The sequence below is a fragment of the Bombina bombina genome, chromosome 4 (assembly GCF_027579735.1).
Source record: "Bombina bombina isolate aBomBom1 chromosome 4, aBomBom1.pri, whole genome shotgun sequence".
NCBI classification, from domain to species: domain Eukaryota; kingdom Metazoa; phylum Chordata; class Amphibia; order Anura; family Bombinatoridae; genus Bombina; species Bombina bombina.
The window spans coordinates 92,179,060-92,251,148 of NC_069502.1; the positions used below are offsets into that span (position 1 = coordinate 92,179,060).

Consider the following 72,089-nt stretch of genomic DNA (forward strand, 5'->3'; position numbering starts at 1 on the left):
TTGACGGCTGTCACGGCTGCTGCCTGCTGTAATTATACTAGTTAAAACACTATTTTAGTTTAGAATTATTAGCAGTTTGCAGAGAGTCTCAGAGTTTTTAAAACAATTATATATTTTATAACAGCTTCACAGCTACTTACCTACAGTCCTAAAAGTTATATATTTTAGAACAACCAAAAATCTACTTGCCTACTAGTTTTAGACTGTAGTTCACCTTGCCCGTTGACGGCTGTCACGGCTGCTGCCTGCTGTAATTATACTACTTAAAGTTAAAACACTATTTTAGTTTAGAATTATTAGCAGATTGCTGAGAGTCTCAGAGTTTATAAAACAATTATATATTTTATAACAGCTTCACAGCTACTTACCTACAGTCCTACAAGTTATATATTTTCGAACAACCAAAAATCTACTTGCCTACTAGTTTTAGACTGTAGTTCACCTTGCCCGTTGTTCTTTAAATCCAGGAATATATATGTTTTCATAAATGTACATTCAACATTCTTATTATTTTGCAGCTTTAATTAATCATTTGGTTAATATATATATGTTATTATATAATTTAACTGAGCAGGTAGTGTAGGCTCCTCCATTTGTGCACTGTCGCACGTGAACATGGCTGTACTGAAGAGTATGCATTCATAGATTTAAGATGTCTGTGTCCACTATGAGGAACACAGTGAGCAATGCATGGTGAGGATATGGAAGACCACAGGCACAGTTCTTGTTAAGGCCAGAAGTGTCAGGGCAAGTAAAATATCAGAGAGGGCCAGAGGCAAAGGCAAAGGATGGTGAGAACGGTCAAAAACAGCCCACAGACCACCTCCAAAGACCTGTACTACTGGGAATATTGTTGAGGGTCTCATGGATTCCACTCAATATCAGCAGATACTTGAGAATAATGTTGAGGAATCAGTCACAAACTTCAGCTGAAGTTACCCCCAGGCCGGGGCTGGATATTTCAAGAAGACGATGACCAAAAATACTGCTGGTTCAAATGGGCGGGGCCATTTGAGGGGCGTGACTTCCACAAAGGGGTGTTGCTTTTTAAATGGGTGTGGCTTGTTAAATGGGCGTGTTTTTAAAAAGGGCATGGTTTTTCAAAGAGGTGTGTCTTTCTAATAGGGGGAGGGTCTTGTGCACCCCCATCCTAAAAATTCACCAGCCGCCACTGATACAGACTAGAAGAGGTTCCTGTATAAAAAAGGCACTAGCATTTCCTTTTTTGCACAAGGGCACCAGCTAGTGACAACACAATACTTACTGAGAGCTGTAGTAATAAAGCATTTATTATACAGACTAGAAGAAGTTCCTGCATAAAAAAGGCACTAGCATTTCCTTTTTTGCACAACAAGGGCACCAGCTAGTGACAACTCAATACTTACTGAGAGCTGTAGTAATAAAGCATTTATTATACAGACCAGAAGAGGTTCCTGCATAAAAAAGGCACTAGCATTTCCTTTTTTGCACAACAAGGGCACCAGCTAGTGACAACACAATACTTACTGAGAGCTTTAGTAATAAAGCATTTATTATAGAGACCAGAAGAGGTTCCTGCATAAAAAAGGCACTAGCATTTCCTTTTTTTGCACAACAAGGGCACCAGATAGTGACAACACAATACTTACTGAGAGCTGTAGTAATAAAGCATTTATTATACAGACCAGAAGAGGTTCCTGCATAAAAAAAGGCACTAGCATTTCCTTTTTTGCACAACAAGGGCACCAGCTAGTGACAACACAATACTTACTGAGAGCTGTAGTAATAAAGCATGCTCTGCAGTCAATGTTGTTAACTTGTTAAAAAGCAGAAAATACCAGATTACATTAAAAACAAAATATTCACAATAAAAAGTTAAAATAAACTGCCAGCAAAATGTGGGAAGCTATAATCATTACCAGCACTCCTCACAGTCACAACAGTCAACATTTCTAATAAGTAGAAAGCTTACAGATCACATTAAAAGCATTAATATTAACACTATCATTTAAAAGATTGAGGAAAGCTATAAACCTTATCCCTTACTGTGCACTTCTTCCTGCAGTCCTTATTCACCCCTCTTGTTTCTAGTGAAGCCTGTGCTAGTGGGAGGGTCCCAGACTGGATCACAGTAACAGGAAGTCAGTGAACATCAGACAGGGCCAGCCCTGCATCCTGCATAACTAATAATGCCAATAAGAGTTTAAAATGAGTTTTTACTTCTCTGATTGGCTCTCTCCCTAAGAGGCATCATGAGGGATGCCTCCTATTGGTCATTATTTTTGCTACAGGTAGTTTTAAGTTACCACCAGTGGGTGGCGCTGCTGCTATTGAAGAAATATAACCATGTTTTGCTAGGGAGAGATGCAGTCCTGTATGATGCCTCTCCATGGCATTACATGGGTGAAAAAAATGGTGATTTTTTTATTTATTTATTTTTTACAATTTTTTCTTAATTAAAATTAATTTAACTAAACTTTGGCCCCATATGGCAGGGGAAGCAGTGCCTCCCTTGCCTCCTATGACTGCACGTCCCTGGAGAGCCGGGCAGCCTGGATGTCTTTAAGTGCTTACCAGTGGGATCCAATGTTCTAAGAGAGGTGCCTTCCCTTCAGCAAGATCACAGCTGGGATATATCTTTGCCTCCAGCAGACTCTAATTCACCATCTTCTGTATCAGAGGACAGTTCATGCAGAGTTACATCAAGCGGAAGAGTGGTGAAACTTCCGGCCCGATATAGGGACTGACTTTAGCTAGAACAGTGACTGGAAGTATGGGCAGAATAATCCCATGGTCACTGTGGACTAGGGTAGTCTACCCCGATGTCCAAGTCAGGATGTAATTTATTTGTTTATGTTTTCTAATCTATTTGTTTATATAATGTTCAAAAATAAAAAATAAAATGTTGTTGTATACTCTGTTCGTATACCCTGTTATTTTTTATATGCAAATGTATGCTTTGCCTTTGAAAAAGGGGAAGATGTGATGAGAGCAGGATGTGATGTCACTAGTTTGGGGGCGGGGCTTAGGTCCGGTGTCTGTGTCGCAGTTAGTTTAGTACAATCAACCTGACTAGATGTGAATTGCTATGCTCTGTAATAAAATAGAGTTGTACCATCATTGCTGTGTCCTGCATATGTCCTGCATCTCATGACAGTAACCTTTCTTTAAAAAGACCGCTAGTAAACAGCCATAGAACTGCGCAGCCTAAATACACAGTAAACTTACACAAAAATGTCTCCCTACTGTGAAGCTAAAAATACAAGTCCCACACATAAGAAATAATTTAGAGGTGACATTAACCCCTTAGGTGCCTCTAAACTTACACATGAGCACAGACAATCAGGGGATTTCTTATTAACCCCTAGTCTCCTGTCACCATAAAGTGCCTGCATCCTGCCTAAAATATCCTTCTAAAAGATATAAGGTCTTAACCCCCTATTCCATCTTACGACTTGCTTTAAACCTTATACTTATAAGAAATAAACAGACCAGACACTCAGTTGGGAGAAAAAACAAAGACCAGTCACGGTCACGTTTATTTAAACATAAACGATTTAACTTGTGCCTGCGATGATATTTAATACCATTGCAGGCACTCAAATAAATTAACTTCCAAAACTTGGCAACAAGTTCGTTAACAATCCGTTGGCGGCATCTCACCCTAAAACCTAACCCCTATCAGCAGCTGGTCAAGGCCCCTTTCGGTGTTTGCAGCGTGACACCCGGCTGTTCACGCCCAATGGCACAAAAAGAGAGCTGTGGAAATAAGAGATTTTCAGCCTGTATTCGTAAGGGAGGGGACCCCCCAAGCCGGCGCCTGGGCGGGCGTAACCCCTCCCCTTTTATTGACCGTCACTCTTCTCCTTCTGTGCCCGCTCCCCAGGGCCTTGACCACCCGCCGGCTAGGGCATCTCCACCCAACCCAGTAGAGCACCCCCCATCAGGCGAATCGTACAACCCTCCTGATGTGGGTGGGTGGCTATATTAACAACCCGGGCTTACAAAAGGCTAGCTCAATTAAACCTACCCCTGCCGGGTTCACTCACCCTCATGCTGCCGCATCGCTGCCGCCACTCTCTTCTTCATCCCAAGGGGGCCGGGTGGACGGGGAAAAACTTTCTCCTCGAAGTCTGGAACAGAAAGAGGCCGGATACACTGCTGCAGGACCCTATAAAGGTAAGCACAAAACACCGCCTCCTCGCCTGCAACATTGTAACAAAAAACACCCTAGCATCTCCAGACTTCAAGTTGGTAATCCCTTAATGTTGTTACTGGCCCACTAGAGGGCCCTCCACTCTCATAAGGTCTTAACCCCCTATTCCATCTTACGACTTGCTTTAAACCTTATACTTATAAGAAATAAACAGACCAGACACTCAGTTGGGAGAAAAAACAAAGACCATTCACGGTCACGTTTATTTAAACATAAACGATTTAACTTGTGCCTGCGATGATATTTAATACCATTGCAGGCACTCAAATAAATTAACTTCCAAAACTTGGCAACAAGTTCGTTAACAATCCGTTGGCGGCATCTCACCCTAAAACCTAACCCCTATCAGCAGCTGGTCAAGGCCCCTTTCGGTGTTTGCAGCGTGACACCCGGCTGTTCACGCCCAATGGCACAAAAAGAGAGCTGTGGAAATAAGAGATTTTCAGCCTGTATTCGTAAGGGAGGGGACCCCCCAAGCCGGCGCCTGGGCGGGCGTAACCCCTCCCCTTTTATTGACCGTCACTCTTCTCCTTCTGTGCCCGCTCCCCAGGGCCTTGACCACCCGCCACAACAGCCAGGCGTACTCTTGCCGCCAAACTAATAAGCCAACAGGCAACTATATACACACTATACCAAATTACAACTTTTTTTTTTTTTTTTTATATAACTAACAATAAAGCGCTCCTGATGTCTTTTAAGAAGATATCCAGACCAACATCCGTCAGGTGGACACCATCAGGGCGAAACAGATCCTTCCTGTCGGCCGTTAAGAGCTTGTGTCTGACCACAAAGCCCCCTAAGGCCGTGACCGTCCTTCCCATCTCCCGGTTAACCTTCTTTCGTACATTGTACGCGGCCTTCTGGGTCACAATATACCGCCAATGTAGTCGTGCGACCACATTGGACCATCCCAACTTAACATTTTTAAGCCATGTGTGTACCCACTTCAAGTCTGCCATCATGCGTTTTATCAAATCCAATGCTGGGAGAGACCCCAAGTCATTCCCCCCGAGGTGCAGCACTATCACATTAGGCTGCCCCCACCTCTTGTGCGCCTCCTGCAATAAGGCCGGCAAATCAGCCCACTTGAGGCCCCTGCGCCCTAACCATCGGAAGTTCGCCCTGGACGTTGCGAATCCAAGTTGCTGCCCTTCCGCTGAACGCAGCGCCCTGATGGACGCCCAATGGATGTAGGAATGTCCGACAATCCATACCCGAACTGGAGGGGGATTGCCACCTCTTACACCTGGCAAAACAGATCAAAACCACATTACCCGTCATGCCCCTTTCAAGCAATCCCTACAGACCTCCTCCCCCCACTCGTAATGCCCTGGAACCCGACCCTAATGGATGTGAGCCCCCCTTACTACGTGGGTCTAATGTATCTTTTGTATTGGGTTGACTTCCATCTGCCCAACCGTTTAATTTCTGCAGCTGGTGTCCCAGCCAATCCGGGGCCCCGCCAGCTCTGCCGTTTTCGCGAGTACCCTGCGAAACTGAAAAAGCGACAAGGCGCTGCCATCCTTGTGCACTAAAAACTGTTTGCTACTCTGAGGTCTTACCCTTTGAAATTCTTCAACACATCGCACCGGGCAGCATTCCTCAAATGCGTGCCTCTGCAGCGGGAGCCATGCCCCCTTACCTTCCTGGTCTGTTTTGGACCGAGGAACAAACAGGAGAAGCCCCTCTCCCGAGCAACGCACGTGCTCTGCCAGGATGCCTCCTGTCCCTTTAAGTTTGGAGGAGGACACCAACTCCCCCACTCGTAATGCCCCCGCAAAAGCCAGCGCGAATGCTGCCCTAAACAGGAGTTTTTCATAGTCCGATGTACAGGCCGATTGCAATTGCCTGGCCAGGTCTCGTAACCGACCCGATGTTATGGGCTCCCTCCGATCCTTAGGACGGGGGGAAACCCTACCCCAACCTTTCAGCACTTGACGAACAAGAAATGACCTTGAATGGTCAGCATAGACCAATGCCTTATTAAAAAATGCTAACGCTGCTAGTTTGCTTGCTGCACCCATTTTACTAGCCCCTCCTATCCTTAACTGAGCCAACCATTCCAGTACCTGTACGCTGGACGCGTCTTCCACCTGCACTCCCATCTGTTGGCAGAAGGCCACCCATTTATTCCAGTGATTGACGTATGTAGACCAAGTCTTTGGCGCCAACGATGCTCTGATTAGGGGGAGGATCCCCTCCCAGCCTGGAACAGCTGCCAAAGAAAAGACGGGCATATTAGACCCTCCTTCGCGGCCCTGGGCGCTGCCTTCCTAAACTGCTCCCAGTTGAATCGAGAGAGTGCATCAGCGATAACGTTATGCACCCCCGGGACGTGTTCGGCCGTGAACGTGATGTTGAGCTCCAAGCAGCGCAACACCAGATGTCTCAAGTAGCAAACTACCCCCGGCGAAGAGGCAGACAATCTGTTAATGGCGTACACCACGCTCAGATTGTCCGACCAGAATACCACTGACCTATTAGCCAGTGTCCTTCCCCAAATTTCCACCGCAGCCACGATGGGGAAGAGCTCCAGCAAAGTCAAGTTCTTGACCCAGCCAGCCTCAACCCATTCGCGGGGCCATGGCCCCGCACTCCATTCACCGTCCAGGTATGTGCCATACCCAAAACTGCCGGCTGCATCAGTGAACAGATGCAACACTTGATTAGACACCGTCGGGTGCCTCCATAGGCAAATCCCGTTGAAGTGTGACAAAAATGTGTCCCACACCCTCAGATCCTCTCGGACCTCCGGTGTGATCCTGATCCATTTGCCACTTCCAATTGGTCCCTTCAGTTGCCCTTCCAGGCGCCTGTTAAAGACTCTTCCCATTGGAATCGCCCTGCCAGCAAAATTCAGCAAACCCAATAGGGATTGCACATCCCGTCTGGCCACTCTCTCCTGCCCCCGTACTAGCCGCACCATGTGCCGCATGCGCACCACTTTATCGTCTGGCAGTCTACATAGAGCCTTGACCGTGTCAATCTCTATCCCTAGGAACGTAAGGCACGTGCAAGGGCCCTCCGTCTTGTCAGCGGCCAGGGGAACACCGAACCTATCTATGATCTCCCTCATTACCGACATGAGCCGCGCACACTCCGTGCTTCGCGCTCTCCCTACCAACAGAAAATCATCCAGGTAGTGGGCCACAGACCCACCCCCCGACGCCACCGTCACCACCCAATGAAGGAATGTGCTGAAACACTCAAACAACGAGCATGACAACGAGCACCCCATCGGCAGGCACCTGTCCACATAGAATGCCCCCTCGAACTTCATCCCCATAAGCCTAAAGGCAGAGGGGTGCAGTGGCAATAATCTGAAAGCTGACTCAATGTCTAGCTTTGCCATCAGAGCCCCTGGGCCCTTCACTCGTACCAACGTCAGTGCCTCATCAAACGATTGATAGTGCACTGTACTTAGGTCCGGATCAATTGCGTCGTTTACCGACGCGCCCTTAGGGAAGGACAGGTGATGAATCAACCTGAACTTTCCTACCTCTTTTTTAGGTACAACCCCCAGGGGGGAGACCACTAGGTCGGCTATGGGCATAACTGCAAATGGGCCGGACACCCGGCCCATCGCAACCTCCTTAGCCAGTTTGTCCCTTACTACCTGTGGGAACTCATAGGCCGTCTTCAGGTTCCTATGAACCCCCGACCCCACAACCAGACCCCGCACTGGTATCTGGAAGCCCACACCCAGCCCGTCCCGGAGCAGCACCGCTGACTCCTGGTCCGGGTAATCGGTCAGCCATGGCATCATGGCTGCCAGATTAAGCAGTGTTGGGGCCCTTAACTCCAGTTCCCGGCTTAATGGCCGGTCTGGCCTGTCCCTGCTCTTTTCTTTTTCCGCATTCCACACCTGGGTGGGGCCCCCCGCAGTGCTTGCATATGTGCCGAAAGGAACAGCTGCTCCCTCTGTCGCACAATCTGTCCTGGAATTTCCAGCACTCTCTACCCTTTCTACCTTGCTTCTGCCCAACCCGCCCCTGCGCCTGACGCACAGGGGAGGGAAGGGGGGATGGCCCCTCCAAGCCCAATTTGGACCACAGATGCATATCCTGTGTCCCAAAATGAAGCAGATGGTTGCCAACCATCTTTCTCCTGAAGGCCATGTCGTACTCCCGCCATGCGCCCTCCTTAAACCTGACATGGATGTCTTCAATCGTGTCCTGGTATTTGAACAAGTTGTGCCCCTGTAAGGGCCACCTATCCACATAGCAGGATGCCAGGACCCTGAAGCATTTCAACCATTCTTCATAGGTTTCTGGCCTACGCACCCGTTTCGGACCGGATCCATCCAGGGCCCGCTCTTTGGCCCTGAATGCATCCAGTGAGAGCTCAAAAATATTGACGTAACGTCCCTCCTGAATTTTTTTAATAACTTTAGCCTTGAGATGGCCGTAAAGAGAGTGCACCAGGCAGGGATACGTGTCTCCCTGTGCCGCCACTTTGCGCGGGATTGGTGACTCCAAGGGCATATTCGGGCCCGTCCCTGACGGCCCCGCTATCCCCTCTGCCTGCCCTGCACCTACAGACCTCCCCTTCGCCTGATTCGCTGCCATCTTTTTGATCCATCTAAACATCCTACGCTGCCCTTTTCCCACTAGCCCTAGGTCCTCCCCACTCTCAGAACCTGACCCGCTAGAAGAAGTGTCAGTGTCAGCGTGTAGTGTTTAGAACAAAGGACTCACCCACTGCAGGTCTGTCGGCGTCCGCCGCTGCCATCTGGACTGGGTCAGCCTCCTTCTGCTGTTCCCTGCTGGGCCCCACCACCACCAGCGCACTGGATGATCCAGCTGGTGTCCTCATCTCTGCTGCTGATGTAACCTGGGGAGACAAAGCAACTTGGGGAGACATCTGGTTCACTGGGGGGTCCCCGACTGAGGCCCCCATCCTAGACCCAGTCTGCACCACCCTTGTATTCATGCCCAGTGCGTTTGCCACTGCCCTAAAAATAATTGCCTCTTGAACAGGACCCCCCTGGGCGTTGTCACAGAACCCAGGACGGGCCATCCTACCTGTGTCACTCATAGCTGCTTGAACAGCCCTTCTTATCATTTCCTCCATACACACTCCCTGGTTGTCATGCATTCCATCCCTGTTTACCAAGCCCTGTGTGTTCGTAGGAGCCTCACCCGCAGCACCATGCATACTTCCCACAAATTGCCTTGTGTTCTCAGCCCGTGTCATCCCCACATGCTCTCCAACTAAGCTCCCCCGCTGCTGTATTCCTACATTCACAGCTTGCATGCCATTCCGGATTTCCACATGTGCCCTCAGCTCCCTTTGCGCAAGAGCGCTGGTTCCGGGCCTACTCGCCCTATCATTTGCCTCAGCCCTTTCCACATGCACTCCTCCTGTCCTCTGCGCCTGCGCGCTTGTCCCGGGCCTAACCGCCCCCTGCATCACTTCAGCCCTCGCAACATGCGTACCAGCCTGTCTCTGCGCATGCGCACTTGTTCCGGGCCTTACCGCTCCATCCTCCGCTAGCGCCGCACCCGACAACCCAGGTAAGCGCCCTGCGGCCCCCTGGACCCTCCCTGTAGCCGCCGGAGCCCCCCCCCCCCGCGAACCGGAGCCTCCCCAAGTTACCTGGGCTGCTCCGGTCGCGCGGTCCTCTTTCTGCTCCATCATCCCTCCCTCCAAGATGGCGGCCGCGATCCTCACTGGAAGCACGTGAGGAGGAACTCTTGCGAGAGCCGCCATCTGTGGAGGGAGGGCCTGCTGCGCACTCTGCAATCAGACCACGGTCCTCCATGCTCCCTCCGGCCGCCACTGCAGCCATACCAGCCCGGCCCTGTGCAGATGGCCCCACAACCGTGGCCAGGGATTGGGCCAGGGCCAGCACCGCCGCCATGGCAGCCGGCGGGAGAACGGGCAGTACTGCAGGCGCTAGGCCTAGCGCCCCATCTAAAGCCATTGGCTCCCCAGGCCCATAATTGAGGGCATGACCTGCCCCTGACGTTAGGCCCCCCTCCTTCTCAGGCCCCACTGTCGATACCGGGCCCTCAGCATGCCCCTCCAAGCCCCCCTGCTCCCCCCTGGCAACCTGCCTCCCCCTGGGGGATAAACAAACACGGGGTAACACAGGGGAAGGTGTACTACAACTCACATCAGGGCCCATGGTTAAATGGTGCCCCACACTAGTTTGAGCCTTACTACCAGTGCTAGGCCCACCTCCCCCACCTCTCTTAGGCCCTTTCCCTTTATTGAAACTCCTGCTAGGGGGGGTTTTTTGGGGTGTGGGGGGGTACCGCATCATCTGACATGTCCTCCTCCCTCTGCATTGCAGGTCCCTTCTTCCTTGCTGCGACCTCCACAACCTCCCTAAAGCGCTTGGGAGGCACCGACTTCCTTCTAGATCTCTCCATCATTCAAGCCCTGAACAAAGAAAAACTTTCTCCTCGAAGTCTGGAACAGAAAGAGGCCGGATACACTGCTGCAGGACCCTATAAAGGTAAGCACAAAACACCGCCTCCTCGCCTGCAACATTGTAACAAAAAACACCCTAGCATCTCCAGACTTCAAGTTGGTAATCCCTTAATGTTGTTACTGGCCCACTAGAGGGCCCTCCACTCTCATATATGTCCCACATAAAGTTGCAGAGAAGGCTTTTTAACCCGTATAGTGCCAGTCTCCCACCCAGAAGACGAAAAGGCACTTACCTGCAGTCTAGCCATCCGGCAGCAGGAGGACAGCCTACTTGATATGAGAGGATGCCACACCTCACAGAGATCTGTAGAGAAAAGAAAGAACAGAGTAAACCTACTCAGGTCTTCTATACAATGGGCAGCAACAAGGTTAGGAAAACGCAGCACACTTTAAAAGTTCCTAACTGCTTAAAAGCTACCACAGCCCTACTGAAGAGACTAACGTGGAGTACAGCTAAACCCAGCTTGTGATGGAAGATCAGAGCAAGCTTGCTCTGGCTTCAAAATAAAAAAAATCATCTTGATAGAAGAGTCTAATACAGACACCTAATACTTCACCTCCTTCTTGCACTGAAGGCAAAGAGAATGACTGGGGGTTGTGGGAAGGGAGGTGATACTTAACAGCTTTGCTGTGGTGCTCTTTGTCTCCTCCTGCTGGCCAGGAGTGATATTCCCAACATTAATTGATGATTCTGTGGACTCACCTTCATCATAAGAAAGAAAAATACTTTTGGGGCACTTTCTCTTGGGCAATCCCTAATCAAACAAATTCCAACATCAGGGTTCCTACCACAGACCACATTTCATTTTGCAAAACATTGCCTAAGATGTATACTATTTCAAAGCTCAACATTTACCTCTCTGGGCATGGAAGATGTCAGGAAAGTTTGTCAACTATGCTATACAATAAAATAATTAAAGAATATATTATGTAGGTATTTTGGTTTATAAAGATAATTAACTATTGTAGCAGCCACCAATTATCCAAAGTGTCAAAAGTTATAAATCAGCAATGCATTTATTTTTTTTACATATCCTTAGCTCTAATGAGTGCCAATGGGTGGAAGGTGGGGCGGATAGAAAGTAGAGAGTTCTGCCACCCAACATTTACCAACCTTTACCTTCATAGGTAAAGTGAATAGTATTAGCTAGTATCACACTGTCAGTACAAACAAATCAACTGATACTTAACTTTCTGTATGTACAGGCGATTACTATACCTCATACTCCATTCTACACAGAACGGACATGGGCCTTCTGATGGATGGAAAGTAGCCAGACTGTCGTCCACTCAGATCTTACTCTGCAGAGTAGGGTGTGTGTCATGTCAGGTTCAGGATCCGCTGCGTGTGAGAAGGGCTGGTGCTCCAGTATGCAGAGTGGCAATGCAGGGTCTGCCTGACCAATTGATCGCAAGTTGATCTCTCAGATTCAAAGGAGGAGAGTGACACTGTCCCACACACACGCCACTAGCTAAGCTGCAAACTGCTATTTGCTGGGACAGTCTGGGACATTTAAATGGCCGGGACTAGGTCCCAAATTCTGGGACTGTCCCGGCAAAAACGGGACGATTGGCAAATATATATATATATATAACATGTAGAGATAGGTGCACTCCCACTAACAAGCTTCATATGCCAGGGTGCTAAGAATGGTTGGTAGACCTGAAGGACGAAGAACTCTCTGGTCTTATCAAGTGTACAAAACAATTTTATTTAAAGTGACGTTTTGGGGTGTTTACGCCTTCATCAGACCAACAAGAGTAAAAAGAACAAACAATCTTTTAAATCAAATCTGATCCCTCCCCCAACATAGAAAACCGCCAAAACAGTTACCATGGTGATACACCTGGTGTTACAAACTATTTCACACCATAAACAAATAGTCTACATTGATAAAAAATAAAATAACAATCGTCTTGTTACTTATATCCCTAACATGAAGCCTGTGTATGTGTATATGAAAATTACAAACCGTAAAAAACAACTACAATGGGATACATTGTATACGAAATGTATGATATGCTATATATGATTATATTGTCTGATAAATGGAAAACAGCAGCCATAGAGTATATGTTATTCAAATTATTCACAAGATGCTTACCGCTATCGCATCCTAGTCTGATCATGATCTAAAGACTATCTGTCACATACGGCATGTATTACAGTAAAGTCGTAACAGTGTGAGCTCTGGGTCAGCTTGGCTCCGCCCATATGGGGCGTGTACTAAGGTGTTATAGACATTACTGTGTCTAATTAGTACATCATAAGTTCAATTAGATCACGGCCCTAGCAAATCAAGTAAATGGTGTAAACCTCTATAGTATAATAGGGTATATTAGTAATATGGTAATAAATTAATAATATAGAGGTCAATATACGGGATTCAGAGGCAAGCTATATCCGTGGTACATAAGGGATAGAGCAAAAATGTGACGACTAGCTAATTAAACTCAAAATGCAAAATTCAAAAATTTGAACGTTACAAAGTTATAACACATATCAGATAGATATGTTAACATAGCAAGTAATGTTTTAGCAATACATTTTAAAAAATCAGTGAAAAACTATTTTGATATTTCACTACCTCAAATAAATAAAGACAGAAAATGATAAAAAAATTAAACAACTAAAAATTAACAAAAATTAGCCAAAAGCAAGGTGAGCCAGTCTGAGGGAGAATACTCAGTAATCAGAAATTGTAAGAACATCAGTAAGACCACTATCGATTTTCTTGATCTACGGATCTTCAAGGATGATGGTCAACTTGGCACTACATGGTTCCATAAGGAGACTAACAGACATTCAATACTACATGCGAATAGTAGCCACCCAAGAACACTGGTGAAAATAATACCGAGATCACAGATGTTAAGGGTAGTGAGAAACAATTCATCTGATTAACAGAAAATGGTACAGATACAGAGAATGGAAGAATAATTTGTCGCAAGAGGCTATAGGAATGAGGACACCCTAGCATCAAAAATGGAAGCCACACAAGTGACACAAAAGGAACTCATGACGACAATTCGAGTGCAGAAGGACACAAAGAGGATGAATTTCACTACCACTTACACACCGCAGCTAAGAAATATGGGTGAGATATTGACCCAAGAATAGCACATTATAAAGATCCATCACTGCCATACCAGAAATACACACCACCAAGGGTAGGTTTTAAACGTGAGAAGAGCTTACATGACCTACTATTATTGACAGATCCGCAACATTACTATACAAAACAGACATGGCTCAAATCCACCAAGAAAGGGTCATACAAATGCCCCAGCTGCGTCACCTGTCACTCCATGGTTCAAGGGACCAGTTTCAGACACCCACATACCAACAAAAGGTATCCTATAAAACACTACTTAACATGCACAACTCTGTATGTGGTCTATATGTTGAGCTGTATTTGCCGGTTGTTCTATGTGGGCAAGACCTTGGACGACATAAAGAAGAGGATGGCAAACCATCGGAGTGCCATCCGTACGGCCATAGAAAAAGAAGAGAGTGACCAACCTGTAATGAGACATTTTGCCCATAAAGGGCATACGGTAAAAGACCTGAGATTCCAGCTGATTGATCACGTTCCACCACTGACTCGTGGTGATAGGAAAAAAACGATTACTGCAAGTTGAGGCTCGCTGGATACATAAATTGGACACTGTACACCCAAGGGGACTGAACGCAAGTATCGATTGGCATTGGCATTAGTTAATAAGGTCTACCCACTATCATATATTGATGTATAGCATTGTCTTAATGTATAGATACTAGGGTCCTTAGTAGAATCTTAGATATACAATGAATCATCATCTGACCCAAAGATGTGCATAGGATCTATGCCTACGAGGTCCTGTTTTCTGGCCCTTAGAATTGGATATTTTATTTTACTTCTTCATTTAACATCTTTACATTGTTTCTTTTATTAAATTTGTATGTATTGTTAGATTTCACGTTAGCTATGTTGTAGATAGTATACTTGCAATTGTCTTAGGACTTTAGGCACCTGAAATACTGTATAGAGAAATATTTACTGATGTTCTTACAATTTCTTATTATTGAGTAATCTCCCTCAGCCTGACTCACCTTGCTTTTGGCTAATTTTTGTTCACTTTTAGTTGTCTCATTTTTGATAATTTTCTGTCTTTATTTGTGGTGTTGAAATAGCAAAAGATTTTTTTTCAAGGATTTTTTAAAATGTATTGCTAAAACATTAATAACACACACAAAGCAGTGTACAGTACAATATGGGTTGATACTTCCCTCAAGATATCGGAACCGCAGCCCTCCCACAGTCTCTCCTGAAATCTGTGTAGATAGGGTGTGCCAAATGGAGGCGCAGGTTCACTCTATAAATCGATTTAATCACTGTATATTTCTTATTCCTCATCGGTTTTTATCTGTATAGGTGCAGAGGTGTACTCCTATTGCAGAGTAGAAGGATTGTGCTGTGATATCAGATAAATACACCATATAAAGTGTGTATATACTCACAGCATATATTTCAGATGACCGGCTCTTTCTAGTTGCAAAAAAGGATTTCACAGGTTTACTGGTTAAAAACTGAAAACCGGCTGTGAAATCCTTTTTTGTAACTAGAAAGAGCCGGTCATCTGAAATATATGCTGTGAGTATATACACGCCTTATATGGTGTATTTATCTGATATCACAGCACAATCCTTTTACTCTGCAATAGGAGTACACTTCTGTACCTATACAGATAAAAACCGATGAGGAATAAGAAATATACAGTGATTAAATCGATATAGAGAGTGAACCTGCGCCTCCATTTGGCACACCCCATTGCCAAAACATTACTTGCTATGTTAACATATCTATCTGATATGTGTTATAACTTTGTAACGTTCACATTTTTTAATTTTGCATTTTGAGTTTAATTAGCTAGTCGTCACCTTTTTGCTCTATCCCTTATGTGCCACGTATATAGCTTGCCTCTGAATCTTTTATAGTGACCTCTATATTATTAATTTAATACCATATTATTAATCTACTCTCTTATACTATAGGGGTTTACACCATTTACTTGATTTGCTAGGGCCGTGATCTAAATGAATTTATGATGTACTAATTAGACACAGTAATGTCTATAACACCTTACTACACGCCCCGAATGGGCGGAGCCAAGCTGACCCAGAGCTCACACTGTTACGGCTTTACTGTAATACACACCGTATGTGGCAGAGGGTCTTTAGATCATGATCAGACTAGGTAGCGATAGCGGTAAGCATCTTGTGAATAATTTGAATAACATACTCTATGGCTGCTGTTTTCCATTTATCAGACAATATAATAATATATAGCATATCATACATTTTGTATACAATGTATCCCATTGTAGTTGTTTTTTTATGGTTTGTAATTTTCATATACACATGCACAGGCTTCATGTTAGGGATATAAGTAACTGTTATCACTTTGTTACGATCGTTATTTTATTTGTTATCAATGTAGACAATTTTTTTATGGTGTGAAATAGTAATAGTTTGTAACACCAGGTGTATCACCATGGTAACTGTTTTGGCGGTTTTCTGTGTTGGGGGAGGGATCAGATTTGGTTTAAAAGATTGTTTGTTCTTTTCACTCTTGTTGGTCTAATGAAGGGGTGAACACCCCGAAACGTCACTTTAAATAAAATTGTGTTGTACACTTGATAAGACCAGAGAGTGCTTCGTCCTTCAGCTCTCTCTCTATATATATGTATATATATATATATATATATATATATATATATATATATATATATACTGCGCCATATTCTGGCAGATATTGCTAATCAAATGACGATATGAAATTTGTCAAAAACCCCAAATGAGAAACCTCTGAGATGTCTTCTTTTTAAAAATACATACTCTTGGGTAGCAATTTGCGGTTGTGTAAAAGCTGACACTTACAATGCCAGCATATTAAATTGTCAAAACTTGTAGTTTTGAAACAGTAATATACTTCTTGTGGTAGGTGACCTTTAAGTGCCAAAAATAGGTGATAATCCTACACATGTGAGGTATTTCCAAAATTAGGTTAAATAAGTGCATTTATTATTCCAAAACTGCCCAATGGGGGCAGGGGAGGAAGCTGGATCCATCATCCATAAGAAAGCAGGAGATGCGGGCGGAGGATCAGCGTTATGTTTACCATAACACAATGGTAAGTATTTTTTAAAATAAACGTCTTTGTAAACTTTAATGAATTAACCTTTTAACGCTGTTATGCCGTTCTATTCCATCATAATTAAACTGGGCTTTAGAGCCGTTATGACGGAATAGAACGTCATAGACAACGGCTGTCCTGAAGCCTTCTGTGCTTCCTGGTTTTGATCGCGGTCTGGAGGGCGTTGGTAGCATTATAGGGACGGCCCCCAGACCCAATCCAATAATTGAAATCTCGTAATTGTGTGCACGATCGCGTGATTTACATTTGTCTACATCGGAACAGTTGTTCCGATGTAGACACTTTAGCCCTGGCAGGAAAGGGTTAAAGTTCCCCTGTTTTTAAGATTATTTTTTTATACTGGCCTTTAATTCATTAAAGTTTACAATCACTTTAAGTGAACCTTTTTTTGGGGGGGTACCTCTTTAATCTGCTTTATTTTCTTACAGGTACCACTAGGTTCATGTTACAACATTCTGCACACAGAATTTTAAAACATTAATAAGAACATTGACTGCCCCTTTAAACAAATGTACTATTTTAAAGTGTTTAACTGATGATGTTTTTTGAGAATGATATGATCAATTTTATATCAACATTTTATCAGTATTTTTGTGTGTGTAACTCGATTTTGTTGTTTTAAAAGTGTTTCTATAGCCAATAATTAAAAAATTATTCATATTGCTTTTGCAGTACTTTTCATACAAAAAAAATCTAGATCAAATTCAAGTCATCTGATTTTAGAAAAAAAAATATATATTAACACTGCATATGGAAATTATACATTTTAAACTCTTTAAAGTTATTTCAATGTTTTTTTTTGTATTTCTAATCTGTCAGAAGAACTGCATTGTTAGATTAAGAATGTGCCACATTTGAGATAAAATATATTTAAACTGTGCAGATTAATGAGCGTTCCAATATGCATTGACAGTACATAGTGATTTTATTGAGCTATATTGTGACAAGGACAAATAGTGTGTGACATTGTCAAATAATGTCACTTGACAACTAGGCACAATGCTAACTCCAGTTACCTGAACTAACACATGTACAAGTTCAGGAGACCGATATGCCGACAGTATTACTGTATAATAAATAAGGATCAGTAAATAGCCACCGAATCCCGTCAGTACTATCAACCCTACCCTGAGGGACACTATCCTAACACTTATGTGATTGTGTACAACTTTAATGTTTCACTATCGTTGACAGCACTCTGCCGACGTCAATCCAATCCACGCGTAGCACCAGACGTCACCCCAGCAACAGGTTTTAGCTTATTGGTTGGCTCTGGCTGGTTCCATTGCGCTCAATCCAATAGAAATTATCAGTCCACCATAGACACGCGTATTTACTGGTCAGCTATATAGGTGGGCGTGACTCGGGCTTGGTGATTGGTTGCTTTCACAGAGTAGGTGTATCCTTTAGGTTATAGGATTAGGATGAAAATTGGTACTGAAACCGGCGAAGCATCTGTGTTGTGCCTGTATCCCCGGCCCTGTAGTGTGTAGCCCAGAAATGGATATCCTGAGGTCGATCAGCCACCCAGAGGAGATCTACAATCTGCTCAAGTTCAAATTGGGCGGCTGCAAAGCGGTAATGCCCACGTTGGACCGGGTGAGTTACCGAGCGACATGGGGCTTGGCGAGGGTCAGTGCCTGGTGCCCAATGCATTATAGTCACAAACAGGTTGTGTGTTTAGTCTTAGAGGTGCTTTTACTAATGGCTCAGTTGCTACTGTGGTGTCCCTAGCTCCGTGTCGTGTGTCATGTAAGGTCCTGTAATAGAGCCTATAGCATGTCTTTAATGGCCTATAGGTTGTGGTACGTCTTACTGATACACCTATATACTATACAGTGGGTCCAGTATTTAGTCATTAGTAAAAAGCGGCACATTGGTGTCCTAGAGGTTGTCATTCTGTTCAGTGGCTAAACTAGTGTCCTAGAATTCTACTCAGTGGTTACACTAGTGTCTTAGAGGTTATCGTTGTGCTCAATGGTTACACTAGTGTCTTATAGGTTGTCATTCTGCTCAGTGGCTACACTAGTGACCTAAAGCTTGTCACTCTGCTCAGTGGTTATAACTAGTGACCTAGAGCTTGTTACTCTGCTCAGTGGCTACACTAGTGACCTAGAGCTTGTTACTCTGCTCAGTGGCTACACTAGTGACCTAGAGCTTGTTACTCTGCTCAGTGGTTATAACTAGTGACCTAGAGCTTGTCACTTTGCTCAGTGGTTATAACTAGTGACCTAGAGCTTGTCACTCTGCTCAGTGGTTATAACTAGTGACCTAGAGCTTGTTACTCTGCTCAGTGGCTACACTAGTGACCTAGAGCTTGTTACTCGGCTCAGTGGCTACACTAGTGACCTAGAGCTTGTTACTCTGCTCAGTGGCTACACTAGTGACCTAGAGCTTGTCACTTTGCTCAGTGGTTATAACTAGTGACCTAGAGCTTGTCACTCTGCTCAGTTACTACACTAGTGACCTAGAGCTTGTCACTCTGCTCAGTGGCTATACTAGTGACCTAGAGCTTGTCACTCTGCTCAGTGGTTATAACTAGTGACCTAGAGCTTGTCACTCTGCTCAGTGGTTATAACTAGTGACCTAGAGCTTGTCACTCTGCTCAGTGGCTACACTAGTGACCTAGAGCTTGTCACTCTGCTCAGTGGTTATAACTAGTGACCTAGAGCTTGTCACTCTGCTCAGTGGTTATAACTAGTGACCTAGAGCTTGTCACTCTGCTCAGTGGCTACACTAGTGACCTAGAGCTTGTCACTCTGCTCAGTGGTTATAACTAGTGACCTAGAGCTTGTCACTCTGCTCAGTGGTTATAACTAGTGACCTAGAGCTTGTCACTCTGCTCAGTGGTTATAACTAGTGACCTAGAGCTTGTCACTCTGCTCAGTGGTTATAACTAGTGACCTAGAGCTTGTCACTCTGCTCAGTGGTTATAACTAGTGACCTAGAGCTTGTCACTCTGCTCAGTGGTTATAACTAGTGACCTAGAGCTTGTCACTCTGCTCAGTGGTTATAACTAGTGACCTAGAGCTTGTCACTCTGCTCAGTGGTTATAACTAGTGACCTAGAGCTTGTCACTCTGCTCAGTGGTTATAACTAGTGACCTAGAGCTTGTCACTCTGCTCAGTGGTTACACTAATGACCTAGAGCTTGTCACTCTGCTCAGTGGTTACACTAATGACCTAGAGCTTGTCACTCTGCTCAGTGCTAAAACCAGTGTTCCAGAAGTTACTATCACACTCTTGTTACTGTAGTGTCACAGAGTTAGTGTATTCTCAGCACTTGCAGTAGGGTCATAGTTGTGCTACTGAACAGTGTTTATAGTAGGGTCATAGACAGCTTTGTTCTGCTTATTCAGCACAAAAGTGTCTTAGAGGTTGTTATTCTCAGTGGGTACAGTAGCACCTTAGCTGGTGTTCAGTTGTTACAATAAGATCCTGGATGTTGTCATTCTGCTCAGCAATTACAGTAGCATATTAGAGGCTATTTTGCTCAGTGGTAATAGACTAGACTATAATCTGCTCATCTGTACAACAGTGATATTGTGATATGTGCAGAAGTAGTAGTGTAATCCAATGTTGGTGGCAACCAATAGGTAGGCTTTTACAGAACTAGTTATGGTTTGGCACATTAAGACATTCAGCTCCTTAGAATTGCAACTCACAGTATCTTCAGACAGTTACAGGATACTCCAGGTGAGAGACTAGCCAGAGATGAACACAAATTACAGCTCAGTTACAGTTTAGTTATTTTCATCCTTACTTTCTGTAATTATAAATGACCATCACTTGCTCCTCTCCTAAAGAAGCCATTCTGTAAAGTGCAATGTGCAAACGTAAACAAATTACCATCCTTGGAATATGTCAGTGCAACTTATAAAAGCCATACACTGTGAAGTGCAGTTGACTTTAGAAGTCATTGTTCTCCATAGCCCCTGTTTTGCATTGCCCCCACTACCCAGCCCTTAACTCAGCCATTGATTCAGACTTCAGTCCAGGGCCTTACTTGCCTAAGTTGCCTTCACGTAAGCCACACTCCTGCTTATGACATCTGTCCCTAAAGCTATATCTCCATGTTGGTGCTTCTTGTCCGACATTCTTCTCAATCCAAAAACTATGGTATTAGCCTCCGGCGCAGTATTTTGACTGCAGTGCTTTGCTTCTGTGCCTACATGCTGCTAGCCTTCACTTGTGAGTAAATGAATGGAGAGCCAAATTTCCATCCACCCCGGTGGAAATTTTGAGCCCTGGATATATTATTCCCGAGGACTTTTCTATGGTAGTATGGTACAAAGTATAATCACTTCGCTGTTATAATTACAAAGCTTATCAAAATTCTATATATATATATAAAACAAACATTTATTTGCTTTTCACAAAAGTTAACATACTTTAAAAAACAAAACAAAAAAAAAAAAACACAACTCATAAGAACAACTAAAATTAAAAAAAATATACCAATCTGAATAAATTCCCCATTCAAAACAACCGATCATAAGTTGTATGTCAAAAGTTCAATTTCAGGTCCACTAAAAAAAAAAAAAAATCTGACTACAAATGTCCATAAACTTAAATATCCAATCATAAAATTCTTATTATAAAAGTCTGTCCCTTGAATAGTTTGTGTTCCTTAAACTAGTAGTCTAAGAAAAGTTTGTTCAGATCCACAGCTTCTATACATTGTATGCCACTAGCAGTTCTCAGTCGAGTAGTTATAGTGGAAAAGTCCTCAAATAAGTCTGATCATTTTACAAAATGACAAATATTCATACTTATATGCACAATAAATCATACAATTATGATATTTAAAAAGAATAATATTGTGATGAAAAATTAGAATAAATAAAGAAGAAAAACAGGGGAAAAGAACTCATGATTAACCCATTATACCTCTAACTAAATAAAATGAAGTATTTTGTAATGTAAGAGTCCTCAGAATAATGTAGAACAATAGCTAAGATCCAAGAAAGCGGCACTCAGTATGAAGATGTAGAGCTTTACCAGCTGGCTTTTTTAAGGGGTTAAAATAAGAGCTGTAGGCACAGGAGGCAGAACAATATCGTGGTGAGTGCTAATACGATTTGTGATGATCTGAATGCAGAAGAAGGCAGCCGCTCGCGGGCATTAGGCTCATTTTGGAGCTGGATTTATTCTTGTGAAAGTGCAAGACACTAAGATCTATGTTCATCAAAAATGAATCGAATGCACATGCCTAGTTCTAATCAATCTATTGTAGTTGCCCCTAATGTCACTTAACAGTGAGCTTGGCAAATTTATATCAAATTTAGACACAAGTCAAAATAATAGTTTCAGCTACACATTTTTATGAACCAGGGGTATGTGTACATAATTTAAATGTAGGAGCGGGTAACTCCACCATTAGGCTAATTAGGCAACTGTCTTTGGCCCCTCAGGCTTGGCTCACACATCCCATGACGTCATTTAGGTGTACTGTCACGTACATTTTGGAGTGTGCTTCCGTTACTGATCAGAGATTCTGACCACTTAAACAGCACCAATCATTTCCAACCAACAGGAATTTAGTGATGAAAAATGGGCCAGTGACGGCCCACAAGTTCAGTAACACTAGAGTCTCTTGTAGCCGAGGGTAAAATTATAACAGCTTTGGTTTCCTAGTGCCTAGGATTTGTCAAGAGAGTCTATGGAACTATCCTGAGATTGTCATGTGGCTAACACATGTCTGCGTTTACTGGGGTGTCCTGCACCTCTGTCCTAGTATTTGCCTCCCAGGAGATAAATTTGTGTATTTGCACAGCACTGTGCTAATGTGTTCTATTGTCCAGCTCTGCGGTATACTAGTATGCGGTTTCCCTCACCTGTAAATACACGTGTTACCTGTTTTCTCTGAACCCTGTCTTTATTGTCTACTGCAACCTTCTCAGTCTGCCATACATAGGGTTGCCACCTCAGCCATGTTTTCCTTGAAACTTATGAGTTACACATGCTGCAGGGTGTGCAGGGAGGAATATGAATAGAGCTGTCCAGAAACACAATACATGTTCCTCCCTGCAGCATGTGTAACTCATAAGTGTCCAGGAAAACATGGCTGAGGTGGCAACCCTAGCCATACATGGTTTTATGACTTTTCTGATTCTCATCATTTTTACACATCAGTCCCTCAGCTGCTCGTCCTCATTCGTGGGAATTGCCCAAATGCCACTAATTTACATTTTACCTTCAGACCTTAGAACCTTGCATCTCCCCTATTGTCATGTCTGGATTTCCGTTAATGGGGCATGATACTATAATACTTTATATATTTATTTTCTTTCATGATTCAGAACAATCATTCCATTTTAAATCAATTTCTAATTTTTACGTCTATCAAATTTTCTTCATTTTCGCTGTATCTTTTGTTGAAAAGCAGGGATGTAAGCTTAAAGGGACACTGAACCCAAAAAATGTATTTTGTTATTCAGATAGAGCATGCAATTTTAAGCAACTTTCTAATTTACTCCTATTATCAATGTTTCTTCATTCTCTTGCTATTTCTATATAAAAAAGAAGGCATCTTAGCTTTTTTCTTGGTTCAGAACTCTGGACAGCCGTTTTTGATTGGTGGATGAATTTATCCACCAATCAGCAAGGACAACCTAGGTTGTTCACCAAAAATGGCCCGGCATCTAAACTTACATTTCAAATAAAGATACCAAGAGAATAAAGAACATTTGATAATAGGAGTAAATTAGAAAGTTGCTTAAAATGTCATGCTCTATCTGAATCACAAAAGAAGAAATTTGGGTTCAGTGTCCCTTTAAGAGCATGCATGTGTCTTGAACACTATATGGCTGCAGTGTTGCAAGAATGTTATCCATATGGCAGCACTATTTGCTGACATTTAGTGCTCTAGGCAGCTACCTAGGTATCTCTTCAACAAAGAATACAATGAGAATTAAACAAATTTGATAGAAGTAAATTGGAAACTTTTTGAAAATCGTATGCTCTCTCTGAATCACAAAAGAACATTTTTGGGTTTCATATCCATTTAAATCAGTGGCTAGAGTTTCATAAAGCCTTAGGGAACATTGCCCTCCTGTAGTTGTTCTCTATTTCCCCGTTTCAACTTTATTTGCCCCTCTACACCCTCAAAAGATATAATTGATATGCTTAGCTTCCAAAACACCCTCTTCTGGATATCCTGTATTAACTTTTATTACTTGGAGACTTTTGTCTTTTCATTATTGCCTCCCTTCTACTTGATTAATTTACATTTCCCATCTTGGTACATTGTTGACCAGTTACAGAAGAGGACAGATAATTCCACATAATTATACCAACAGATTACCCAATAGCCAAAATCATCCTTACAAGTGTTTAGGTGATATAAGACCAGGAATTCCCCTTTTTCGAATGAGGGTGTCGCCTCCCAAATTTTCAGGTGATCATAGCAGTGACGGTGATCATCTAGCACCTGTGTAATGGTTGATAAGCAGAATTATTTTAGAACCCCAATCATCACCCTAATTTTGTGAAGATTGAGTAATGTCTAAAAAATATATACAGTATATTTGTATTGAAATTGTTTTAAAAATAGCAGCAAACAGTAACATACAATGACTGGAATAAATACTCAAACTGTCTTACATGTTTTGACTTGAAAAAAAAAACTTGCTCACTAACACAGAGCCCTCTGCTAGTCCAAAGCTATACATACGCCTAAATATTAACCCATTCTATACATGTTCTGCATGTTATCCTTATTACATATATTTACATGCTGGGTTTCTATATGAAATTATTTATTATATACGTGAACTAGTAATATGTGGACTAGGCTTTGAAACAAATGAATGCTATGTGACTATTAGGATGATCTTGGTTTGAAAAGGACCCTAGTTCCCCACTGAACCACACACTTAAAGGGACAGTATACACCAATTTTCATAAAACTGCATGTAATAGACACTACTATAAAGAATAATATACACAGATACTGATATAAAAATCCAATTTAAAAACCGTTTAAAAACTTACTTAGAAGCTTCGAGTTTAGCTCTGTTTAAAAGGTTACTGGAACACCCAAAGCAAGTGGGAAATATCAGACACCACCCTTCTTTGCATATGAAAATACCCTTTACACAAACAGGAGCAAACTGGAGTAGGTATACCTCTGTATTCTCCTAAAACTTTTGGGTTTGGTTAGGAGTCTGAAAATCAAAGCAATGTTATATAAAAATAAGCAAAACTATCCATTTAAAAAAACAAACAAACCCAAAAACCTGTATGGGCTATATAAATAGATCATCGTGTATAATGTCCCTTTAAAGGGGCAGTAAAGTCATAATTAGACATTCATGATATAAAAATACAATTTTAAACAACTTTCCAGCTTCTGTTATTTAATTTGCTTCCTTCTTTGTTATCCTTTTTGCTGAAAGATTTATCTATGTAAGCTCAGGAGCAGCAAAGAACCAAGAGAATGAAAACAAATTTGATAATAGAAGTAAACTGGAAAGTTGTTTAAAATTGTATGATGTACCTAAATCGTGAAAGAAAATATCTGGGTTTCATGTGCCTTTTAAGTGTCATATGCGCAGGTGGCTATCAGGGGATTACCTGGACAACCGTGATCATCTGATGGCACCATATGTACATGGAGCAAACTCAGGAGATTAGGCTAGCCCGTTTATTTACACCACAATATGTAGAGGAATATGTGACCCCTTATTTGAAACAAAAATAAACCCCTTTTAAATGGAAAGTCGTGTATTCTCCAGCTGCAGTGCCAGGTGCTTCTCAAAAAACTAGGGGCACTGAACCCAAATGTTTTGCTTTTGTGATTCAGATAGAGCATGCAATTTTAAGCAACTTTCTAATTTACTCCTATTATTATTCTTTGTTCTCTTGCTATCTTTATTTGAAAAAGAAGGCATCTAAGCTATTTTTGATTCAGAACCTGGACAGCACTATTGGTGGGTGAATTTATCCACCATTCGGCAAGAGCAACCCGGATTCACCACAAATGGGCCGGCATCTAAACTTACATTCTTGCTTTTCAAATAAAGATACCAAGAGAATGAAGAAAATCTGATTATAGGAGTAAATTAGAAAGTTGCTTTAAATTGCATGCTCTATCTGAATCACAAAATAAAAAAATTGGGTTCAGTTTCCCTTTAATATCTACCCCCTATTTTGGGGAGATTGGTTACTCTACTCTAAAGAAGTACTAATTGGCCTCTCAATGCTAAAATATAAGATGCCCTCATTTGAAAGAAGATGTCCCATTATTCAAATAAAGGGGTTTATGTCCTTATGGTATTTGTGTCATTTTTTTGAACAATAATAGATTATTTTTGAACAGGGCTTTAAACGTGTCCCCTCTTAAAATCAGAATGTTGGTCAATTTCAACTTTATTTTATATTTTTATCTTTATCATTAACTATTTTATTTCCACTCATTTTCTGCATAAATTACTAGTTGGGGCAAAGTAACAATGCATTTTATCTTTGTTTAATAATACTTCATTTAAAATGATGTTACAATTTATGATGTGATATTTGAAACCATAAGGTATGTTTCTAATATTTAAGAAATAATGAGGCTGATGTTAACTATGTATGCTAAAGGAAATTACACATATGCAAAAAAAAAAAAAAAAAGATTTGCGTAACAGTGAAAAAATAGTGAAGTTTATGTTTAAAACAATGAATGCAAAATATGAAACTAGATTAACTAAAGGGATGTAAAATGCCTCGGTAGTATAAGAGTTTTTTTAAACAGACATTCTAGTGCAAAAATAATATGCTTTAAAGGGATAGGAAAGACCTGCATGATTCAAATACAGCATGTAATTGTAATACACTTTTAAATTCACTTATATTTTCAAATGTGCTTTGTTCTTTTGGTATCCCTTGTTGAAAAATAATATGCACATATCCTACACTAGTGGGAGTTGCTGCTAATTGGTGCCTGCACATATTTGTCTTTTGTAATTGGCTGACTAGGTGTGCTCATCTTGCTGCCAGTAATGCAATGCTGTTCCTTCAGCAAAGGATAACAAGAGAACGAAGCAAATTTGATCATGGAAGTAAATTAAAAAGATGTTTAAAATTGTATGTTCTATCCAAATCATGAAATAAAATTTTGGGCTTTCCTCTCCCTTTAATTCATTAGAGCATGCCCTTTTTTTCACTATTGAAACTCTCTGGTGTGGTTATGCAACTGGTGCTGCTAATTGGTTCATCACCTGTTTCTTGCTTGAAACTAGCAGTGCTCTGCGGCTTCCAAGCAAAAGTTTAACTACATCTTTAACCCCTTTGTAGAGTTGGAGCATTGATAGTTTAAAACTTGCAAGAATGTTTCTTTATACCTGTGAATTCCAAGGGACAGTTATTTTGATTCTCTTATTAAGGTCAGTGAATTCGTATTGCTGTTTTTCTGTATGCGAGTGTTTTATAATGCATTCCGAATATGGTTTCTTAATAAGTTTTAATGATGGGTCTGAGTATCTGTAGAACGTTATACGGGTTTCATCTGTGGGATTGTATTATAGATTCAAGTTTTTCTATATAAAAAAATGAATTAAATAAAATGTAATGCAGTTTATATCTCTGGTGACTCTAATGAAATAGGAAGGAAGTGCCCTGCATGGTCCGTCCCTGCCAAGAAACATTACAAAATACTTCTCTAGGGAGAATCAGTTATTTGGTAATGCATGTGCAGATGTATTTATGGAACACTGTATCAGATTAAAAAATATCATGCTTGCTTGTTATTGGCCATCCTGGTAAGGGGATACTTGCTTTAGTCTCTAACTATTAAAGGGACAGAAGTCATTTTATATATGCACAGAATATTTTGCATTGCAAAATAAATGCTTTATAAGGATCTTATCAACTTATCTTATCAACTTTTTTTGTGGACTATTAGGGGCAGTTACAATCAAACTTATGTGCTGATCAAGCAATCAGAGAGTAGTGTGTAATAGTCAAGAATCTGAAGTCTTCAGGGTTAACTGCAACTACTCCCGAGGCAGTGATACAAAACACAATTCTCAGAGTTAAATTACAGCTAGAACTTTGTAATGTACACAATTATTTATTCCACTTGTTTTTCTTGTAATTTAACTGAATGATTCATTGATCAGTAATGTCACTGAACTGCAAAACAATTAACATTTTGTCAGCAAAATGGCAGTTGTAAATGTTTTAAAACAATTATTTTGCAGTGCAGTACTAGTATATATATGTGTGTATGTATATGTGTGTGTGTGTGTGTATATATATATATATCTATATATATATATACACACACTTGTTAATTTAATATATCACTTAGATTTCCCTTTAACACATTTTGTTTTCTATGTGAGAAATGCCTTCTATGCCCTCTGAGTATCCATTAACAAGTTTATAAAATATTTTCAGAAGGATTAATAGAGGATAAACATTAACTATGATCTGTCTCAGTAATAATAATCCACATGTTATGTAAACTGTGCAAATCCTCTGCTTTTGGTGTGTTCTTTTTTGCAGCTTCATATTTATCTTTAGCAGTAATGTAAAGGCTATACATTTAGTAGCACTAATGTTTCCCTTATGTATAGTATACAGAGAACAAACGGTTAATGTTTCCAGCTCTTCTGGCCCGCCCACTTTGCTACAGGCTGTAAACAAAGCTTTTGCTGGCAGGGCAGTGCAGGGTGGGCGTGCTGCTTATTACAGAAGTGTTTTGAGAATGCTTCATGCCATATATCGAGTGCCAGTGTCCATGGGCACCATTCTTTCCTCCTATAGCAACTCAGACACTGTACCCGTGGCCACTGCTCATGATCACTGAAAACTGTCAGCTCTGGAGAAACTTTTCTCCAAGTTTGGCTCATGGCCAGCGTAAACTGCAAGACTGCTGTCTCTCTGTTCAAGAGGACACTCGGGCTAGGCCCAGCTCAGAAACCAAGTGGTCAGCGGTCATTGCTGACCGTTAGCAGGCTGCAGGAGAGGGGGCTTAAGGAAGGCCGTACTGTACAGAAGTGTTTTGCTCCACACAATTTAGCAACCTGTAGGTTTCATCCAGCTTGTTTACCTCAACAGGACTCCATGAGTGAGAGCCTGCAGACCTGCTACTCATACCTGAACGAGACGAGCAGGAGCTTCGCAGCTGTGATCCAGGCCTTGGATGGAGAGTTACGGTAAGAGTAAAGGGATAATACCTATTGCTGCCTGCTGCAGTTTAGCGCACAGGCAGCTTACTAGTATATCATCTTATGCGTTGTATGTATCTGAAATCCACTGGGTGGTGCGTTGTTTTACTTAATTTTTGTTTATCTCTGAGTTCTAGAACAGATAAGCAGCGCAAATAGCTTTGTAGATACCTTGATTTACATTAACTTTATTTAATTATTATTTTTATTCTGTATAACATTCTGTAGTTGCTGAATTAAAAAAATCTATAATTATGATTAAATGTATCTATCAACAGGCCAGGTGACATTCCAAGGTCACAATATGTGTTATCCATTCTGTATATATCCTCATAGTCACAGGTGTTTAACACTTCTTGATCTGTCTTCCATTAAAATAGGAGTAATGTTTATATGTGTTTAGGTTTGTGAGTAGAACAAATCACCTTGACCAAACATATTCCTAAAAGGTTCCAATTCACATGTTCATTAAAAGTGATTTAACTGATATCTACTTTAGCAATATGATAAAAGTTTGTAATATCTAAATAATGTGATGTTCCCCCTCCTCCCCCTTTACTCACCCCCCTGTCGTTTGTTTCTGATTATGTCCCTTGTGATTGGTTACTTCTGTAACTATTGTGTGCTTGCTTGGTACTGTACCCAAGCTGCTGAGAGGAGACAAATACAGGTGATGATTTAATATTCTGACTTTTGTTACAAAAGAGAGGACCTGGGCATTAATGTAACTTGCCAGTGGAAAATTAAAGGGACATCGTACGCCAGATTTCTTTTTTTGCCTAAATGTTTTGTAGATGATCCATTTGTATAGCCCATCTTTGAGTGATTTTGTAAAAATGCATAGTTTTTGCTTATTTTTCAATAACCTTGTGCTGATTTTATGACTCCTTACCAACCCCCAAAGTGCCAGATGTATACGCTCGTTTACAGACTGTTGCTGCTGTCTCCTGTTTATGTTATCTGTCTTTTCATATGCAGGGAGGGGGGGTCTGCTCTTATTGTTTACCCAGCTCTTTCACTGGGTGTCCCAGCCCAACCGCATTAACAATGCTAAACTGGGAGCTTTTTAAGTATGTTCTTAAAAGGTTTTATACTGGATGTTTAGATCAGTATCTGTGCATATTGTTCTGTTAGTAGTGTCTGTCTATTACATGCAGTTAAATGGAAATTGGTGTATCCTGTCCCTTTAATAAGTCATTAATAGATATTATCACCCCCTTTTTTTTTTCTTCTTTTTTTAGAAAAACACAAACATACTACAGTGGTGAATATGTTTTTAAAAACAGAAAATAAAAAAAGTAAACAAAAAGACAATACTGAGTATTGCATTTTATATGTGACCCTATATTTATTTTGACCTTTTTATATGTTTGCATCATTAAAGGGCCAGTCAAGTCCAAAATAAACTTTCATGATTCAAATAGGGCATGTAATTTTAAACAACTTTCCAATTTACTTTTATCACCAATTTAGCTTTGTTCTATTTGTATTCTTAGTTGAAAGCTAAACATAGGAGGTTCATTTGCTAATTTCTTAGACCTTGAAGGCCGCCTCTGCATTTGACAATTTTTCACCACTAGAGGGTGTTAGTTTATGTGTTTCATATAGATAACATTGAGCTCATGCACATGAATTTACCGAGGAGTGAGCACTGATTGGCTAAAATGCAAGTCTGTCAAAATAACTGAAATAAGGGGGCAGTCTGCAGAGGCTTAGATACAAGGTAATCACAGAGGTAAAACGTGTATTATTATAACTGTGTTGGTTATGCAAAACTGGGGAATGGGTAATTTAAGGGATTATCTATCTTTTAAAACAACAAAAATTCTGGTGTTGACTGTCCCTTTAATGATTTCCTCCCAGTGTCTATATAGTGATCCACAGAATTAAAAAAATAAATGGACATAATACAGAAAACCTAACCCTAGAGCTTTTTGTTCTATTCTCACCCTGGCCGGCTACACTATTATGGTGCTGGTGATTATGCAATGTAGATAGTTCTCTAATGTGCCTTGTTTTTAAAGGATAAGTAACCATCTTGTTTGTCACTACAACCACTACCCACAATGGGTTAAACTATACTGGTTGGAGTTTCTCTCCCCATTCTCTAGTCTGATCAGTAGAAGAAAACCGTTTTATCTTCTCAGGCTCTCTTAAAGGGACACTGAACCCAAATTTTTTCTTTCGTGATTCAGAAAGAGCATGCAATTTTAAGCAACTTTCTAATTTACTCCTATTATCAATGTTTCTTTGTTCTCTTGCTATCTTTATATGAAAAAGAAGGCATCTAAGCTTTTTTTCTTGGTTCAGAACTCTGGACAGCAGTTTTCGATTGGTGGATGAATGTATCCACCAATCGGCAAGGACAACCTAGGTTGTTCACCAAAAATGGGCCGGCATCTTAACTTACATTCTTGTATTTCAAATAAAGATACCAAGAGAATAAAGAAAATTTGATAATAGGAGTAAATTAGAAAGTTGCTTAAAATTTCATGCTCTATCTGAATCACGAATGAAAAAATTTGGGTTCAGTGTCCCTTTAACTTGCTGTGTTATACACCTATATTACCCTCTGATCATGTTCACAGTAGTAGCTACATTTAAACACCGACATTCCCAGTGTCCCCTCACTTTACCATTTTTTTACCCAAAGATGGCCTCTGGTGTCCTGTATTCTTATCTCTTTCCAATGTTCCAATTCTGTAATTATCCTTTTCTGTTAAATCTCTTCACTTGCTGCCTTACCAAACCCGTACCACCTTTAACAAGAATTTACATGAACATGCCAACAGAACTCCTCTCTAATGTGACCTAGATATGGCTACAGCAGTACTATGTGTGGCATGCTAGCCATTTACCTGTGCCCGCTGCACTCATGCAAACTTTATACATCAGTGCTCTTATACCATTTTCATAATTCCCTTGCTATCTTTATTTGTAAAAGCGTAGGAGTCGGACCATTTTTGGTTTTGCACCTGGGTAGTGCCTGCTGATTGGTGGGTACATTTATTATAGGAGTAAATTAGAAAGTTGCTTAAAATTGCATGATAATAGTATCCAAGTGTAGGCATTGTTTAAAACAGGGCTTGACAAACCCAGGAGACAGGGAGCCACTGGCTCCTAACTTTTTTGGGTTATTTTCCATATGTCTTATTACAACTGCCACTGTCTGGCTCCTAAGTTTTCTTACTGGCTCCTAATTTTTAAACCAATTTGTCGAGCATTGGTTTAAAAATTCTGCTTGCCAAAAAAATATTGGTGATTGGTCTTTCAAAGATTCTTTGGCACAGCATAACTTTATGTAATAAGGAAGGAAATCCATGTTTTAATATATGAATGCCAAAAGACAGGTCCTATCACAAGTTTATTTACAATGTCCTGTGTTGTTTAAGGCATGCAGTGTGTATATTCTACCTCGTGCTGCGTGCGCTAGACACGGTAGAAGATGACATGACCATCGGCCTAGAGACCAAGATCCCCATGCTGCACAACTTCCACACGTACCTGTATCAGGCCGAATGGAACTACACAGAGAGTAAGGAGAAAGACAGACAAGTACTTGCAGACTTTCCAACGGTATGAAACACTTTGATGCTCATTCCTCAAACTGTAACGTGAACAAATGATAGCCCTGATTTCTTCATGTGTGACTGACGAAATATAGAAATATCTGCCTGTACACAGAATCGCTCAGTGGCTTTTTGAAAAGAAGATTGTACTGTCTGTAACATTTTCTCCCCTGTCTGTAACATGTTCCCAAAGTTTACCTGCTAGCCTGTATTAAATTGCTCTATAGTTGCAACAAAAGTATGTCATCAGAGTCTTAGTTTATTCTAACAATTTTTTTTGGATTTCTACATCTTAAAGGAAACTTAATTAGTGTTGAAACTAGAAGGCAGATGAGAGCCAGAAGCCTCATATAGTTGAGTTAATAGTCTGTATATGCCTGGCATCCTTGAATTAAATGATTCTGCCCACACTCTCAGTTGGAAGTTTTTATTCCCTGCATCAAGTGCTTTCTGAAAGTTAGGGGGTTAAACATATAGAGTCTAGATTACAAGTAGCTCTATAGTTGGCTTTAACACGGTATTACAAGTGGAAAGTAAACGTGAGTGACTGAAGGTTAGCGTGACTGAAGACCTTGTGTAAGGGGTTAAAAAAATGTGCACAAAACACAACATAAATACATTAAAATAAACTGTTACACTCATATATACACTATCTGATAAAAATAATTCATATTAATATTTATGCTTTTTTCTTTTTTTTTAATGAGGGTTCGTAGGTATATGACGAGGTGTTTGAATGGAAAGGGCTTATAATAATGAATTGGTTAATCATATTTGATCAACTTTTCACCTGTTCTTTATTGGAAGGAGAAATATGATGATTATATTAATAACAATTGAAATAGTTTTATTTAACTAAAACAATAACATTTTTAATGCTTGCCCCTCCCTCCTCACACTTAGGTCCTTGTGCAGATATATTCCATAAGAAACAAAAATAGAGTACACTGCGATCCTTAAAAGTAAAAGAAAGTTTAAAAATCCATATCTTAAAAATAGCAAAGTATTGAAAAATATATTCCACTCCAAACAATCTTCTATTCAGTGAGCTTCTTGAAACTTAGTATGGTTTGATTCTGGGTACATAGGTTTGCAGGGGAGCAATGGCATTAAAGGGACATTTAAGTCAAAATTAAACTTTCATGATTCAGAAAGAACATGCAATTTAACAATTTTCCAATGGACTTCTCATATCTAATTTGCTTTGTTCTTTTGGTATCCATTGTTGAAAAGCCTGCATAGGTAGGCTCATAAGCAATACACTACTGTGAGCTAGCTGCTTGTCACTGTTCTTTGCGAGCTCTAGTTATTATTATGACACCATCCACATGCCAACGCTTTTGAATACATGCTGTTCAATATTGTATTACCTCTTCATTTTATTGTGAACTGTTTAGACCAAACAGTGTATTAAGTGGGTTTTTGTTTTTCAGATCTCTCTGGAGTTTAGAAACCTTGCATTGGTTTATCAGGATGTTATTGCAGATATCTGTCACAAGATGGGAGTAGGAATGGCTGAGTTCCTTGAGAAGAAAGTGGGTTCTTTGTCTGAGTGGGACAAGGTAATAACTGCCTTTAGCAAAATACTTTTTTTTTCTTTCTACTATGTTGGTTTAAAAAAAAAAAAAAAAAAAAATGCAAGAGAACCACAGACTGCCACTTTACCATTGATATTAACCACTTAAGATTAAGTTTTTCATAAAGACAATTTTGCTATTTTTGCCCAGTATTGGTTTCACCCTAATTATCTACTCTCTTGTTATGTGCACCCATACATATTCACCATTTTTTTTTTAACAGACAAACTAGTCTTTCTTGTTAAAGGTTCTTGGGTATATATAATAACAATACATAAGAATGTACTACTGAAATAGATTTGTCCTGATTTTCGGAATTCCCCTTATACATATATATTCCTGTAAGCATGTATGTGAATTACGTTAATACAAAAAAAAAAAAGTGTAATAAATATAGCATATAATCCAAATAGCAACAGTCTTTTACCGGTTCATTCCAGTATAATACACTGATACACTTTTCTTCACCACAATGACACAGATTCACCATGACCTTTATAGCCTTAAAGGGACATTATACACTAGATTTTTGTTTGCATAAATGTTTTGTAGATGATCCATTTATATAGCCTATACAGCTTTTGTTTTGTTTTGTTTTTAATGTATAGTTTTGCTTATTTTTAAGTAACATTGCACTGATTTTTAGACTCCTGACCAAGCCCCAAAATTTTAGGAGAATACTGATGTATACCTACTCCAGCTTGCTCCTGTTTGTTTAAAGAGTCTTTTCATATGCAGAGGAAGGGGGTGGGGGGCAGTGTCTGCTTTTTTTTTGCTATAGAACCACTTGCAGTGGGTGTTCCAGCTAACCTTTTTAACAGAGCTAAACTGGAGCTTCTAATTAAGTTTTTTTTTTTTTTTTTTTTTTTTTTTTTTTTTTATACTAAATATTTAGATCAGTATCTGTGCATATTATTCTTTATAGGAGTGTCTATTACATGCAGTTATATGAAAATTGGTGTATACTGTCCCTTTAACACCCTCCATGTGAATGTAATCTGCTTAATTAACCCCTTAAGGACCAGGGCTGTTTTAACACTTTTGTGGTGGTTGTGTTTAGCTGTAATTTTCCTCTCTCTCATTTACTGTTCCCATACAAATTTATATATTGTGTTTTTTTTTTCAGGATAAGAAGGGCTTTCTTTACATACCATTATTTGTATCATGTCATATAATTTACTTTAAAAAAATAATAAAATATGGTGAAAAATTGAAAGAAAAAAACATGTTTTTTTACTTGAAAAATCTTTTATTCATCTACAAAAGCTAATGACAAAAACTGCTAAATATATTCAAAATTTTGTCCTGAGTTTAAAAACACCCAGTGTTTACATGTTTTTTTTGCTTTTTTTAGCAAGTTATAGGGCTATAGGTACAAGTAGGACATTGCTGTTTCAAAATTATAGATTTTTAAAATTCATCAATAGTGACATTGTAACACTGTCACAAACATAATAATTGGCTGTTACTATCTGCCTCACAGGCCTGGCAGATAGTAACAGCGGTATTTCGGCGGAAGCATTCTCTGATTGCTCTCACTGCTCGTTTTAAGTCATGACGGTTCAGGACCGTCATCAGTCCTCAAGGGGTTACTACAGATAGAAAGGATCCAGTAAAATCTTAACTGGATCCTGTATAATCAATCACCCTGATAGTGGAGTGGAGAATCGGCCCACCAGTCTCTTTCGAATAACCACTACAGGGAACCCATAATACACAATAACTAAAACAGGTTAGTTTAAACAGTCTTTCTTTCTCTTGTTAAGTGTATCCAGTCCACGGATCATCCATTACTTGTGGGATATTCTCCTCCCCAACAGGACGTTGCAAGAGGATCACCCACAGCAGAGCTGCTATATAGCTCCTCCCCTCACTGTCATATCCAGTCATTCTCTTGCAACTCTCAACAAAGATGGATGTAGTAAGAGGAGTGTGGTGTATTATAGTTAGTTTCTTAACTTCAATCAAAAGTTTGTTATTTTTAAATGGTACCGGAGTGTACTGTTTTATCTAAGGCAGCATTAGAAGAAGAATCTGCCTGTGATTTCTATGATCTTGGCAGAAGTAACTAAGATCCATTGCCGTTCTCACATATTCTGAGGAGTGAGGTAACTTCAGAGGGGGAATGGCGGGCAGGTTTCCCTGCAATAAGGTATGTGCAGTTAACATATTTCTAGGGATGGAATTTGCTAGAACAATGCTGCTGATACCGGATTAATGTAAGTTAAGCCTAAATGCAGTGATTTAATAGCGACTGGTATCAGGCTTATTAACAGAGATACATACTCTTATAAAAGTGTAATATAAAACGTTTGCTGGCATGTTAATCGTTGTTATATATGTTTGGTGACAAAACTTATTGGGGCCTAGTTTTTCTCCACATGGCTGGCTTGATTTTTGCTTAGAAACAGTTTCCTGAGGCCTTCCACTGTTGTAATATGAGTGGGAGGGGCCTATTTTAGCGCTTTTCTGCGCAGCTAAAATTACAGACAGAGACACTCGGCTTCCTTCTGCATGATACAGGACATCTCTGAAGGGCTCAAAAGGCTTCAAAAGTCGTGTTTGAGGAGGGTAACAACCACAGTAGACCTGTGGCAGTTGTTGTGACTATGTTTAAAAACGTTTTTGTCATTTATTATTCAGTTTTTGGTATTAAGGGGTTAATCATCCATTTGCAAGTGGGTGCAATGCTCTGCTAACTTGTTACATACACTGTAAAAATTTCGTTAGTGTAACTGCCTTTGTTCACTGTTATTTCAAATTTTGCAAAATTTGTTTCTCTTAAAGGCACAGTAACGTTTTTTGTGTTGCTTGTTAACTTGGTTTAAAGTGTTTTCCAAGCTTGCTAGTCTCATTGCTAGTCTGTACAAACATGTCTGACACAGAGGAAACTACTTGTTCATTATGTTTAAAAGCCATGGTGGAGCCCCATAGGAGAATGTGTACTAAATGTATTGATTTCACCTTAAACAGTAAAAACCAGTCTTTATCTATAAAAGAATTGTCACCAGAGGGGTCTGTCGAGGGGGAAGTTATGCCGACTAACTCTCCCCACGTGTCGGACCCCTCGCCTCCCGCTCGAGGGACGCACGCTAATATGGCGCCAAGTACATCAGGGATGCCCATAGCGATTACTTTGCAGGACATGGCTGCAATCATGAATAATACCCTGTCACAGGTATTAGCCAGATTGCCTGAATTAAGAGGCAAGCGCGATAGCTCTGGGTTTAGACGAGATACAGAGCGCGTAGATGCTGTAAGAGCCATGTCTGATACTGCGTCACAATATGCAGAACCTGAGGACGGAGAGCTTCAGTCTGTGGGTGACGTCTCTGAATCGGGGAGACCTGATTCAGAGATTTCTAATTTTAAATTTAAGCTTGAGAACCTCCGTGTATTGCTTGGGGAGGTATTAGCTGCTCTGAATGACTGTGACACAATTGCAGTGCCAGAGAAATTGTGTAGGCTGGATAAATACTATGCAGTGCCGGTGAGTACTGATGTTTTTCCAATACCTAAAAGGCTTACAGAAATCATTAGTAAGGAGTGGGATAAACCCGGTGTGCCCTTTTCCCCACCTCCTATATTTAGAAAAATGTTTCCAATAGATGCCACTACACGGGACTTATGGCAGACAGTCCCTAAGGTGGAGGGAGCAGTTTCTACTTTAGCAAAGCGTACCACTATCCCGGTTGAGGACAGTTGTGCTTTTTCAGATCCAGTGGATAAAAAATTAGAGGGTTACCTTAAGAAAATGTTTATTCAACAAGGTTTTATTTTACAGCCCCTTGCATGCATTGCGCTTGTCACTGCTGCGGCGGCGTTCTGGTTTGAGGCCCTGGAAGAGGCCATCCATACAGCTCCATTGACTGAAATTATTGACAAGCTTAGAACACTTAAGCTAGCTAACTCATTTGTTTCTGATTCCATTGTTCATTTGACTAAACTAACGGCTAAGAATTCCGGATTCGCCATCCAGGCGCGCAGGGCGCTATGGCTTAAATCCTGGTCAGCTGATGTTCAAAGTCTAAATTACTCAACATTCCTTTCAAGGGGCAGACCTTATTCGGGCCTGGTTTGAAAGAAATTATTGCTGACATTACTGGAGGTAAGGGTCATACCCTTCCTCAGGACAGGGCCAAATCAAGGGCCAAACAGTCTAATTTTCGTGCCTTTCGAAATTTCAAGGCAGGTGCAGGATCAGCTCCCTCTACTTCAAAACAAGAGGGAACTTTTGCTCAATCTAAGCAGGCCTGGAAACCTAACCAGTCCTGGAACAAGGGCAAGCAGGCCAGAAAGCCTGCTGCTGCCTCCAAGACAGCATGAAGGAACGGCCCCCTATCCGACAACGGATCTAGTAGGGGGCAGACTCTCTCTCTTCGCCCAGGCGTGGGCAAGAGATGTTCAGGATCCCTGGGCGTTGGAGATCATATCTCAGGGATATCTTCTGGACTTCAAAGCTTCTCCCCCACAAGGGAGATTTCACCTTTCAAGATTATCTGCAAACCAGATAAAGAGAGAGGCATTCCTAAGCTGCGTGCAAGACCTCCTTGTAATGGGAGTGATCCATCCAGTTCCGCGGACGGAACAAGGACAGGGATTTTATTCAAATCTGTTTGTGGTTCCCAAAAAAGGGGGAACCTTCAGACCAATTTTGGATTTAAAGATCCTAAACAAATTCCTCAGAGTTCCATCATTCAAGATGGAAACTATTCGAACCATCTTACCCATGATCCAAGAGGGTCAGTACATGACCACAGTGGACTTAAAGGATGCCTACCTTCACATTCCGATTCACAAGAATCATCATCGGTTCCTGAGGTTTGCCTTTCTAGACAGGCATTACCAGTTTGTAGCTCTCCCATTCGGGTTGGCTACAGCCCCAAGAATTTTTACAAAGGTTCTGGGCTCACTTCTGGCGGTTCTAAGACTGCGAGGCATAGCGGTGGCTCCTTACCTAGACGACATCCTGATACAGGCGTCAAGCTTTCAAGTTGCCAAGTCTCATACAGAGATAGTTCTGGCATTTCTGAGATCGCATGGGTGGAAAGTGAACGAAGAAAAGAGTTCTCTATCTCCTCTCACAAGGGTTTCCTTCCTAGGGACTCTGATAGATTCTATAGAAATGAAAATTTACCTGACGGAGTCCAGGTTATCAAAACTTCTAAATGCTTGCCGTGTACTTCACTCCATTCCACGCCCCACGGTGGCTCAGTGCATGGAAGTAATCGGCTTAATGGTAGCGGCGATGGACATAGTACCATTTGCGCGCCTGCATCTCAGACCGCTGCAATTATGCATGCTCAGTCAGTGGAATGGGGATTACACAGATTAGTCCCCTCTACTAAATCTGGATCAGGAAATCAGAGCTTCTCTGGTGGTTATCTCGGGTCCATCTGTCCAAAGGTATGACCTTTCGCAGGCCAGATTGGACCATTGTAACAACAGACGCCAGCCTTCTAGGTTGGGGTGCAGTCTGGAACTCCCTGAAGGCTCAGGGTTCATGGACTCAGGAGGAGAAACTCCTCCCAATAAATATTCTGGAGTTAAGAGCAATATTCAATGCTCTTCTAGCTTGGCCTCAGTTAGCAAAACTGAGGTTCATCAGATTTCAGTCGGACAACATCACGACTGTGGCTTACATCAACCATCAAGGGGGGACCAGGAGTTCCTAGCGATGTCAGAAGTCTCCAAGATAATTCGCTGGGCAGAGACTCACTCTTGCCACCTGTCAGCGATCCATATCCCAGGGGTAGAGAACTGGGAGGCGGATTTTCTAAGTCGTCAGACTTTTCATCCGGGGGAGTGGGAACTCCATCCGGAGGTGTTTGCTCAATTGGTTCTCCGTTGGGGCAAACCAGAACTGGATCTCATGGCGTCTCGCCAGAACGCCAAGCTTCCTTGTTACGGATCCAGGTCCAGGGACCCAAAAGCGGCACTGATAGATGCTCTAGCAGCGCCTTGGTTCTTCAACCTGGCTTATGTGTTTCCACCGTTTCCTCTGCTCCCTCGTCTGATTGCCAAAATCAAGCAGGAGAGAGCATTGGTGATATTGATAGCGCCTGCATGGCCACGCAGGACCTGGTGTGCAGACCTAGTGGACATGTCATCCTTTCCACCATGGACTCTTCCTCTGAGACAAGACCTTCTAATACAAGGTCCTTTCAATCATCCAAATCTACTTTCTCTGAGACTGACTGCATGGAGATTGAACGCTTGATCCTATCAAAGCGTGGCTTCTCCGAGTCAGTAATTGATACCTTAATACAGGCACGAAAGCCTGTCACCAGGAAAATTTACCACAAGATATGGCGTAAAAATCTTCATTGGTGTGAATCCAAGAATTACTCATGGAGTAGGGTTAGGATTCCTAGGATATTGTCCTTCCTCCAAGAGGGTTTGGACAAAGGATTATCAGCTAGTTCTTTAAAGGGACAGATTTCTGCTCTGTCTATTCTTTTACACAAGCGTCTGGCAGAAGTTCCAGACGTTCAGGCATTTTGTCAGGCTTTAGTTAGAATTAAGCCTGTGTTTAAACCTGTTGCTCCCCCATGGAGCTTAAACTTGGTTCTTAAAGTTCTTCAAGGGGTTCCGTTTGAACCCCTTCATTCTATTGATATCAAACTTCTATCATGGAAAGTTCTTTTTCTGATGGCTATTTCCTCGGCTCGAAGAGTCTCGGAGTTATCTGCCCTACATTGTGATTCTCCTTATCTGATCTTTCATTCAGATAAGGTAGTCTGCGTACAAAACCTGGGTTTTTACCTAAGGTGGTTTCTAACAAGAATATCAATCAAGAGATTGTTGTTCCATCATTATGTCCTAATCCTTCTTCAAAGAAGGAAGGTCTTTTGCATAATCTAGACGTAGTCCGTGCCTTGAAGTTTTACTTGCAGGCTACTAAAGATTTTCGTCAAACATCTAACCTGTTTTGTTGTTTACTCTGGACAGAGGAGAGGTCAAAAGGCCTCGGCAACCTCTCTTTCCTTTTGGCTTCGGAGTATAATCCGTTTAGCGTATGAGACTGCTGGACAGCAGCCCCCTGAAAGAATTACAGCTCATTCTACTAGAGCTGTGGCTTCCACCTGGGCCTTTAAAAATGAGGCCTCTGTTGAACAGATTTGCAAGGCTGCGACTTGGTCTTCGCTTCATACTTTTTCAAAATTTTACAAATTTGATACTTTTGCTTCTTCGGAGGCTGTTTTTGGGAGAAAGGTTCTTCAGGCAGTGGTTCCTTCCGTTTAAGTTCCTGCCTTGTCCCTCCCATCATCCGTGTACTTTAGCTTTGGTATTGGTATCCCACAAGTAATGGATGATCCGTGGACTGGATACACTTAACAAGAGAAAACATAATTTATGCTTACCTGATAAATTTATTTCTCTTGTTGTGTATCCAGTCCACGGCCCGCCCTGTCCTTTTAAGGCAGGTCTAAATTTTAATTAAACTTCAGTCACTACTGCACCCTATGGTTTCTCCTTTCTCGGTTTGTTTCGGTCGAATGACTGGATATGACAGTGAGGGGAGGAGCTATATAGCAGCTCTGCTGTGGGTGATCCTCTTGCAACGTCCTATTGGGGAGGAGAATATCCCACAAGTAATGGATGATCCTTGGACTGGATACACTACAAGAGAAATAAATTTATCAGGTAAGCATAAATTATGTTTTTACAAGATATGACGAGTCCACGGATTTCATCCTTACTTATGGGATTACGCCTCCTGATCAGCAGGAAGTGGCAAAGAGCACCACAGCAGAGCTGTATATGTAGATCATCCCTTCCCTCCCCCCAGTCATTCTCTTTGCCTGTGTTAGTGATAGGAAAAGGTAAAGTGAGGTGTTAGTTTAGATTCTTCAATCAAGAAGTTTTTTTATTTTAAAATGGTGCCAGTGAGTACTATTTTCCTCAGGGAGAAATCGTCAGTCTATAACTTCCCAAGAGGAGTGGAGACATTTTATTTTTCTGCCCTGATGTTGATGATCTTAGCAAATGTTATCTAAGATTCATACTGGTTCCCACAGAGCAGTTGAAGGTAGTGTAAAGAAACATCTTCAGTGTGGAGAACCGTGTCATGCTACAAGCAGCATTGAGGTATGTTCAGTCATTTGTTTCTGGGGAGACTTGATGCATCAGAACAGGCTGACATTATTCCCTATCTGGGGAGGGGTAATCAGTATGCACTATATGTATGGTAATGGTGTACCTGGAATTCCCTTTATATTGATTGCTAAATATGTCTAATATCATTTGGGTATCTTCAATATGGGCTAAACGCTGGGAGATGCGGTTGCTGGCTAAGGACTGTCATTGTCATACATTAAACTGACAGGAGGGAGTACAGTTTTTTTGTCATGCGGTTACGACATGTTTGTTGTGTATGTAAGAGGGGCATTTCAGTGCCTTGGTCGTTCAACCTAGCTTATGTGTTTCCACCGTTTGCTCTCCTTCCCCGGTTGATTGCTCGTATCAAACAGGAGAGGGCTTCAGTAATTCTAATCGCGCCTGCCTGGCCTCTCAGGACTTGGTATGCCGATCTAGTGGACATGTCCTCTCTGCTGCCGTGGAAGCTTCCATTGAGGCAGGACCTTCTCATTCAGGGACCCTTCCAAAACCCGAATCTAGTTTCTCTGCAACTGACTGCTTGGAGATAGAACGCTTGATTTTATCTAATCGGGGGTTCTCTCGATTCGGTCTTTGATTCAGGCACGTAAGCCTGTTACTAGAAAGATCTACCATAAGATATGGCGTAAATATCTTTATTGGTGCGAATCCAAGGGCTACTCATGAAGTAGAGTTAGGATTCCCAGGATTCTGTATTTTCTCCAAGAAGGATTGGAGAAAGGATTATCAGCAAGTGCCTTAAAGGGACAAATCTCTGCTTTGTCAATTTTCCTACACAAACGTTTGGCAGATGTTCCAGACGTTCAGTCTCTTGTCAGGCTCTAACCAGAATCAAGCCTGTGTTTAGACCAATTGCTCCAGCCTGGAGTTTGAATTTAGTTCTTAATGTTCTTCAAGGGGTTCCGTTTGAACCCATGCATTCCATAGATATTAAGTTGTTATCTTGGAAGGTTTTATTTTTGGTTGCTATTTCTTCTGCTCGTAGAGTTTCTGAGCTTTCAGCGTTTCAATGTGACTCGCCTTATCTTATCTTCCATTCTGATAAGGTGGTTTTACGTACCAAACCTGGTTTCCATCCTAAGGTTGTCTCTAATAAGAATATTAATCAGGAAATTGTTGTTCCTTCATTATGTCCTAATCCTTCTTCTAAGAAGGAGCGTCTGTTGCATAACTTGGGCGTGATCCGTGCCCTGAAGTTTTACTTGCAGGCGACTAAGGATTTTCGTCAATCATCTTCATTATTTGTTGTTTTTTCTGGAAAGCGTAGGGGCCAGAAGGCTACGGCTACCTTTCTTTCTTTTTGGCTGAAGAGTATCATCCATCTGGCATATGAGACTGCTGGACAGCAGCCTCCTGAAAGTATTAGGGCTCATTCTACTAGGGCTGTGGCTTCCTCATGGGCATTTAAAAACGATGCTTCTGTTGAACAGATTTGCAAGGCTGCAACTTGGTCGTCTCTGCACACTTTTTCAAAATTTTAGAAATTTGATACTTTTGCTTCTTCTGAGGCTGGTTTTGGGAGACAGGTTCTTCAAGCAGTGGTGCCTTCCGTTTAGGTTCCTGTCTTGTCCCTCCCTTTCATCCGTGTCCTATAGCTTTGGTATTGTATCCCATAAGTAAGGATGAAATCCGCGGACTCGTCATATCTTGTAAAAGAAAAGGAAATTAATGCTTACCTGATAAATTTATTTATTTTACGATATAACGAGTCCACGGCCCACCCTGTCATTTCTAAGACAGGTATTTATTTTTGTTAAACTTCAGTCACCTCTGCACCTTTTGGCTTTTCCTTTCTCTTCCTAACTTTGGTCGAATGACTGGAGGGGGAGGGAAGGGAGGAGCTATATATACAACTCTGCTGCTCTTTGCCACTTCCTGCTGATCAGGAGGCGTAATCCCATAAGTAAGGATGAAATCCGTGGACTCGTCATATCGTAAAAGAAATAAATTTATCAGGTAAGCATAAATTTCCTTTTCCCTGGGGCTTCCTGTATTATCCCACATAGGGAAGTGATTTCTTAAAACACTGGGTCCTAATCACACCCCATCCACAACTCTGCGTGTGTGTATGTATGTATGTGTATTTTTTATATATATATATATATACACACACGTACGTAGCCCTCAGTTTACGCCGGGGTTAGGTTCCCGGAGGAATGGTTGTAAATTGAAACCCAGTTTATAATGTAAGTCAATGGGAAGTGATGGAGTTAAGTTCCAGGCCCCTCTCAATATTGTCATAATTAACACCTAATACATTATTTTTAAAGCTTTGAAATGAAGGCTTTAAATGCTAAACAGCATTATAAACCTAAAAATATAGATTGTATCATCATCAAACTAAGTTTAATGAACAAAAACATTTGCTAAACATCACCTAATAAAATAATTACACAACAGACTGCATCATCATCAAACTAAGTTTAATTTTTTAACGTTTTTTTACTAGCATTTTTCTGCAATCAGTTCTCTGCATTATTAGCATATTAGATAATATAGGGTCTGTACCTATTCTATGCATTTCAATCTGCAGTGATTAATAAGCAGTTAGACACCCTTACCTGAATCTGCTGGAGAGGAAGATAATAGGGAAGTGCCTGCTAAATTTTGCTCAATAGATCTGGTCTGATCTGTGCACACAGATCAATTTAAGGCAGTTAAGTTGCATAACTTTGCTGCAAAACAAGCGGACAGCTCCACCTACTGGCTATTTTAATTAGTGCATTGCTTTCCAAAAGCTTTTCAATAGCAGTCAGATGACTGAAAAAAAAGGTGGTTATTCTGAAACGGCGCAAATTGAACCGGCGTAAACCGAGGGGGATATATATATATATATATATATATATATATATATATATATATATATATATATATATATATATATATATATATATAATAGCTTTTTTCTAAACTTTTTCACATAAGTGCTTACAAGGTGAGAAGGGGACACTAGTATCTCAGTTGGTACTGAACATTTTCCTGTATATACATTATTCTCTGCATACATGTAACCTGTATATTCTTGTTTTAAATCTCTAGTATTGTCACTATGTTGCGGGGCTGGTGGGAATTGGCTTGTCCCGTCTGTTTTCTGCCTCAGAGTTGGAAGACCCGATTGTTGGCCAAGATACAAAGCTCTCAAATTCCATGGGCCTGTTTCTACAGAAAACAAATATTATCCGCGATTACTTGGAGGATCAACTGGATGGTCGAGAGTTCTGGCCAAAAGAGGCAAGTAATAGAGCCAGGTCTTTTGATGAGGAAAACAACAGTTACCGGGAACTGGAGTTTGGATAATATGCTTTTATTTTCTTTCAATACATAGTAAAACTATTTATTATTAATATAATGATGCAACTTGACAAGCAGTTTTAGTTCCAGTGTTTTAACAGATGATTTCTATTCTAGAGAGAATATTCTGTTAAACAAATATCTCTTGTAAATTTGCTTTGTCTAATAGTTATTGTTAAATGCTCTTATTACCTAGTTATATTATAACTGACATTTTATAGAAACCAAAGCATGTCTAGAGGGGAAGTTGTACAGCCCAATTATTTAACATTAAATAGATAATTGTATGATAAATTAATAATACATATAGGGCTATATTACATGTGATGCCATAAAGTTTGCACGTGAGCAATATAGGAATTTCGCACTGCGCTAACTTGCGCTTCTATTACAAGTTGAAAGTAAACATGTTTGTTTGATCGCAATTTAATTTAATGTGCATCAGGTTAGCGCGACTGAAGACCTGGCATAAAGGGTTAGATGTATGTGTGTCTAAATAAGAATTCTATAATAGTATTTAACCCCTTAATGACCAGAACATTTTTCAATTTTCTTACCCTTAATGACAATGGCTATTTTTACATTTCTGTGGTGTTTGTGTTCAGCTGTAATTTTCCTCTTACTCATTTACTGTACCCACACATATTATATACCGTTTTTCTCGCCATTAAATGGACTTTCTAAATATACCATTATTTTCATTATATCTTATAATTTACTATAAAAATGTTTATAAAATATGAGGAAAAAATGGAAAAAACACACTTTTTCTAACTTTGACCCCCAAAATCTGTTACACATCTACAACCACCAAAAAACAACCATGCTAAATAGTTTCTAAATTTTGTCCTGAGTTTAGAAATACCCAATGTTTACATGTTCTTTGCTTTTTTTGTAAGTTATAGGGCCATAAATACAAGTAGCACTTTGCTATTTCTAAACCACTTTTTTTTCAAAATTAGCGCTAGTTACATTGGAACACTGATATCTGTCAGGAATACCTGAATATCCATTGACATGTATATATTTTTTTTTAGAAGACATCCCAAAGTATTGATCTAGGCCCATTTTGGTATATTTCATGCCACCGTTTCACCGCCAAATGCGATCAAATTTAAAAAAAATGTTCACTTTTTCACACATTTTGTCACAAACTTTAGGTTTCCCACTGAAATTATTTACAAACAGCTTCTGCAATTATGGCACAAATGGTTGTAAATGCTTCTCTGGGATCGCCTTTGTTCAGAAATAGCAGACTTATATGGCTTTGGGGTTGCTTTTTGGTAATTAGAAGGCCGCTAAATGCCGCTGCGCACCACACGTGTTTTATGCCCAGCAGTGAAGCGGTTAATTAGGGAGCATGTAGGGAGCTTGTAGGGTTAATTTTAGCTTTAGTTTAGTGTAGTAGACAACTCCAAGTATTGATCTAGGCCAATTTTGGTATATTTCATGCCACCATTTCACCGCCAAATGCGAGCAAATAAAAAAAACCTTTAAATTTTTCACAATTTTAGGTTTCTCACTGAAATTATTTACAAACAGTTTGTGCAATTATGGTACAAATGGTTGTAAAAGCTTTTCTGGGATCCCCTTTGTTCAGAAATAGCAGACATGTATGGCTTTGGCGTTGCTTTTTGTTAATTAGAAGGCCGCTAAATGCTGCTGCGCACAACACGTGAATTATGCCCAGCAGTGAAGGAGTTAATTAGGTAGCTTGTAGGGCGCTGGCAGGGTTAATTTTAGCTTTAGTGTAGAGATCAGCCTCCCACCTGACACATCCCACTCCCTGATCCCTCCCAAACAGCTCTCTTCCCTCCCCCACCCCACAATTGTCCCCGCCATCTTAAGTACTGGCAGAAAGTCTGCCAGTACTAAATAAAAGGAGTTTGTTTTATTTTATTTTTAAAAAAAATGTATTCTGCTGTAATGGAGCCCTGCCTTAGCCCCCAACCTCCCTGATCCCCCACCAAACAGCTCTATAACCCTCCCTGCTACTTAATTGCCGCCATCTTGGGTACTGGCAGCTGTCTGCCAGTACCCAATTTGCCCCCAAAAATATTTATAAACTTTTGCCCCCAAAAATATTTATAAACTTTTCTGTAGTGTAGCAGTCCCCCCCCCAGATCCTTTTATATATATATATATATATATATATATATATATATATATATATATATATTTTTAATGTTTTGAACTTTTTTTTTTTTTTCATTGGTGTCAGTGGCTAATATGCGCGCGCGCCCCCACGTGCTCACGTGCGCGCCCCTCACGTGCACGCGCGCGCACCCCCACGTGCACACGCGCGCGCACGCTGCCGCCTCCTTGCTTCCCTTCCCCCCCGGAACACAGCACCATTGTTACCTTTGCAGAGAGGGCCACAGAGTGGCTCTCTCTGCATCGGAGGCTTGTTAAAAGGTATTGCAGGATGCCTCCATATCGAGGCATCACTGCAATACCCTGAGAGCTGCTGGAAGCGATTGCGATCGCTTCCAGCACTCTCTTAAACAACTGACGTACCAGGTACGTCCATTGTCACTAACTGCTAGTTTTTGCAGGACGTACCTGGTACGTCAGTTGTCATTAAGGGGTTAATAATGTGTTTTACTGTTTAGCATTCCAATGTTCTTCACATATAGGAAAATTTTATTTTTATTATTAAATATATATTCCTATAGATGTATAGATATATATTTTACATTAATATCAGATGTATATAGAAATTACCTTTAACTTGTAATATGTGCGCTATCCCATGCGCGCAAAAAGATTACTTCTAGTGATGTTTACACTAGAGCAGGAGCGCTAAATAGCGCACCACTTGTCATTTAGCCCATAGTAGGTATAGGTGAATGACTGCTGTGTTTTACCATTCAATATTCTGCTAAAATGTTTCTCTAGAGTAACATTTTAATGTTCTAATTGAATTTTCTTTCCTGCATACTGACTTTTTAGTGAGAATCCATATTTGACTGTTATGTGAATATTCAGATGTTACATTCAGAATTTGAGTGTTATATTCCAAAAAGTTACAAAACAAAATGAACTTGGAAAGTTCAGTAGCGGTTTTCATCATATGTTTAGAACACAAGAATGAGAGCCAAATTGATGATTTTAAACAAATTAGAATTTCACTAAAATAAATAAACATATTTCAACTTGAATATGCCGCTATAAAATGCCATATAATCAGTATGACCGGAACCTAGTGGAATTAAATAGAGCACAAGGTATAATATTATAGAGCAGAAAGTTTATCAATAACTTATTCTACTTAAATCCATACGAACTATGAAACAGAAATTTGATTCCCCCACCTCATCAATTTTAGCTCAACGCATTTCTCACAACCAGAACCCATGAAAAATGAGGGGTCCTTTTAGTCCCACTAGACAATTGGGTATTTTTCATTTGTAATAAAATTAATAAAAATCTACAAACTCGAACTTCAGAAGCCAACCTTGTGTTCTTTGTGTATACGTTAGGTGTGGAGCAAGTACGGCAAGAAGCTGTCTGACTTGGCAAAGCCAGAGAACATAGTTCCAGCTGTGCAGTGTTTGAATGAACTAATTACAAATGCTTTGCACCATGTACCAGACGTCCTCCTGTACCTATCTCGTCTAAAGAACCAGAGTGTTTTCAACTTTTGTGCAATCCCACAGGTGAGAACAACACTTCAAGGCTTCTCAGTACACAGCGTGTTTAATATCAAGCATGTATTTGTGAAATATAGATGCTGACTTTTCATTTCGTAGTATCCGTTAACCTTATTATTTCTCTATATCTCTTTATATAAATGTGTGGCCTTATTCCTATAGAGATGACCATTTTTATACCAGCATGAACATCCTAGCGCATTTGCCTTTGTGTTGTATTGGATAATGTATCTCTAAGGGAAATTTGTATGTACAGAAATGTTTAAAACCTTGTCTGATTTAGTAAACTATTACACATACAGGAGATGTTTTCATACATATAAAGCAAAAATACATTTGAAGCTAAAAAATACATATCAAAGAGCAGCAATAAAATATAAATGTGAAATTATTAAGGACTATTAAATACAAGAGTTGCATATTCAGGAAATGTGTAATACCAAGGCAATACAATAGCTCTTACTCTGAATTTGAAGGGACATTGATGTATTTCAGTTTTGAATAGAAGCATTTTTGTAATATACATGCATTAGCAAAATGCTTCTTATAAAAGCTATAGCTGTTTCAAAAGAGTATTAAGTATGCACCGTGCACCAGCATTTTAAACACAGCACTTGCTCCTAAAGTCCTAAAGTGCTTGTATAATCTGGTAAAGATTTCAATTTAATTGCTGACATGATATAAGCCCCACCAGTGCTCTGAACTGCTGCAGTATTTAAAATGCTGGTGCACTGAGAATATCTTGCTATGCTTCACATGCACGTGCAGAAAAAAAATGTTAATACTTAAACAGTGCTAACTTTAAAAAAAAAAAAAAAGCATTTTTGCCAATACATGTATATTGCAAATGTTTTCCTCTATGTGTATTTACATTTTGACCATAATGTCCCTTTTAAAATGAACAGTAGATTTTTCAAATATTTTGACAAATTTCAAAGTTGCCTTACATTTCCCTGCCCCTGTATCATGTGATTGCCACATGTATCATGTGACAGACATCAGACTCATGTATACACCGTGAACCTTTGCACATGCTCAGTTGAAGCTGTTACCTCAGAAAGTTTGCATCTAAAAAGATTGGGCACAGTTTGATAATGAAAGTACATGGGGAAGTTTTTGTATGTATAATTTTGCTAACTAGCCTATAGAAAAGTCACGTAGCTGTATTGGATGACAGAGACTATCATTCACAGGCCTGAGCTAAGATTATTTTTTATTTTTTTTATTGAGCACTGAGAAAAATGCATTTCATTTTTAAACACCCTTATTTAGATGGATCACTAAATTACATTGAGTACAATGCATAATTTGTATTGTTAAGTATGTATGTATGTATGTATGTAAAATCCTGTGCAATCCTGATGACCATGTGCTTTTTTTATTTCTGCTATAACCATGCACTTAAACAATAATTTAAGTAATAAGTAGACACAATTAAAGCTGATCAGAAGCTTGTAAGCACATTTGTGAGTATGGTTAGCTGTCATACTGGTTTTTATTATCTAAATATTGATATGAGCTTGACAGCAAAATAATACAAAATTTATGACAAAATGAAAATAATACCATTTTATACATAGGTTTAGTTTACAAGTGATTGACTTTCAGCAGTAAAAGGGATGTGGCTTCCGAAGACACAGCAGGAGCAATCATGGAGAAGTGGAAAGCCGGGAAATGCTGTGATGTGATAGGACAGTACGTCTACAATAGCACAGAGCCTCACTCCTCCCTACTGTCTTTCTGATTTTCCTGATGTGCTCCCGGGTGCAGCCTTATTGTTAGTACTGCTGTGTGCTAGATTTAATGACAGCAGCAAAACCATTAAAACGGTGGCATTTTATATACTGACATGTTTGTGTTGATATTTCCGTAAGCCTTACAAGGTTAGTCAGGTCTCATATGGTATGTCCTTGCAGGTTATGGCTATTGGAACGCTGGCTGCGTGCTATAACAATCAGCAGGTGTTTAAAGGTGTTGTGAAGATTCGCAAAGGCCAGGCAGTGACCATGATGATGGATGCCACAAACATACATGCTGTAAGGGCCATCATGTACCAGTACATTGAAGAGGTATGAAAAATGTTAGTTAATTGTCCTCTCTGACCTAAGCACCCTTTATCTAAGCTGTCAGAACCTCCCCTGTCCCTTGTTTTTAAAGCAAACCTCATACTATTCTCCTGCACATAATAACCGCTTAGCATCCAGGGCAGAATGCTCTAGGCCTCCCAATGTTTCATTTAATTACATGACTATTTTTGTTTTAACCTTTACCTGAACCTTTTACACTTTCTGGTTTTGGTACGAATAGTGATTATGTATTAATTTGTCTCTCTTTCTTTTTCTTGTTTTTTAGATTAATCAAAAGATTCCTCTTACGGACCCCTCTTCTGGCAGAACACAGCATATTATATCATCTATTAGGAACTTGTCCAATGGCCCATTGGTCACCCGTAGTAATTACTCTCCTATCTATCTGTCCTGTGCTATGCTGTTGGCAGCACTGAGCTGGCAGTACATGAGTGCAGCATCACAGGTGTCTGAAGAAGTACATACTGGCCAGTGAGCTGGTTATTGACAGTGACAGCCTTGTGACTGGTTGCCCTTTGTATTCAACATGCATTGAGGATGAATGCAGTGGTTTAGCAGAGTTCAAGTCTTCTGGAGACAAGTGCAGCACTTAAAGTATATTTACATATCTCAAACATAAGCTAACAAGACTGCCTCCGGTGTCAAGTCCTCTGGGAAAAAGGAAGACAATAGAAGGGGATTTTATTTTTTTTCTACAAAATCACTGGGTTATTTTCTAGTCCAGTGAGATTCACCAACGGCTGACTTGATGACTTTAGTCCTTTCTTTTGTATACACTTTTTTCCCTTGGTTTCTCTAATTTAGAGTAATGTGTGCAATAATTTGGCAGTGGGCAAGAGTTACAAAATATGCAGATGATGGCATCAAAGATGGCATAGATTGTGATAAGCTTGAGTAATGGTGTTTGTATCAATAAGCACATCTAATCAGGCTAGGGTATGCTTAGCAATGTTTTAGGGCTCTTTGGGTATGAGGTAAATGCTGATCGCTTAACTGTAAGTATTATTCTGTGAGAATATTGTGTACGCACTACATATGCCGTATCTGTGTTAAGATTCTTTTCATAGAAAAACATACTTTCAGCGGATAAGAATCAACAGGCACACAAGTCTGCCCATATTTCTTTAAGAAATACAAACTTAACTATTTTTTAGAGTATATTTATGCATATCCCAGCCATTTTTTAATTCCCTTATAGTTGTCTTTACCACATTGATTAGAAATCTTTCCTTTAATCAACCACTCTTTCTGAAAATAAGTTCTCCAAATTACTATTGAACTTGCTGCCCTCCAGCATTAGATTTTGACCCCTTGTTCTATTGTTCCTTTTTTGATAATATATATGAGAGAATTTCTAGTTAATCTTTACTCCCTATGACCATAAACGGACAGTCTCATGGCATAAGACTGTTGGCCTTGTGTATGGTAAATACATCCTATCAAAGGATGCAAGAATGTTTATGCTATAGTCTTTAAAGATAAACATTTGCCACTGTCATCAAACGTAATATTTTTTTTAAAAAAGGCATAATTTAACATTCCCTATAGTGAAGATTTGATTTACATGATCCAACATTCAAATTTCATATTTGAATGTAAACATATATTCTGTAGAAACATTTGAATACCACAAGAGTAACATTCAGTAATATGACTGTTAACATACAGACATTTACCCATCACTAATCTTATAGGGGCTTCTGTCTTAAAATGTATTCACACAAGCACAAAATCACTGTTTTCAAAATAAATTAATTTATGGATCCCCAAAACCGCTCACAGAATACCTAAAACACTTATAGAATCTTTAATATAACAGAGTAACAGCACCACTCTAAATACCTTGTTTTTAAAAAAGGTCTGTAAAAGGCTTGGCTAGATTAGATTGATTAAAAAGGTTTATCAAATACATGATATGCAGATGCCTAATTTTTCTTTTCCTACAATAGATTTAAATAAAGCCACAAACTGGAAAATACATGAATATGTAATTAACTTGTTCTCATTCAATTAGAATTGGATACAAATAGATATGTGCAGTTCTACAAATATTCCTACACCTCTTTATAGAAGTGTTTGGAATAATCTGTATTGTGACATTGTTATACAATGTGCTTTAATTTTTTATTAAATAAAATTATAAAATGAAATAAAATTCTCAGCTTTTGTTTTAAGCAATTATTGGAGCATAGCTAACAATTGTGTGTGTTGGGAAAAGTTTATTTCTTTCATAAGGCGGTGAGAGTCCATGAGCCATCACATGTGGGATTAGATTCCAGTCCACCAGGAAGAGGCTAAAAATACACAACATACCTTTTTAATCTTCCCCACTTTCTACACCTCAGTATTAGATTTTGCCTCCACAGGAGAAGGTAAAAATTCGGGAAGTGCTTTGAATTCTTAGTGAATAAGGGTTCTCAGAAGTGTGTGGGACCCATTATTCTCCCCCCCCCCTTTATGAGCCAGGAAAACAGAAAGGTATACAAGAGTAACTGGCAGGAAGAGTAATTCTCCCTTTGAGAGTTTATCCTGTCTCGGGTGTCGCTGAGACACTCCTTTTTACAGATCCTGTGTCTGCCTGCTTTGTAGAATAGGCTCTTCTACTGAAAGCAGTACTCCTGCAACTTGGTAAACATGGTAGAGTGAGTGCTGAAAGGTAAGTATGCATTTGCACTCACATAGCCCACTAGCTATTGCTTATACTTTAAAGGTATCACATAGGGGACATTTCATTATGTTCTTACCGTTTCCACACTGCTATACAGGTTTTAGGGGGTCCATTTTATTTATGAGTAAACTTGGGTACTGTTTCTTAATTTTTCCTGTACTGCTTCTCTCTCTGGTACGCAGTTTTTCAGTTATCGCCTTAGTAGTTTGTTGTTTTTTGTGTATAACTTTCAGAGCAGCTTCATTCAGTGAGGAATATTAAAGAATTTCTCTGCTAATCTGATAATTTTTCATATTTTAGCATCTACTTGCACTTTCTGGTCACATATTTGACATTTCTTTAAATGGACTATTCCCTATTTGTTCTTACTAGCCCACATTTTGACATTCTTTTGAGGGGATTTTTTCCATAGGGTGGTATGTGTTACTGCCAGGTGTGAGGCGGTTAACGTTTTTTGCACCAGTTTGGTGCTTGCCACCTCTATCTTCTCTCCCTGTCTTTGGGAAGTGGCGGTCCTATTCGGGCAGCTCCGGAAGCATCCCCCATTACTGGATGGAGTATAATTTTATACTAGGAATAGGAACTTCTTATTGTATATACATGCTAGTATCATGCCTACATTTGTTTTAACATATATTTTCTTTATGTCCTTCTTCTTTATTGAGACTGTACCAAACATTTTTTTTTTTTTCATACTGGGGACTAATCCACATATAGCAAGTCAGGGATATTTATTATTTATATCTCACTCTTGCACAGTGCCTTATTAAACCTTCATACTGAGGTTATTTGTCATGCCTTTATAAGTGTGTGTGTGTGATTTCAGTTTACTTTTGGCAACTGTGTTACTATCTTATTTCCCCTCCTGCTCTACGTCTCTGTGTATATATATATATACACACACACACACACACACACACACACACACACATATATAATACACATACATACACACAGCAAGAAACAGGTGCACTCTCACAAACAATACGTCAGGTGCCAGGGTGCTAGAGTAGGTTAAGATATAGCGAATAGAAAACAGCACTCTCTGGTCTTAACAGCAAATAAATTACTTTTATTCGGTAACGTTTCGGGGAATGCTCCCCTTCATCAGGTGTGATGAAGGGGAGCATTCCCCGAAACGTTACCGAATAAAAGTAATTTATTTGCTGTTAAGACCAGAGAGTGCTGTTTTCTATTCGCTATGTATGTGTGTGTGTGTATATATGTATATGTATATATATATATATATATATATATATATATATATATATATATATATATATATATATATATTCTTCCAATAATAATGCACTCTCAGGGAGTGAGAGTGCACTATTATTGGAATAGTACTATTTGCTTTATTTGCACCCAGGTGGCTGGAGTTGGTGGGAGGATTCGTTTTCCTGTATGTTTGTGTGTATATATATATTTGTTTTTATTTTATTATTATGTTTTAATATTTATTTTTTATTTCAAGTAATATAACATTTACTATTTCTTTTTAAAAAAAAAATTTTTTAATTACTTATCTATACATTTTTTGTATATTAATTGCTTATAATGTGTATATATATATATTTCTTTTTTTTATGTGTAATCTTACTTGCATATGCATAATGTTTTTGTTGTTATTATTTGTCATTGTGATTATTGGTAGATATGAGTGCTGTTTGTGGGCCCTGTGAATGAGCTGGCAGCCTTTCACCATTATCTATTGGTTCATTATTTCCACACCTATCACCTTGGAAAAAATGCTGAATGGCTGTTAGCCCTTATATAGGTCCTCACTTATCCAGACTCTTCAGCCTCTGATGAAGCGCATGCGCGAAACGCGTCAGATGTCCATCTGAACCTGCACCAGCTGTTTGGCAACCTTGCTGAATAAACATACCTTTTTGAAACAAGTTTCCTGTCTTCGGGTCTCCTACTTTTATTCCCTCATTGGGATACTTCTCATTATTTAGCGGATGGGATACCGCTTGTTGGAGCCCTAGGACTTTAACCCTGCCTCTTAGCGAAGCCGCATTCACCTTTGACCTGAGGATTTGTCATCAAGCGCTGAATTGCAGCGTGCACTCCTGACGTCAGAGAGGGAGGAACAACCTGAGGACGGCGTGTGACGCGGACAAAGGTATTACCTGCAGACGGGACTGGAGGGGTTTGTACCTAGCCACGACCATCTGCGGAAGTTGCCTTTTCAGTCACGCATACGGAACGGTCCGGCACACTGATCCAAAAGGCTATTCATCACTACGTTTGATCATTACCTTAGGCTTCGCTGACTACAGTGGAAACTAGATAAGTATTTTTCCCTCACGTTTCAGTGCTTATACCTGATTATACTAGATGATATCAACTTTGTGACACACACTGGACATTAGCTAATTACATTGTCTGTACAGTGGAATACATTGGACATTAGTCCCTTATTTTCTACTCCACACAGGAACTTGACAGCGGAACTTTTCCGATGATTATTCATCTTTGTGGTACAATCAAAGATTACACTTTGGAACTTTCAATACGCATTCCAAACACAGAACTGTTTATGAGGAAACCTACTTACTGGTTTTTGTACTCCTGTTATTGTCTTTTTTTGTATTATAATTTTTTGACTTTTTTTCCCTTACAGCTGTACACAGGGTAGAAACTTGCTCTTATATATACTTGCATTGTTTGCAAATTTCTTATACTTGGTATCAGTGCGCTTCCCATAATGGCAACTAGCAGTATACCCACAGGGGTTATAGATGAAAGTAAACGCATTATGGAAACCGCACTGAAGGGTGATGTTCAGATGATTGGTCTTTTCAAGGAGGATGACATCACTAATGTTTTTTCTAGGTTAGAACAATTGAGATTCAAAGAAACCAACTTGTGGTGGGACATAGTGTTTTTGGAATTATATATATATCAGAAAACAAAGTACCCAGGGGGCTACGTATGAAAAAATTCCACTCGTTTGCTCTTAATAACATCAAATTTATGGAGGAATGGAATGTGAATTTAACCAATTGTTCCATAATATTGATGAAACAATTATTGAACCATAAAAAAGAAGAAAGGGAGTTGGTTCTAATTGAAATTAATAATAACATGACCTCTTTAAAACCTTTTGAAGATACTCAAAAATACCTAGACTACACAAAGCAACTTAATGAGACTATTGACCAATTAGACACAACTCTATCTGATACGAAGGTACAAAAATACCAAAGAGATGTTAAGGATTATGAACTTGATATAGTCTACTCTTGGCAAAAACAAAAACCTACTAGATTTAATTGGTCAACTAATAAAAAGAATAAGTCTAAAAATAAAAAGGGCGACAAAACCAAACATGACACTAACAAACATGTGACTTTTTCTAGTATTGACACAGATCACCATGATAGTAGTGAGCAAATAACAGAAGATGAGCATACATCTAATATCTCTGATCCAAAGACACCTAATTTAGCCCCTAGTACTAATAGAAGAGAACTTAAATCTCTGGTAAAACAACCACATCAGACGAGTACTCCAAAAAAAAGAGACACCACTATAGGGTCTGAAAATATAGAAACTACTTATCGTTACCCCAGCAGGGTCAGAAAAAATGTAAAGAAATAGCAGTCATTAACCTCTCTGAATATATTTTGTCCAACACTGAACTGGAATTACTAAATAAAGGTTTGTCATATGCACCGGTGCACAATTTTGATTTGGTTAGCACTTTAATTGATATTAATAAATTGTTTTGAAAGATAGTTTTGAGACAGCACTTTCAACACACACAGATCACAGAAACCACAACCCATCATCTGCTTCCATTCACTCAGGTTTCACCACCAGTAACCCAACACTTATCCGTAGGATTAAAATTTACAGATTTGACAGATTTAACTAATCTTGTCACCTTAGAGCAAGAATCGCTTAGACACACTGATGCCTTAACTAATAAATGTACAAATTTTTCTTACAAAAGCACTTCTCACTTTTACCCTATACATTACAGACACCATTTGTTGGACACCTATCAGAGAGTAGTGGAAAGGGAACTCACAGATTTGTATAGATCTGTTGATTATAATCCCTTAAACACAAATGCAGACAATATTACTAAACCACAGAGAAGAGCATTGATCAAACTTCAAAAAAATGACAATATTGTTATTGTCCAAGCGGACAAAGGAGGGGCTGTAGTCCTATTAAACAAAAGTGACTGTGAATGAAATCAATTCACAGCTTAGTGACAGCCAACTATATACCAAACTTAGTTTCAACCCCAACAATTCCTTCAAAAACAAACTAAACCATTTGTTAGACTTTGCAGTAGAACACAATTTTATGGACAAGGAATTGGCTAATTACTTATTTGTGCAAGAACCAACCACCCCTTACTTCCGGATTGTACCCAAAATACATAAGGGTTTGGAAAAACCACCTGGCAGGCCCATAGTGGCCAGCACAGGGTCCCTCTGTGAAAGATTGGGAGGTTGGCTCGACCACATACTTTAACCGATAATGTTGGCTCTGCCAGGTTACATCAGGGATAGTGCACATCTAATAACACAACTTAAGGATATAACCTGGAAAGATACGTATATATGGACAACTATAGATGTCGCTGCTCTTTATTCTAACATTCCCCACATGTTGGGTCTTAGAGCAGTGGACGCTATGTTGCACAGACATTCCAACTATGGAGATGAATTTATATCTTTTATAGTCCAGACCACCGAATTTCTACTACAACACAATTTCTTCATGTATCAAGGAGACTACTATTTACAAAGATGCGGCACAGCTATGGGGGCTAAATTTGCCCCTGCCTATGCCAACATCTACATGGGGTGGCTTGAACTTAATCGTATTTTTTCAAACTCTTTCCCCTTCGCAGCTAACGCCATCATGTATGGCCGTTTTATTGATGATATCATAATTATTTGGCACAATCATGATGGACATACAGTGGACAAATTCATAGATTTTATGAATCATAATGACTACAATTTGACATTTACAGCAAACACAAGTACAACCAGTATTGACTTTTTGGACCTCTGTATGGAAAATAAGGGTGACAAAATCATTACATCTACTTACCGGAAACCCTTGGCACGCAATACGATATTGCGAGCTGACTCATGTCACCTTTCTCATCTAAAGAGGGGTATCCCAAAAGCACAATACTTACGACTAAGACGTAATTGTACTGAACTGACCCAATACCATGCACAAGCACAGGAATTGACTGCCAGATTAGTGGAAAGGGGTTATCAGAAACACTCTTTAAAACAAATTGAATTACAGGTGGGGAAGATAAACCGACAGGACCTGCTTGTAACCACTGCCAATACCAAGACTAGTGCATTCACCCGAACTGGTACCCATAGGAACATGCTATTTATCACCCAGTTTAGCAAACAATACCAGCAGATTTGTAGAATAGTAAAAAAGAATTTGACTATCCTCAAAGGTGATGAAACATTATCAGAAATCCTTACACAGGGAGTCAGGTGTGTAGCCAGAAAAGCACCAACATTGGGTGATATCACAAGAAAGAATTTTGCGGGAAAATCCCTTACCAATACCAATTGGCTAAGTCCTAGACCTGGTTGTTTTAAATGTGGCCATGTCCCTTGTAAAGGATGTACCTGCATTACAGTACCTGCATTACAGTAACTAACACCTTTTCTTCCAATATTACTAAACAATCCTTTCTAATAAGGGATAGGATAGATTGTAATTCACAATATGTAATTTATTTGATCAATTGCTTATTCTGTTCTAGCCAAAATGTTGGTATTACGACCCGTCCAGTAAAGGACAGGATTCGAGAACATCTACGTTCCTTAGATGATAAGGAACCAAAAACTCCTGTTGCAAAACACTTCAGATTACATGGTATTGGTCCTAAATATTTCTCATTTATAGGCATAGACACTATAAAAAAACACCCTTGAGGTGGTGACAGAGAAAAAAGCCCCCGCAAAATAGAAATATTTTGGATAGTAAAATTACATACCAGGGCCCCAGAGGGTATAAATAAAAGAATGGATGTGGATCTTTTCACTGAATAATCCTATCCATTATGATTTAGTAATAATTATTCCAAAACAATGTCTTAAAACTAATGTATAAATTTACACATAAGCTTGGGTTTCTCTTTGCATTTACTCTTTTATACTTTAGACTGCTTACCATAGCTATATTTCTAAGAGACATTCTGAGAGCTTTCTAACCAGATCTCTAGATCCACCACTAGAGTCCATCACTTCCCCCCTTGATTTATAGATATTCATATCTATACATATCCTCTAACATAACTATTATATGCCATTGGAGCATTTTTTAGGATATGTGATTGTCTTTGTGTGTAAGGTTTTGGTGGTTTGTATGGTGTCACTGTAACTTTTGATACTGTTTCAATATATTTCTCGTCAGTAGCCAGATTATTGACGTAGATATATCACAGTGAGAATACACATTACTACCTTCCTTAGTCCCCTCTTTCAAAATTGATGCTAGCTTAGTAATGACAGTTTGATTGTCATTTCTTGTTATATAATCTAATCTTTTATTAATGATAGATTTGTATGGTAGTTTATATATATTACCTTACTTTTGCTAGATTAATGATTTTGAATATAGTTAACACAAAATTAAGCTTTTCACACTAAATTAGACAATCTTTCGCAATGACTATTTTTTTATTTTATTATGTTTTAATATTTATTTTTTATTTCAAGTAATATAACATTTACTATTTCTTTATTTAAAAAATGTTTTTTTAATTACTTATCTATACATTTTTTGTATATTAATTGCTTATAATGTGTATATATATATATATATATATATATATATTTCTTTTTTTATGTGTAATCTTACTTGCATATGCATAATGTTTTTGTTGTTATTATTTGTCATTGTGATTATTGGTAGATATGAGTGCTGTTTGTGGGCCCTGTGAATGAGCTGGCAGCCTTTCACCATTATCTATTGGTTCATTATTTCCACACCTATCACCTTGGAAAAAATTCTGATTGGCTGTTAGCCCTTATATAGGTCCTCACTTTTATCCAGACTCTTCAGCCTCTGATGAAGCGCATGTGCGAAATGCGTCAGGTGTCCATCTGAACCTGCACCAGCTGTTGGCAACCTTGCTGAATAAACATACCTTTTTGAAACAAGTTTCCTGTCTTCGGGTCTCCTACTTTTATTCCCTCGTTGGGATACTTCTCTCTCTCACGCACACACATACATGGAAATAGGTATGCAAGATTGAAGGACCAAGGAACCGCCAGAGCATCTATCAGTTCTGCCTGGGGGTCCCTGGACCTCAACCCGTATCTTGGGAGCTTGGCATTCTGAGGAGATGCCATGAGATCCAACTCCGGTCGACCCCATTTGAGAATCAGGGTGGAGAACACCTCCGGATGGAGTTCCCACTCTCCCGGATGAAAAGTCTGCCTGCTCAGAAAATCCGCCTCCCAGTTGTCCACCCCTGGGATGTGGATCGCTGACAGATGGCAAGAGTGGGCCTCCGCCCACCAAATTATTTTGGCTACCTCGGTCATCGCTAAAGAACTAATCGTTCCTCCTTGATGATTGATGTAAGCCACTGTCGTTATGTTATCCGGCTGGAATCTGATTAACTGGGCCGCAGTCAACTGAGGCCAGGCCAGGAGAGCATTGAAGATCGCTCTCAGTACCAGGATGTAGATAGGAAGAACAGACTCTGCAACACTACCTGAGCCTTTAGGGAACCCCAGACAGCTCTTCACCCTAAATGGCTGGCGTCTGTTGTCACAATCACCTAGGAAGGTCTGCGAATGCAGGTTCCCTGGGATAGATGATCCAGAGACAACCACCATCGAAGAGAGTCCCTCGTCTCCTGTTCCAGTGTTATTCGAGGAGACAAGTCTGCATAATCTCCATTCCACTGCCTGAGCATGTTTAACTGCAGAGGCCTGAGGTGAAACCGAGCAAACAGGATGATGTCCATTGCCGCCACCATCAGTCCGATTACTTCCATGCACTGAGCCACTGATGGCCAAGGATTGGACTGAAGTGCTCGGCAAGCATCTAGAATCTTTGATTTCCTGACCTCTGTCAGAAAAATCCTCATAGATATAGAATCTATTAGAGTTCCCAAGAAAGTTACCCTTGTCTGCGGGATTAAGGAACTCTTGTCTAGATTTACCTTCCAACCGTGAGATCTCAGGAAGGATAGCACAACGTTGGTATGAGATATTGCTTGTTGACAAGATGGCGCCTGGATTATAATATCGTCCAGATAGGGCGCCACCACAATGCCCCGCGGTCTTAGAACCGCCAGTAGAGACCCTAGAACCTTTGTTCACTTTACCTCTTCCTATCACTAACGTAGGCAAAGAGAATGACTGGAGTGGGAGGGAAGGGAGGAGCTATATATAACAGCTCTGCTGTAGTGCTCTTTGCCTCCTCCTGCTGACCAGGAGGTGTAATCCCACAAGTAAGGATGATGATCCGTGGACTCATGGTGTCTTTAAAAAGAAACAAAAAACCTTTGTTAAATATATGTGGCACAATTATTGGCACCCCTATGAATTCATATGAGAAAAATATATTTGAAGTACATTCCTATTGATATTTTACATTAAGTACACCTGGGTGACCTAGGAACAGCAATATGTTCAACTATGACTTCCTGTTTCACAGGGGTATAAATATAAGGTACACACATGCAGCAAAAAGTTGTTGAGCTTCACAAAATGGGAAGTGGTTCTAAGAAAATAGCAAAGGCATTGACAATGCCCATTTTCAACACCAGGGCAGTAATGTTATGAATCCACCTGGAAGAGGATGTGTGTCTATATTGTCTCAACGCACTGTGAAGAGAATGGTTTGAGTGGCCAAAATATATCCAAGGATCACAGCTGGAGAATTGCAGAGTTAGTTGCCTCTTGGGGTCAGAAAGTCTCCAAAAATACAATCCAACATCACCACAAGTTGTTTGGAAGAGTTTCAGAGAAAAGCCTTTATTCTCATCCAAAAACAAAATCATGTCTTCAGTATGCCAGACACTAATGGAACTTCAAATGGGATTGTGTTCAGATGAAACCAAAATAGATATTTTTGGCTATAAACACCAGAGGTGGGTTTGGCGCATACAGAGAGGTAGCCATATGGAAAAGTACCCCATGCACACAATTTGGTGGTGGCTGTTTAATGTTTAGGGGCATCATGGACACTATCAAATATCAACAGATATTAAATGAAAACCTGACTGCCTCTGGCAGAAAGCTTAAAATGGTCTGTCGTTGGATCTTCAGCAGGACAATGATCCAAAACATACATCAAAATCAACACAAAAGGGACCATGAACGGTAGCAATATCTGTGGCTCCTAATGTGATCTGATTAATCCATCGATTTTCGCAGAAGTCCTGCAATATCCATTGACATCCAAATCATCTTTAAATAGATTGAGAAACACAGCATTGCATTATATTAAATTTGCAGAGTTTGTAAACATTGGACCCAGATCTGGACATTTGAGCTCTTAGGCGGCGGCCTTTGTACAAGGATCCGACCTCCCCCCTGTAAATAGTGTTAAACAGTCTTCCTTACTTTAAAGAAGGGAGCAATCTTTCCTGGCAAAGCAGTTATATGCAGGCTCAGTGTTTTTGAAGCGGATCAGTCTGAATTTGTCCTGCAAATGGAAGCTCTAGAGTCTAGACAGATGGGAAAGCATGATGGCTCAGCTCATGCAGGACTACTACCAGAGCTTAGAGGAAGAGCTATGCAAACTTTTCTCCAACATTGGTGTGTCCGGTCCACGGCGTCATCCATAACTTGTGGGAATATTCTCTTCCCCAACAGGAAATGGCAAAGAGCACAGCAAAAGCTGTCCATATAGTCCCTCCTAGGCTCCGCCCACCCCAGTCATTCTCTTTGCCGCTGAACAAGCAGCATCTCCACGGAGATGGTGAAGAGTATGTGGTGTTTAGTTGTAGTTTTTTATTCTACTATCAAGAGTTTGTTATTTTAAAATAGTGCTGGTATGTACTATTTACTCTGAAACAGAAAAAGATGAAGAGTTCTGTTTGTGAGAGGAATATGATTTTAGCAGCAGTAACTAAAATCCTTTGCTGTTTCCACATAGGACTGTTGAGATGAGATAACTTCAGTTGGGGGAAACAGTTAGCAGACTTTTCTGCTTAAGGTATGACTAGCCATATTTCTAACAAGACTGAGTAATGCTGGAAGGCTGTCATTTTCCCCATCATGGGGACCGGTAAGCCATTTTCTTAGTCTCAAACAGAATAAAGGGCTTAATATGGGCTATAAAACTGGTAGACACTTTTATGGGCTAGATCGATTGCTTTATTTGGGCATTTTATACAGCTTGATGTTGAAATTCACACTTTATAACTTTGGGGAATGTTTTTTTACGTCAGGCACTGGTTAGACACCTTCCCAGTCAGGAAGGGCCTTCTATGTAGTAGGCAGAGCCTCATTTTTGTGCCATTACTGCGCAGTTACTTTTGAGAGCTGGACATGCAGCTGCATGTGTGTGGGTCTGGAAGTAGTTGAAAAGGTTCCTAGAAGGCTTCATTTGGTATCGTATACCCCCCTGGGTTTGGTAAAGTCGCAGCAAAGGCTGTAACTGGGACTGTAGAGGGGTTAAAACTGTAAACGGCTCCGGTTTCGTCATTTTAAGGGTTAAAGGTCTGAAATTTGGGGTGCAATGCTTTAAGACACTGTGGTGAAAATTTGGTTAAAATTGAACAATTGCTTCATAGTTTTTCACATATTCAGTAAAAAAGTGTGCCCTGTTTAAAATTTAAAGAGACAGTAACGGTTTTGTTTTAAAACGGTTTTTGTATTTTATTGACAAGTTTAAGCCTGTTTAACATGTCTGTGCATTCAGATAAACTATGTTCTGTATGTATGGAAGCCAATGTGTCTCCCCCTTCAAAATTGTGTGATAATTGTGCCATAGCGTCCAAACAAAGTAAGGACAGTATTGCCACAGATAGTAAAGTTGCCCAAGATGATTCATCAGATGAAGGGAGTAGACATAGTTCTACATCATCTCCTTCTGTTTCTACACCAGTTTTGCCCACGCAGGAGACCCCTAGTATTTCTAGCGCGCCAATGCTTGTTACTATGCAACAATTGACGGCAGTAATGGATAACTCCATAGCAAATATTTTATCCAAAATGCCTGCATTTCAGAGAAAGCGCGATTGCTCTGTTTTAAACACTGTAGAGCAGGAGGGCGCTGATGATAATTGCTCTGTCATACCCTCACACCAATCTGAAGTGGCCATGAGGGAGGTTTTGTCAGACGGGGAAATTTCTGATTCAGGTAGAATTTCTCAACAGGCAGAACCTGATGTTGTGACATTTAAATTAGAGCATCTCCGCGCACTGCTTAAGGAGGTGCTATCTACTCTGGATGATTGTGACAACCTGGTCATTCCAGAAAAATTGTGCAAGATGGACAAGTTCCTAGAGGTTCCGGTGCACCCCGACGCTTTTCCTATACCCAAGCGGGTGGCGGACATAGTGAATAAGGAGTGGGAGAAGCCCGGCATACCTTTTGTCCCCCCTCCTATATTTAAGAAATTATTTCCTATGGTCGACCCCAGAAAGGACTTATGGCAGACAGTCCCTAAGGTCGAGGGGGCAGTTTCTACACTAGCTAAGCGCACTACTATTCCTATCGAGGATAATTGTGCTTTCAAAGATCCTATGGATAAAAAATTGGAGGGTTTGCTTAAAAAGATTTTTGTACAGCAAGGTTACCTCCTGCAACCTATTTCGTGCATTATTCCTGTCACTACAGCAGCGTGGTTCTGGTTCGAGGAACTAGAAAAGTCGCTCAGTAGAGAGACTCCGTATGAGGAGGTTATGGACAGAATTCACGTACTTAAGTTAGCTAATTCCTTTATTTTAGATGCCGCTTTGCAGTTAGCTAGATTAGCGACGAAAAATTCAGGGTTTGCAATTGTGGCGCGCAGAGCGCTCTGGCTAAAGTCTTGGTCAGCGGATGTATCTTCCAAGACAAAATTGCTCAATATCCCTTTCAAGGGTAAAACCCTTTTTGGGCCAGAATTGAAAGAGATTATATCAGACATCACTGGGGGTAAGGGCCACGCCCTCCCACAAGATAGGCCTTTCAAGGCCAAGAATAAGTCTAATTTTCGTTCCTTTCACAATTTCAGGAACGGACCGGCCTCCAATTCTGCAGCCTCTAGACAAGAGGGTAATGCTTCGCAAACCAAACCAGCTTGGAAACCGATGCAAGGCTGGAACAAGGGTAAGCAGGCCAAGAAGCCTGCTGCTGCTACCAAAACAGCATGAAGGAGTAGCCCCCGATCCGGGACCGGATCTAGTAGGGTGCAGACTCTCTCTCTTCGCTCAGGCTTGGGCAAGAGATGTTCAGGATCCCTGGGCACTAGAAATAGTTTCTCAGGGTTATCTTCTGGAATTCAAGGAACTACCCCCAAGGGGAAGGTTCCACATGTCTCACTTATCTTCAAACCAAATAAAGAGACAGGCATTCTTACATTGTGTAGAAGACCTGTTAACAATGGGAGTGATACACCCAGTTCCAACTGTGGAACAAGGAATGGGGTTTTACTCAAATCTGTTTGTAGTTCCCAAAAAAGAGGGAACTTTCAGACCAATTCTGGATTTAAAGATTCTAAACAAATTTCTCAGAGTGCCATCGTTCAAAATGGAAACTATTCGAACGATTTTACCTTCAATCCAGGAGGGTCAATTTATGACTACCGTGGATCTAAAGGATGCGTATCTACATATTCCTATCCACAAAGATCATCATCAGTTCCTAAGATTCGCCTTTCTGGACAAACATTACCAGTTTGTGGCTCTCCCATTCGGGCTAGCCACTGCTCCAAGGATTTTCACAAAGGTGCTCGGGTCCCTTCTAGCGGTTCTAAGACCAAGGGGCATTGCAGTGGCACCTTACTTGGACGACATCCTAATTCAAGCGTCGTCTTTTTCAAAAGCAAAGGCTCACACAGACATTGTTCTAGCCTTTCTCAGATCTCACGGGTGGAAGGTGAACATAGAAAAGAGTTCCCTGTCTCCGTCGACAAGAGTCCCTTTCTTGGGGAAAATAATAGATTCTTTAGAAATGAAGATTTTCCTGACAGATGTCAGAAAGTCAAAGCTTCTAAACGCTTGTCAAGTTCTTCACTCTGTTCTACGGCCTTCCATAGCTCAGTGCATGGAAGTAGTAGGGTTGATGGTTGCAGCAATGGACATAGTTCCTTTTGCGCGAATTCATCTAAGACCATTACAACTGTGCATGCTGAAACAGTGGAATGGGGACTATACAGACTTGTCTCCAGTGATTCAAGTAGATCAGAAGACCAGAGACTCACTCCGTTGGTGGCTAACCCAGGATCACCTGTCCCAGGGAATGAGCTTCCGCAGACCAGAGTGGGTCATCGTCACGACCGACGCCAGTCTAGTGGGCTGGGGCGCGGTCTGGGACTCCCTGAAAGCTCAGGGTCTATGGTCTCGGGAAGAGTCTCTTCTCCCGATAAACATTCTGGAACTGAGAGCGATATTCAATACTCTCAGGGCTTGGCCTCAACTAGCAAAGGCCAGATTCATAAGATTCCAATCAGACAACATGACGACTGTTGCTTACATCAACCATCAGGGGGGAACAAGGAGTTCCCTGGCGATGAGAGAAGTGACCAAAATCATAAAATGGGCGGAGGATCACTCCTGCCACCTATCTGCGATCCACATCCCAGGAGTGGAAAACTGGGAGGCGGATTATCTGAGTCGTCAGACATTCCATCCGGGGGAGTGGGAACTCCACCCGGAGATATTTGCCCAGTTGACTCAATTATGGGGCATTCCAGACATGGATCTGATGGCGTCTCGTCAGAACTTCAAGGTTCCTTGCTACGGGTCCAGATCCAGGGATCCCAAGGCGACTTTAGTGGATGCATTAGTAGCACCTTGGACCTTCAATCTAGCTTATGTGTTTCCACCGTTATCTCTCATTCCCAGGCTGGTAGCCAGGATCAAACAGGAGAGGGCCTCGGTGATCTTGATAGCTCCTGCGTGGCCACGCAGGACTTGGTATGCAGACCTGGTGAATATGTCATCGGCTCCACCATGGAAGCTACCTTTGAGACAGGATCTTCTAATACAGGGTCCATTCGAACATCCAAATCTAGTTTCCCTCCAGCTGAGGCTTGGAAATTGAACGCTTGATTTTATCTAAGCGTGGATTTTCGGATTCTGTGATAGATACTCTGGTACAAGCCAGAAAACCTGTAACTAGAAAAACTTACCATAAAATATGGAAAAGATATATCTGTTGGTGTGAATCCAAGGGATTCTCATGGAGTAAGATCAAAATTCCTAGGATCCTTTCTTTTCTTCAAGAAGGTTTGGATAAGGGATTATCAGCGAGTTCTTTAAAGGGACAGATTTCTGCTTTATCTGTCTTGTTACACAAACGACTTGCAGCTGTGCCAGATGTTCAAGCTTTTGTTCAGGCTTTAGTCAGGATCAAGCCTGTTTACAGACCTTTGACTCCTCCCTGGAGTCTGAACTTAGTTCTTTCAGTTCTTCAAGGGGTTCCGTTTGAACCTCTACATTCCATAGATATCAAGATGTTATCTTGGAAAGTTCTGTTTTTGGTTGCTATTTCTTCTGCTAGAAGAGTTTCTGAGTTATCTGCTCTGCAGTGTAATCCGCCCTATCTGGTGTTCCATTCAGATAAGGTTGTTTTGCGTACTAAACCTGGTTTCCTTCCAAAGGTTGTTTCCAACAAGAATATTAACCAGGAAATAGTTGTGCCTTATTTATGTCCGAATCCAGTTTCAAAGAAGGAACGTTTGTTACACAATTTGGATGTAGTTCGTGCTTTAAAGTTCTATTTAGAAGCAACAAAGGATTTCAGACAAACGTCTTCTCTGTTTGTCGTTTATTCTGGCAAGAGGAGAGGTCAAAAAGCTACTGCTACCTCTCTTTCCTTTTGGCTGAAAAGCATCATCCGATTGGCTTATGAGACTGCCGGACGGCAGCCTCCCGAACGCATCACAGCTCACTCTACTAGGGCTGTGGCTTCCACATGGGCCTTCAAGAACGAGGCTTCTGTTGATCAGATATGTAAGGCAGCGACTTGGTCTTCCCTGCACACTTTTGCCAAATTCTACAAATTTGATACTTTTGCTTCTTCGGAGGCTATTTTTGGGAGAAAGGTTTTGCAAGCCGTGGTGCCTTCCGTTTAGGTAACCTGATTGGCTCCCTCCCTTCATCCGTGTCCTAAAGCTTTGGTATTGGTTCCCACAAGTTATGGATGACGCCGTGGACCGGACACACCAATGTTGGAGAAAACAGAATTTATGCTTACCTGATAAATTACTTTCTCCAACGGTGTGTCCGGTCCACGGCCCGCCCTGGTTTTTTAATCAGGTTTGATGAATTTCTTTCTTTAACTACAGTCACCACGGCACCCTATGGTTTCTCCTGTTTTTCTCCTGTCCGTCGGTCGAATGACTGAGGTGGGCGGAGCCTAGGAGGGACTATATGGACAGCTTTTGCTGTGCTCTTTGCCATTTCCTGTTGGGGAAGAGAATATTCCCACAAGTTATGGATGACGCCGTGGACCGGACACACCGTTGGAGAAAGTAATTTATCAGGTAAGCATAAATTCTGTTTTTCTAATGCCATAGTCTACTGAGGAAGTACAACCCGCCATCACAGACAGGCCACCAAGGGAATATGATTGCGGATCTACGCCCCTGGAACATCAACGGGAGAGACTTGTGGCCTCAAGAGTCCTGATGAGTGATCCTAAACCATCTGCTATTCGAGTGCAGACTGTGGGGCCAATTTAACAAAGTGCAAGCGGACATGGTCCACTGTAGCGGATCATGTCCGCCGCACATCGATAAATGCAGAGAGCATACACTGTTGACATTTACCATTGCACAAGCAGATTTGCGGCTAATCCGCCACTAGCAGGGGATGTCAATTAACACGATTGTATGCGATCGGGCGGATTGATGTCCGCCGCCTCAGAGGCGGTGTACGAGTTATGAGCCTTCTTTACTCCTGTTTCAGGCGAGTCTGACAGCTCACGCGGAAACAGTTACATTCAGGGCCATTCGACCCTTGTTAAATCGGCCCCTGTATCTGAACCCGAGGTGAGAGCGGAGGCCTTACCCGATTTTAATAGAGGTGACTGTTTCCCCATGTGATACCCAAGCAGCAGTTAAGGTCAAATCCGAGAAAAAGAGAGGGACCTATGTTGGAGTTGCGGGCTCCAGAGTTTCTTGATGTGAGTAGTGAGGTCTGTGCTGTTCATCCACTCCTGACTCTAGCTGGCGATAGAGACATAGTAGGAGGTGAGCTTTGTCTTGCTCATGAAAACTGATCCGCTGAAAACTGAATGGTCTCTGGAATCTAATATATGGGATTGGCAACTCTATTATTCAGAGCTTCATTCTCCAGAGCGAATTCCTCAGGACTTGCGACTGGGAGTAGGATGAGTATGACCAAAATATCAGGACTATTGCCTATGATACACGGCTGATAATGCTGAGCTAAAGAGAAACCATAGTGAGACGATAGTAGTTGTCAGTAACATACTTGTTTGTGTAAGTCCTAAAAGATTAATAAGATACTGTGTTCTAAAGGAATCTCTGAGACTTCAATAATGGTTATAGACTGCTCTTACATATTCACCACTGCATTTTGTTTTCATATATATCCTCTACTCTTTAGTTCTAGTGGCATTAAAGGGACATGAAACCCAAGTTTTTTCTTTCATGATTTAAAAGAACATGCAATTTTAAACAACTTTTTAATTTACTTCTATTATCTAATTTGCTTCATTCTCTTTATATCCTTTGCTGAAAAGCATCTCTAGATATGCTCAGTAGCTGCTGATTGGTGGCTGCACATAGATTCCTTGTGTGATTGGCTCACCCATATGCATTGCTATTTCTTCAACAAAGGATATCTAAAGAATGAAGCAAATTAGACAATGGAAGTGAATTGGAATGTTGTTTAAAATTGTATTCTCTATCTGAATCATAAAAGAAAACTTTTGGGTTTAGTGTCCCTTTAAGTGCTTTATGACACCCATATGCTTTTTAGCCAAAGTTGCTCTTTATATACCAGTAATCGCTATGTTACTTATTCAATTTAAGTTAAACTTGTTATGAGCTGTAAAAGTTTTATGCTGTAATGACCCATTGTGCTATGTTTGTATACAGTAGTCTCCATAGCTCTCTGGATAGCTCAGAATGTCCACCATCACTGTTGGTAGTTAAATATGTTATCATATTATCATAAGGCTAACTGTTTCTGTATCCCTACAACTGATTTACCACTTTATATGAGTACATACATAGTCAAATATCATAGTGCTCACTCACAATGGACTTAATATAGACTAGGTGATAAGCTTGCCCAGAGGGCAGTCTATTTTAAAAAAAATACAAAACCCAAAGCTTATATTACAAAAAATATAAAATTACAGAAAAAAATAAACAAAGCTATCCAAAATAAAACATTGAAACCTTAAAGGGACACTAAACCCAAATCTTTTCATTCATGATTCAGATAGAGCATGCAATTTTAAGCAACTTTCTAATTTACTCCTATTATCGATCTTTCTTCGTTCCCTTGCTATCTTTATTTAAAAAGCAGGAATGTGATGCATAGGAGCCGGCCCATTTTTGGTTGAGAACCTGGGTTATGCTTGCTTATTGGAAGGTAAATGTAAGCCTCCAATAAGCAAGCACTATCCATGGTGCTGAACCTAAAATGGGCGGGCTGCTAAGATTTACATTCCTGTTTTTAAAAAAAAGATAGCTAGAGAACAAAGAAAAATTGATAATATTTGTAAATTAGAAATTTGCTTAAAATGTCATGCTCTATCTGAATCATGAAAGAAAAAAATTGGGTTCAGTGTCACTTTAACTAATAGCCCTATAAAATAAAAAATCTCCCCCAAAATAAAAACACCCCCTAATCTAATACTAAACTACCAATAGCCCTTAAAAGGGCTTTTGCAGGGCATTGACCTAAGTTAAACAGCTCTTTTACCTAAAAAAAATAAATTACCAATTGCCCCCTAACAATAACCC

General features: G+C 40.4%; 1 protein-coding gene across 2 annotated transcripts; it reads left to right on the top strand.

The window, feature by feature from the left end:
- The first annotated feature begins 18,270 nt into the window (after window positions 1–18,270).
- Window positions 18,271–53,443, top strand: FDFT1 (farnesyl-diphosphate farnesyltransferase 1). Of its 2 annotated transcripts, XM_053709549.1 has the most exons (8): window positions 18,271–18,429; window positions 28,881–28,978; window positions 32,383–32,566; window positions 33,993–34,121; window positions 45,297–45,488; window positions 49,031–49,207; window positions 51,118–51,270; window positions 51,554–53,443. In XM_053709549.1, exons 1-8 carry the CDS (start codon window positions 18,331–18,333, stop codon window positions 51,761–51,763), a joined length of 1,242 nt encoding a protein of 413 aa, XP_053565524.1. In that variant the 5' UTR covers window positions 18,271–18,330; the 3' UTR covers window positions 51,764–53,443. The 2 variants fall into 2 exon arrangements, with proteins under 2 accessions (XP_053565524.1, XP_053565523.1); XM_053709548.1 differs by lacking the exon at window positions 18,271–18,429 and having other exon boundaries at window positions 28,473–28,978.
- The last annotated feature ends 18,646 nt before the right edge of the window (window positions 53,444–72,089 follow it).

Coding starts and splice junctions, on each gene's coding strand:
- FDFT1 (XM_053709548.1), top strand. CDS start 28,671: ATGGCCAGCGTAAACTGCAAGACTGCTGTCTCTCTGTTCAAGAGGACA. Junction 28,979..32,382: donor GCCTTGGATGGAGAGTTACG/GTAAGAGTAAAG, acceptor GTGTTGTTTAAG/GCATGCAGTGTGTATATTCT. Junction 51,271..51,553: donor TGTACCAGTACATTGAAGAG/GTATGAAAAATG, acceptor CTTGTTTTTTAG/ATTAATCAAAAGATTCCTCT.